The sequence below is a fragment of the Lethenteron reissneri genome, chromosome 27 (genome assembly GCF_015708825.2).
Source record: "Lethenteron reissneri isolate LAM-NWPU_2019-01 chromosome 27, ASM1570882v1, whole genome shotgun sequence".
NCBI lineage: Eukaryota > Metazoa > Chordata > Hyperoartia > Petromyzontiformes > Petromyzontidae > Lethenteron > Lethenteron reissneri.
Genome location: NC_083805.1, coordinates 14,361,198 through 14,432,584, shown reverse-complemented (window position 1 = coordinate 14,432,584; position 71,387 = coordinate 14,361,198). Strand labels below are relative to the sequence as shown.

The following is a 71,387-nucleotide window of genomic DNA, read 5'->3' as shown; positions in this document are numbered from 1 at the left end:
GAGAGAAGGGTTGACTCAGCCCATTATAGCTCAGGGCGGCGGCGGGGGGGGGTCGATAAAATAACAACCATTTTGTCGAGAAGATAACAGTTAGTTATTGCCATGTGACCAGACTCGCCCCCGCCATAGGAATGTGGAATTTGCCCCAATAGTTCGGGGTTGTAAAGCCGAGGTGAGCACCGCCTCCACGCTCAACTTGAGCGGGAGAAACTACTTGCGTCTTTAACTTTTGTTCGCGTGATGGATAACAACTGAACGTGTCCACGAGCATTATCCCCGATGTCAGCTCAGGCTTGCAAGGAGCACCTGGGCGCGGTGGTGTTTGAACATCAACGACAACAAAGACAAAGACCCCCCGTATAGCCTGTAACAGATTGTAGGGGCAAGTGCTGAAGGCCGGCACGGCACACGAGGGCGTGGGTGGCCAGCACCACGCCCGACCGCCTTTGTCTACCCAGTTGCGATGGTTACACATCGCATCAGGTACTCATTTGAGGCTGAGTCGACCTAGGGGTGGCCCAGGACCGGTCCAAATATTCGCCACTGTTATTTGGATTGAGCGTGAATCGAACTCGCGTCGCCCGGTTCGTCGAGCAGCCTGAAAATAAAAATGCGTCCGATAGATAACAGCAGGTTGCCCCAACAGTCTGCACGCGTCACTACAATGCTCATGCATTCACATCCCAATGTTACTCCCCAGGGGCTATAATGTGAATGAGTGGAGCGGTGATTCTCAACCCCAGTCTTCGCCAGGTATCCCGCTCCGGATTTCCGTGGTCACAAATCGTCAGGCGCGTGAGTGTGAGTGCATGCAGTTGTGTGTGCGTGCGCGCGCGCGCGTGTACCGGCGTAATTTGTATGCGGCTCAAGATTGACAATCATGAAAAGGCGGAGCATGGTGGGTTGCGAGGACTGGAGTTGAGACACACGACTGGACATGTTCGTGAAGGGTATGATTTCTATTGGCACTTCATAGCCATCTTAAGTAAATATATATGATGTGCGAATGTAAACGTTGAATCAGAGACCATTTACGAAATATTAATATATTCATTTTATTTTTGCTCTTTGAGTATCGGGGTCTCAGGCACGTTAAGTTATATATATATATATATAACTATATTTGATGGCTTTAAAAGCTTATTGAGTGGAAGCGTGCTGATGTTTTTGTGATGTCTCGAATTAAATTATTTCTCTTTGGTTATTTCGGTAAAGTCACGTCGAAAGAAATGTAATTAAATAATAATAGAATACGACGTTTCGATTGCAACACAACCATCAGGTACAAATGAATGAGAAAACAAACATAGTAAACTTGGAAATATAATGCAATACAGCACAGAGTCAGCGAACACATCAATCAACACCCCACTTGGTTGATTACGTTCTTACAAAAGATTACTAAAACATAGACACGGAGACACACAGACAGACACACAAGCAGAGAGATACTCGCACAGAGACAAACAGAGAGAGACACACACATAGGCACACAGAAAGACAACGTCTCTGTGTCGATGCCTTAAATGGAGAGAGAGGGGGGGGGTCAGATGGGGAGTTGTGTGGAATTCCTGCCCATAGCGGCCGCAGTAATTCCTGCAGTCACAAAAGCTTCGAATCTAGTTTAAATTATTTCTTTCAACCAAATATATTCGTTCCAAGGCGTCACCCACAGCGCACGCGCCGACGGGCGATTCTTCACGACGTCACTGGGTGCACAATTTAAAGTCACGTCCGTTAAAAGTGCATCGGTCGGTTAAATACAAAGGGGCTCTTCCTCAGTCAGTGTCTCATAAACAGGTAATCAAAATAATACTATCAGCAGCCATCGTCAAAACACAGTCCTGTTATCTTCTTGGTTCTTTCGGTAAAGTCACGTAGAAGGGAAATAATAAAATAATAAAAATTAAACATAATAAAATACAATTCTCACGACGTTTCGGCCACAACGCAAGCAGCCGTCCTCAGGTGAAGAACAGGTCTGTCGGAAAGACAGCGTCTGAAATCGATTCCAACTGAGCCACCACGACCTCCAGTCCCACGTCACACACCCTGGCCCTTCCTCCACGTGGCTCCCTCTTCCCCATCCACGTGCCCCCCCCCCTCATCCACGTGGTTCCTCCACGCGGTTCCACCGGGCGCCGTGTGCCCCGCGGCCTCGCGTGCGCGCGCCTCAGTTTTGGTGCGCGGGGAGCAGGTGGAGGTCCAAGTAGGTGAGTTTGAAGGAACTCTGCAGGCGTCGCGCGTCCGTCACCATCACGGACACCTCGTCCCCGGCGACGAGCTCGCAAATCCGCCTTAGCTGTATGGTCGCGAAGCCGTAGTTTCCCACGCAGCCCAAAAGGTGCGCCAGCGCCAACTCTCTTCTGGAGTTGGACCTCGCTACGAGCATCGCGCTGGGCAACACGCCGATCTTCCCGCCGGTCTCGTTACACGACATCGTGACTTGGGCATGCGCTATGTACGTGCCCCGCATGGGCACGCGAAGGGCCGTGTTGTTGGACGCGCACGAGAGGCCGCCACGAAGCAGGGATTCGAAGGTGTCGCAGGCCCATATGAGGGCGGTCTCGGCATGGTCTGCTATCGCACGCGGAGAGGGCAAGCGGGGGGTCATGGGTCAGTGCCGCCTGCCTGCTGCGCGACACGGCGTGGATGTGCGTCACGTGTAATCTCTAGCACGTGCCGCGGTGTGTCACGTGTAACCTCTAGCACGTGCCGCTGAGTGTCACGTGTAACCTCTAGCACGTGCCGCGGTGTGGCACGTGTAACCTCTAGCGCGTGCCGCGGTGTGTCACGTGTAACCTCTAGCACGTGCCGCTGAGTGTCACGTGTAACCTCTAGCGCGTGCCGCTGTGTGTCACGTGTAGCCTCTAGCTCGTGCCGCTGAGTGTCACGTGTAACCTCTAGCTCGTGCCGCTGAGTGTCACGTGTAACCTCTAGCTCGTGCCGCTGTGTGTCACGTGTAACCTCTAGCGCGTGCCGCTGTGTGTCACGTGTAACCTCTAGCACGTGCCGCTGAGTGTCACGTGTAACCTCTAGCGCGTGCCGCGGTGTGTCACGTGTAACCTCTAGCACGTGCCTCTGAGTGTCACGTGTAACCTCTAGCACGTGCCGCTGTGTGTCACGTGTAACCTCTAGCGCGTGCCGCTGTGTGTCACGTGTAGCCTCTAGCACGTGCCGCTGTGTGTCACGTGTAACCTCTAGCTCGTGCCGCTGTGTGTCACGTGTAACCTCTAACTCGTGCCGCTGTGTGTCACGTGTAACCTCTAGCACGTGCCGCTGAGTGTCACGTGTAACCTCTAACTCGTGCCGTTGTGTGTCACGTGTAATCTCTAGCACGTGCCGCTGTGTGTCACGTGTAACCTCTAACTCGTGCCGTTGTGTGTCACGTGTAATCTCTAGCACGTGCCGCTGAGTGTCACGTGTAACCTCTAGCGCGTGTCGCTGAGTGTCACGTGTAACCTCTAGCGCGCGCCGCTGAGTGTCACGTGTAACCTCTAGCGCGTGCCGCTGAGTGTCACGTGTAACCTCTAGCGCGTGTCGCTGAGTGTCACGTGTAACCTCTAGCACGTGCCGCTGTGTGTCACGTGTAACCTCTAGCACGTGCCGCTGTGTGTCACGTGTAATCTCTAGCGCGTGCCGCTGTGTGTCACGTGTAACCTCTAGCACGTGCCGCTGTGTGTCACGTGTAACCTCTAGCACGTGCCGCTGTGTGTCACGTGTAACCTCTAGCACGTGCCGCTGTGTGTCACGTGTAACCTCTAGCGCGTGCCGCTGAGTGTCACGTGTAACCTCTAGCACGTGCCGCTGTGTATCACGTGTAATCTCTAGCGCGTGCCGCTGAGTGTCACGTGTAACCTCTAGCACGTGCCGCTGTGTATCACGTGTAATCTCTAGCACGTGCCGCTGTGTGTCACGTGTAACCTCTAGCGCGTGCCGCTGAGTGTCACGTGTAACCTCTAGCGCGTGCCGCTGTGTGTCACGTGTAATCTCTAGCACGTGCCGCTGTGTGTCACGTGTAATCTCTAGCACGTGCCGCTGTGTGTCACGTGTAATCTCTAGCGCGTGCCGCTGTGTGTCACGTGCAATCTCTAGCACGTGCCGCTGTGTGTCACGTGTAACCTCTAGCGCGTGCCGCTGTGTGTCACGTGCAATCTCTAGCGCGTGCCGCTGTGTGTCACGTGCAATCTCTAGCGCGTGCCGCTGTGTGTCACGTGCAATCTCTAGCGCGTGCCGTTGTGTGTCACGTGCAATCTCTAGCGCGTGCCGCTGTGTGTCACGTGTAACCTCTAGCGCGTGCCGTTGTGTGTCACGTGCAATCTCTAGCGCGTGCCGCTGTGTGTCACGTGCAATCTCTAGCGCGTGCCGCTGAGTGTCACGTGTAACCTCTAGCACGTGCCGCTGTGTGTCACGTGTAACCTATAGCGCGTGCCGCTGTGTGTCACGTGTCATCTCTAGCACGTGCCGCTGTGTGTCACGTGTAACCTATAGCGCGTGCCGCTGTGTGTCACGTGTAACCTCTAGCACGTGCCGCTGTGTGTCACGTGTAACCTCTAGCACGTGCCGCTGTGTGTCACGTGTCATCTCTAGCGCGTGCCGCTGTGTGTCACGTGTAACCTCTAGCACGTGCCGCTGTGTGTCACGTGTAATCTCTAGCGCGTGCCGCTGTGTGTCACGTGTAACCTCTAGCACGTGCCGCTGTGTGTCACGTGTAACCTATAGCGCGCGCCGCTGAGTGTCACGTGTAACCTCGAGCGCGTGCCGCTGTGTGTCACGTGTAACCTCTAGCGCGTGCCGCTGTGTGTCACGTGTCATCTCGAGCGCGTGCCGCTGTGTGTCACGTGTAACCTATAGCGCGTGCCGCTTAATGTCACGTGCAATCTCCAACGCTTGCCGCTGCCAAGTTCCACGTGTAATCTTTCGCTGGCGCTCACCTGCATTCTTGGAGTCGGGTAGTTTAAGGATGACGTGCGCGACGGGGAGCAGTGCTTTCTTGGGAGGCTTCGTCGTCAGCCACCAAGCTGCAAACAGACGGCGATTAATAGGCGAGACTTGTACAGCATTGATGTCGCTAATTTGAGCAGGGCCGGTTGAAACGAGAGCCCTGTTTATTTGACATGGCATTTGGGTGAAATATGATGGAAGAGTAAAGAAGCGTGCCTCTTGTGTTAGGTTCAGGTTTGTTACCGCGATATCGCGAAACGTATGATGCATCGCACCTCCGATTAGCACAGATGGCTACGTACGGTGCGAAAGAAGTTCAACATACCGACATCGGGTAATATACAATTGTCCGTTTTGCTAAATATCACTGCTTAGTGATTATCGTTGCTCGTTTACGTACCGAAATGCTTCAAATGTTTCTAATATAACACACGCAATAAGTTAATCAGTATATAAAGAGGCTTTGTCTATTAAATTCTCGAATTGCTAAATGTTTTCCAGAGTTATTGATGGCGTGGCGATTTAATTACATAATAATTTTAGTTATTAATTCAACGGATTAATTTTATGCGTAGGCGTTCACGACCAAAATCATGATTCGTAATTAGTTTGTCCTGCGCGAGTTCGTCGCTGGGTGTATAATGTCAATGGGTTCTACTATCGCCCTCCACCACCTCTCAGAGCAAATCAAATTAAGTTGTCACGTAAATTTTATATACGACGGTTTCGCTGGAGATTACATCCAACATCAACAGCTTTTGGAACAAGGGCTCAAATCTTAGTTTTCCGCGATACCAACAAACCATGATTTAGCCAAAATCAAACCAATTATTATTCAATATTGATTTGAAGCTTTCGTTACTGCAGGAATCCATACTCTTTGGTTCTTTCGGTACAGTCACGTAGGCATAAAATAAAATAAATCACGACGTTTCGGGCGCAACACAAGCGTCCGTCATCAGGTGAGAAAGCATGGTCTGCTGCTGAGGCAGACTGTTTAATCACGTCCGTGTAACCGACAGCGCGTGCGTTAGGGGCCGTCCATAAATGACGTCACGCGATTTTGGACTTTTTTTGACCCCCCCCCCCCCGTCGCCACACGGCGTCACAAAAAGTCAGACCCCCCCCCCGCAAATATGACGTCACAAAGCTCTGCCCCCCCCCCCCCCCCCAAAATAAAATACGCTTCAAATCGCTTTAAACTATTGTCATTGTAGTGCGTATTTAATGTGGCGCTGCACTCTGATGTTGTAGGAGAAAACATTTATCAAAAAGTCTATTTAATTAAGTAGAACACGTCTATATTTATTTAAAGTTGCGCATTTTGATGTGACGTCACATTTCTCAACACCCCCCCCCCTCTCGTCACACATCGTCACAAATGTCTGACCCCCTCCCCCCCTAGGTGCGTGACGTCATTTATGGACGGCCCCTTATCAGCGTTTAAGATCGTAACCAGCAACTGTTGTACCCGTGGCGGCACCACGGGAAGGGGAGTAGGGTGGAGTATGTAATCGTACGGGGAAAGAAAATGGAATTGGAGAGGGAAGAGAGAGCACAGAAGGAATCGGGAAATGAGAGAAGATGAACGGATGAACGGAAGCAGAGGGGTCAGGAGAGATGAGGTTCGTGAGAGGCTACTGAGGGGCCTTGATGCTGCTGCTGCTGCTGCACGGAGGAGCAGCGTCTGTTCTCACAGTGGGCGGGGTTCAGAGTGGGGGCAGCCATGCACGAACGCAAGTCACGTGGTATACAGAAGGCTCGAGCTGATTTAGAGATAATAGACGAGAGGAGAGTGATTCAGTGGGGGTGGCCGCACACAGATTACGTTACGGAAAACAATTATAGGGTCATGGGAAACTGATATCGAGACAATGGTCACGCCATTGAAGTTTGATGTATTGGCGCATAGAATCGTACCGTTAGAAATGATATAAGAATAATAATAACAGTCATAAAAATACCGTCAATTGCATAGCGCGTACATGGCACAAATACCCATAGCGCGTACATGCCACGGAGACCCATGCAGCACTGTAATGCGTGTACAGGTAATCTCACCTGGGGGTTTAGTGGGGATTTCACCTTTGTGCTGTCAACAAAAAAATGAGAGCAAATTGTTATTCACGCATGAACGCCACAGCGAGGAGTTTTCTTCTTCTTGTCGTACGGCCGCTGATGTAGACGCAGAGCAACAAATACAACTTCACATTCAGGTAGTCAAGCCAGATAACGGCGCCAGGAGTATCGTTGTGATGTCTCCTTCGTATATTTTGATCGGGCATCGCATTGTTATACGTTGTATGGTCTGTTCTGGATGACCACAGTCACACAGTGGAACGTTTTACATTTTCCATCAGGTGTCCACATCTACTGCCATGGTCTGTGCAGTGGATGCAATTTAGGGTAGATCGTGAGCTTCGTGGAAGATCAAACCCAGGGATTTTTTTGCGTTGGGTCTTTAACAAGAGGAGTGACGCGGGGCCACGTGCGCCGTCATTAGCCCCGCTTATCGACACAACCACCACAAACCGGCACGACAGACCTTTAAGAGATTTGATGAACTTCAGTTTTTACGTGGATCTGTCACGACCGTTCTGCCCACCCGCAAACCCAAACCCAGGGCTTGCGCGCGCGATAACGGCCGTTACAGCGAAACACAAAGGACCCCCATATAGCCTTCAACAGACTGTCGGGCCAAGATTTTGTTAGCGAGCACCGATCAAGGCTGGCATGGCACGCGAGAGGGGGGGGGGGGGTCAGCACCACGCCCAATGACAATTTTAACACATTGCACCCAGGGACTTACTTATAATGATAATTATTGTTTTAATTGTCCAGGAAAGCCACACTGAGTCGTAGGGATTATGTTCAGGAGGGTCATGCATTGGGTTTCATTTAAATAGGTTTTCAATCGATTAATGATGAATGTTTATCACGAAGGTGGGGAGTAAACCGGAACACCCGGAGAAAACCCACACGCGTGAGGGGGTAATGCTCTATCCCCGTACAGATGGATAAAGACCGCGACTAGTCCACTTGCTGTACTGCCTTCTTCTGGTGAGGTGGGTATGGCGCCTCCTTGACGTCCACGGAAAGGGAGATTCACAACACCTGTGAGATCCACCAACTTTCACAGTACTGGATTAGAGGCGTGCAAGGCCGGCGCAAGGACCAGAACCGGCTCAGATGATTGGTCACTGGTCTTGTCCATGAGCAGGGATCGAAGTCAGGGTCGATGGGTTCGTAGCGCAGTGCGCTAGGCACTACACTGCCACTGTTACAGCACACGAAGATAAAGATCCCCTGTATAACCTTTAGCAGACGATTGGGGTAAGTGCTGTTAGCGAGCGCATACGAAGGCCGGCTCGGCACTTCAGGGGGTGGGTGGCCAGCACCAAAGACAAAGACACACACACACGCGTGTATGCACGCACAATGCTTGAACCGCACAATCCGTGACACAAGCAGCACACCCTAGGCCCACCAATACCCACAGAGGCGCCCACTTAACTTTTCAGAACATTCATAGTTTCATGCCCCAGCCTGTATCACCGACCACTAGCAAATCATCCCTGTGCCTCAAGATAAGCACGGAGCGGCGGCATTTGTCCGTAACAGGAGGCCTTGGATTTGGCACCTCACGTACAAAAAAAGCCAGAACATGTCATGGGAAGGATAATATCTCGCAATTCTGAAAGAGGGGAGAAACTGCATGTAAATGCATTGTCTTGAGTGGTGACTTATCCCACAAGTGACAAAAGGTCCAGGAATACTTGTTTTTTTTAATGTCCCAGGGAAATATAGAGAGCTTCCTCGACAATAGGACAATCCTGGGTCAGTGGTATAAATTCCACATTTCTTTTTTTTAAATCGGGGTGGGGGGGGGGGGGGGTTATGTTTTTCAAAGTAAATGTTTTTTCGGTAAAGTCAAGTAGGTAAAAAATATAAAATAAATTAAAATGAAAACAAATAAATTAAATCACGACGTTTCGGAAGCAACAATGTCTAAACTTGTGGGGGCAAGAGGCATGGAGTGAGCATTCGCGGGTCAAGGGGAGGGCAGCCCTCGCTCGGCATTGCAGGGCTTTACGAGCTTTCGGGTCTCCTCAGCCTCTTGGAAATCATTGTTTTCCCTCTCCCAATAATCAATAACACTGTTGTTAAGTGCGTCGAGGCACGGCAGATAATTCCACATCTGTATTGTAGAGCACATTCCTGTAGGAGATTGCGTGTGCAGAGATCCGATCCGCTTTCCGACCAGTAGAGTTCCGTGCTCACAGCCGTAGCTCTGCATTTGACATCAGACGCCGCTTGGCAACACTAACCCTAGAGAACTCATAGGTGTGAGGCAGTGAGTGGCGTAGCGTGGGCCCAGGTGCAAGACATTAAATGGGGCCCCATCCTGACGAATTTCACCGTGACTCGTCGCCTGGCGTGTGTGGGTCCCTTCCGCCCCATGGATCCCAGTGCGGTTGCAGAGCCTACACACTCGACAGCTCGACCACTGGGTTTACCGCGAGAGCATTTCTGTCGGAATGTTTTTGTTCCCAGCCGTCCTAATCGGTGAGTACTTTCAACACTTCACATTTGTTGCTCACTGATAAAGGCGAGGCACCTAAAACACTTTCCTCCTGCGGAGGGAGCTGGTAGGAACGTTGGGTTGCTCGGTCAATGGCCAGGGTCAACGGTGGCGTGGTGTATTGCGCAAATATGCCCGACTGTGGGTGGGTACAAGCCGGCGTGAGTAGGTTAAACGTTGAGTTTTATAAGGGCACCACAGGGTGACCAGCCCCTCCCCACCCAGCCCCACCCCTCCCACCCAGCCCCACCCAGCCCCACCCTCCCCACCCAGCCCCTCCCCACCCTCCCCTCCCCACCCAGCCCCTCCCCACCCTCCCCACCCAGCCCCTCCCCTCTCCAGCCAGCCCCACCCCTCCCATTTTTGGATGCACGACGGACAGACGGACACAATAATCCCCTGTGGGCTGGTGAAACCAGGTGGTTCCTACCAGTATAAAATTTATCTTAATTTTACATAAAGTCAAATGTCAACTCATGAATGACGAGTGCAAATAATGTAACTGACATGCACTTGGACGAGTGAGCGTTCTAGTGGGGAATGTCAGCCATGGCGATGTCTCCGTTAGCTTGGCTTCCAATCCTGGAAATGACGAACGTTTGTGATTCGTAGATAATTGGGCACAGATTCCAATGATACGGAAAGCTACAAAAACACATCCCAGAGCCCAAGAAATATCAAAACTTTTGCCGTTATGAAGAGAAACAAACGAAATTAGAATTGTCAAATACAACTCTTACAACTATTTTTATTTTACCAGGTAAGGCCCACTGAACTATATCGCTCTTTGTCAGAAGCGACCTGGCCACAATTGATAGCTCAACGGAATGGCTTATCAAGTGGAAATGTATAGCAGACAAAATACTCTAAACGCGTGATGTTGCGAGAACACGCAAACTCCCAATATACAGCAGGCGTCAGGGTCGGGGTCAAACCCACGCTCTCCTCCATTCCAGGCGAGGAAGTAAACATCTCCTAGCCACCGTGGCGACTTTGTGGACCAGCACCCCACAATGCCCCCTTCCTGCCCCCACCACCTCCTCAAGGACTTGTCCGTGTCGCGAGCTGCGGCGCCTTCTTGTGATTCGTATCGAGGGATCGATATCTGCAGCGAGCGCGTAAATGTTCCACTTCCTGTTTTCGGTTGTGACCTGCGCACTGCTGAGTCACATGGCTTGGCCCCCGTGACAAAACGCACTTAGAGTAGTTACAAGCAATCGATTGATTTTCAGTCGCCTTTCAGCAAGTCGTTTTTGAATCGCGTCAATCGATTGATGGCGTGTCTGCGATTGATACACGCGCGTATTTGCAGTGGGTGTTTTAAATTAGCGGGCACGGTTTTAGTTTCTTTTTAATTGTTATGAATCCCAACGGATTTGTTTTTTAAGCCACCTGAGAATGTTGAGCTTGTTGCTGCAGTGCCCCCGGCAGCCATCGCACCACTCACAGGGAGAGAAGTCAGTGGCCGTAGCTGTGATCAATCGGGTCCCTGTCTAAATCCCTGCCTCCCCCCCCGACCCCCGTCTCTTTGTAGCCCAGAGCAGGAGCTACCCTGGCACGTGGGGCCCGGGTGCAGTTGCCTGGCCTGCAGACTCGACAGGAGCTACGCCACCACCAGTGCAAATAGACAGAGTCAGAATGATTTTGTCGGAGAAGATACAATCGGCGAGGGTATCGGGTACTCCGGTTGCGACCTCTGATATATGGTAGAATATTAAGTGATGATCCTCAGATGGAATGAATATTGTGGGCGCATGAAATGACTGATTCTATAAAATGGCCAATTTTTTTTTATTTTCACATCAACTTCTGTAAATGCTTGATTGCTTTTAATGACCTTACTTTGTTTTACTTCTAGTTCTGAGTCATTTCCATATCCAAATGGCACAAGGTTTTGCATTTTCAGAATGCGCCCTTATCACACCGCACTCCCAAAAGACTCCCTGCGTTTTTTTACACAGATTGCCACTCAAGGTTTGGCAACACTTAGCATTGAAAAAAAAAATCCAAAACCCAAACATGTCGCGCTTATCGCTGAACCCTGTTCGCTCAAAACGAGATAGCTACAGTTCGTGATGTAATCTTCCTTGGATTTATATTTCCTATAATTTTTAACATTTTTGGTTTTATGTGTTTACTTTTCGTGCACGGTTGCGTGGCATGCATTTTTTATTTCGTGAGTTTGCGATCGAGCATTGACTTTTCTCCCCCACGTATTTTGCTATTGAATCTAATCTGAGGAGTAATTCCATGCCGTTTCCCTCGTCCAGAATGCACTCTCACTCCGAGGCTGATACCCAAAGTGATATCCACAACCAGAAGCAAACCGGGCGGAAGGCAAAGGAGGCGGCTGCCCTCCCCAAAATATTTAGATGCCCGTTGTACATAACATAAAATATTTGTTTAATTATGTCAAAAACTAGCAACCTTTTTATCAATGGCACACCACGGCAAGGGGAGTAGAGTCAAGGATATAATAATGTATGGGGGAGGGGGGTGGGTAAAGGGGAAGAAAAGAGAGTGGAGAAGGAATGGGGAAAGGGGAGCAAAGGGTCAGGAGAGACGAGGGGACGTGAGAGGCTACGGATGGGCCTCGCCGTTGCTGCCGCTGCTGCCGCACGGAATAGCAGCGTCTGTTATCACAGCGGGCGGCGGGGAGAGGTTCAGAGTGGGGGTGGCCACACACCCAAGTCACGTGGTTTACGGAAGGCTGATTTAGATATAGAGATGTCAAAATGCAATTAATGACTAATTAGTGATGTATACTATTTTTTATTTTAACTGCTCTTAGTTAAAGGACCTACAAACAGTATTACGTCATGCAGGTGCCATGCTATTATTTACTACGGAAAACATTTGACAATAAAGTGAATTAATGGGCAGGTCAGATCGCGTCAGTAAAATGTGTGTCGTAAACCCTCCTCCACCCGACACAGCTACTAAATGAATGTCAATATTGCTCGAAAAAGTTTACGTGTTAAAGTTAATTTCACGGATAACAGTTATTTATTTACAACTTATATTATTGAGGAACAAAAAGACTTAACAGATTCAACAATAACACTACCATGAAAATAAAAATATATAATCGGTGACGTTTCGGGCAATGACCCTGCATATATATTTTCCCATGTTATGGCCGCATTAATTACGAAAGTCTTACTTAAGTTTCATTTGTGTTACGAGTTCTTGTGCATCACTGCCAGCGCACCAGATTAGTTGACTTTGTTATCACAGAAATATTTCGCCGGGGTAAATGAAAGACGATGATAACGGTGTTTTGCATAACGGACAATATACGAATTTTCGCCAGCCTTCTATCGTACGGCACATATCGTGGTATCGCTGCACCGTGGCACGCCAAACGCTCACAAGCGTTCATCTGGCAGGCCCTGGGGGAACGTTCGGTTTCTGCCTCTGACTGCACGATCCCGGGTATCGTTACTAACACCCCAGCCCACGTGTTTCTCCCTACACTCTGCAAAGCCAAAGTATCCGGGGAACCTGTGGCACCGGGGTGGAAAAATGTTGCAAGGAAAGGTTACGTTTACACGGCCCGAACACAGTTTTTTTCCGCGCACTCAGCCCCGCATAGGTACTACTCATACATGACACATGCATCCCCGGCACTCGCATATGACGCTACCATACGTTACACTCACATGACACTCATACTCGCACATGACGCTCGCATTCACACTACCACACGTACACCTACTAAACACACACACATGACACTGACACTCACTCGCACATGGCGCACATGACACTCACACTGGCATACAGCACTCACAAATAACACTCGCAATACTCACGCACCACACCCACAATGATCACGTGCCAGTATGGCCGAGTAGGTGTGGCTGCGGTGGCTATGCACCTGGCCTGTAATCAAGCACTGTGGAGGCAGCAGCGGGGGTTGGCGGATTACACAAATGCTTTCAAATTATTTTGCCGTGGGCGTCTATGTGGTGCCATATCCTGGCTTGCCAGGAAAGTAGGGACAAATCTCAATCGGTCCCTTCTAGATGGGATTGAGCGTTGCCCCCTCGCACGCACGCGTGGGTTTTCTCCGGTTCCTCCTGTTTCCTTCCACATGTGTAATGACGACTTCGACGCACTTGTCTTGAGATGGTTTCTATATTTAAGGAGCCACGTGCTCACTCTCGGACAGACGGAGACCCCTACTGCAACAGCCCCGAGTCTCATGGGCATCTCCCTTCTATGTGGTCCGAGGCCACGCCCCCAATCGCGAACCTTCTCGCTGGTTCTAGACCGCTCGCTCTACCAGCAGACTCTACCGTCCTTTTCCGTCACCTGGCCACGGTCCTGTTCTCGATCATTCCCGTAGCCACCAGTCCACTCGTACTGCAAGCTGACTCCTCTCTCATTACCTCCCGTGGCCACTAGTCTATTCGTATTGCAAGCTGACTCCACTGTCATTACTTTCCCGTGGCCACTAGTCCATTCGCACTGCAGATTGACTCCCCTCTTATTACCTCCCGTACCAACCAGTCCACTCGTACTGCAAGCCGACTCCTCTGTCATTTCCTCCCGTGGACACTAGTCTATTCGTACTGCAAGCCGACTCCACTGTCATTACCTCCAGTGGCCACTAGTCTATTCGTACTACAAGCCGACTCCACTGTCATTACCTCCAGTGGCCACTAGTCCATTCGCACTGCATATTGACTCCCCTCTTATTACCTCCCGTAGCCACCAGTCCACTCGTACTGCAAGCCGACTCCTCTGTCATTACCTCCCGTGGCCACTAGTCCACTCACACCGTAGGTTGACTCTGCTGTCACCACACGATGTATAAACACTCATTATTAATTGACCGAAAGCGTCTTGGCTGCAGAGCTTGGTGCCGCCGTCTCACCGTCTGGCTGCGACAGCCTTTCTGTTCAACTGTGGTTGCTCAGCGATTGTGAGAGATGCGAGTTGTATGGACGACAATGACCCGCCGTATAAAACTAAACATTATTACACGAAGTAGTATCCTTTTAGAACGTGGGCTTCGCTACACCGAATGTCCTTGGCTCTGATGTCACAGTTCACAATGGTGTGAAAATACGGCATTTGCGCGTACTTACTGCACTAGAGCTGCCGCAAACAACCAATGGGTTTAACCGACAACAGCTCTGGGCATAATTGATAGCGAGTCGTCGATGCGTCACTGATGATGATAATGATGTGTCGCCTTCCGTGCGTTTGTAAGAGGATGTGATTCAGCGGGACTTGTTCAGATCGCGCGAGATAAAACTCAATCATCCGAATGAAGTGACGATTCTGCATCAAGCCAGACGAATTATGCACTAGACCGACGCAAGTACATTTTTTTGACCAGGTAAGGCCCACGAAGTTGTATAGCTCTTTTTCAGAAGCGACCTGGCCACAAATGATAGCTCAACAAAGTGGCTTATCGCGTAGAAATTTATAGCAGCCAAATACTCTAAACGCGCGTTTCTGAACGTGGAGGGAAACCCTGGAGGGCCCGGAGAAAATCCACGTGACCATGGGAAGAACATGCAAACTCCAAATATGCAGCAGCAGGCGTCAGGGTCGAGATCGAACCCACGACCTCCTGTATACCAGACGAGGGAGTTAACATCTCCTAGCCACCGTTTCCGATGAGACACTGATCAGTACCGATCAATACGAAGCGTCTGTATAAAATAATAACGGGGTTATTCCCATTAGCCTTGTACATGCATACCAGGGGATAACACTCAAAGCTCCACGCGGATTAATTTAAGTATCGATTGCCGTACCGCCATCTTCCTGGCCGCCTCACAGTTCAAGCTTATAGCACTTGGTATTTCCCAGACAGCCCTACATCCGAGTGCTAGCGAAATTCGTTTACCGCTTCGGAAATCTCACGAGATGGAGGGCAACTCTGGGTGGCTTTGCGTTGTGCGCCGCGTAACGTCCGTCCGTGTTCGAGCCACGACAGATTGGTTTTTGAGACACTTTCAAAAAAAGAGATGACGCGTTGTAACAACACTTACCATCTCGAATGTCGGAGTGTCCACCACCTTTATTTTCGAGTGGAACTTCAGCTGCGTGCGTGTGAGAGAGAGAGAAAGGGAAGGGAGAGAAGACACCGTGTTATATCTGGCGGGGGGAACAAAAACTCAATGGCATCTGTGAGCGACTACGCGTCGATATGGCATAGTCCAAGCAGGACATTTCTAAACAGCATTCACTTCAATCGCAGTCATTAGACCCCCCCCCCCCGCTTCTCATATAAAACTCCACGAGCCACCTGCAACTCTTTGGGTTGTCACCGTGTCTCCACTCTCTGCCGTATCTCGTGGTGTATTGTCGTCCATAAATGACGTCACGCGATTTTGGGCGATTTTTGACCCCCTCCCCCTCCTTCGTCACACGGAGTCACAAAAAGTCAGACCCCCCCTCAAATATGACGTCACAAAGCTCTGCCCCCCCCCAAATAAAACATGCTTCAAATCGCTTTAAACTATTGTCATTGTAGTGCGTATGTAATGTGGCGCTGCACTCTGATGTTGTAGGAGAAAACATTTATCTAAAAGTCTATTTAATTAAGTAGAACGCGTTGTCTAGATTTATTTAAAGTTGCGCATTTTTATGTGACGTCACATTTCTCAAACCCCCCCTCCCCCTCGTCACACATCGTCACAAATGTCTGACCCCCCCCCCCCCAGGTGCGTGACGTCATTTATGGACGGCCCCTTACTTCACTGGGAGTGTGAAAGTCGCCCGGTATGGCTGGTAGAGGAAAGCGACACGTCGAATGTTTGCTAATCGTCCTTTGTCGCTCTGGTTTGTGCCTCCTGAGCTTTGAGCTATAACCCTTTGATCGCCGTGGCCGACGTTTTATGGTAGGTCGGGAACCTATGGCTCGCGAGCCATATATGGCTCGCGAGCCATATATGGCTCTTCCAGTGACGGCATATGGCTCCCAGACAATTTTGAGTTGAAAAAAAAATCAGTTTGGAACTGATTTTAAAATACTTGTGATATTTGCTTAATAATTCTGTGTCGTTTTAAAGTAAACAGAAATTAGTTTTGAAGATAAATTTCACGGGTCACGCCTGCACGAAGCTCAACCTCGCCACGTCGTATGAACCAGACTACAAGGCCATCAGCAAAACCATGTAGCACCAGAAGTAGCATTAAAAGTAAGACATATTTCATGTATTATACGTTAAAAATACTATATGGCTCTCAATGAAATATATTTAGAAATATTTGGCTTTTATGGCTCTCCCAGTCAAAAAGGTTCCCGATCCCTGTGGTAGGCGAAGTCGCGACGAGCAACGCGACGTGGATGCCAACGTTTCATGGGCATTGTGGCTCGTCGTGACGCGGGTTTTTGTGAGCACCTTTCACAGACAGACGGACGGACGGAGAGAGCTAAAGTATTGGTGCTTTCAACTTTAGTTGGAGGGCGTTGCAACGTCGTACCTTGGTGGCATTTGTACAGCGCCTTTATCCAGGGCGCTTTACACAGAATGAACGCATTTAATTGTGGAGGCCATGGGCGAATCTGTGATGCGTGAATTCGTTGAAAACGAAATTGATGGCAGTCAAAGATGATGAATGGATTGAATGAATGAGGAATGAGGGAAAGCCATATAATGAGAATATGATACAGTATATACAGTACACACAGTATTTTTCGATTTAAAGCTTTCGTGACTGCAGGGATTCATATTATTGCTTCTCGGAAAGACAGCATCCGACAGCTCTGTTCTTCGCCCGAGGACGGCTGCTTGCGTTGTGGCCGAAACGTCGTGATAATTTTATTATGTTTTATTTCTATTATTGTATTATTTCCCTTCTACGTCACTTTACACACAGTATGTTGTCCCACGTCCGACCGCATATGCGCATGTAAAGTGAATTCGACCCGCATAAAACGGCGAATTTTGCGTAGAAATGAGTTCGTCGCATATACAGCGTGAAATCGCACAAAGTGAACGCGCATAAAGTGAGGAAACCCCGTGCTGATTACTTAATCCTCCGAAAAACGATGGGCTCAGGCAACTCCCACCCCAACGAGGATTTGAACTCTCAACCTTCTGCTTGCGAGCGACGTCTGTCTGGTTCAGAGGTTGGGTTCAAAAAGGGGCATTTGCAAAATATGCAAAAGCCTTTCTCTCCGACGGCTCCCTTGTTCGGCTGCTGTACCCCGAGTGAAAGACGCCCGACAAAAAACGGAACGCACGACACAAACCAAGTGCGTGCGTTCATATTTCCAGAAACTTGGCTTGAAATGTTTAACACTTAGTAAGGCTTTCGCGACCAATATCATTCATAACACAGGTTTTTTGGGGGTTAGATCGCGTAAATATATAAATGTGTCGTTAGACCCGCCACCACCCGACACAGCCAATTAGTAAGGTTTGTCACGTAAACAGAACATGCCAATTCGTTACGAGTACAGCACACGGGTGTGTTAGAAAGCAAATCCACAACATTGACAATCTGAGTACGACGTTTCGCCAGTAATTACAACTAGCATCATCAGGCGACAGCCAGATTTGTGGAGAAATGCTCCTGTTTCGTTCCTTAAATAGAGGGATAGTTGTAATTGAATCTGTCGAGTAGTGACGGGTTTGACGACACATTTTTACGTACGCGATGTAACCCAAAAATATACATATTATGGTTGGTTTGAAATCAAACAAGTATTGGGAATTGACGCGACGTATTTTTTGTTTTACTCATCAACTTCCTTCTGAAGATGATACCTCGATCTTGGTTTCGCATTGCTCAACCATGTAAGTTTCTTTGCGGCATGGACATCAGTTATGCGGTGAGCTCTCACAGCTGGGAGCTGAACTCTGTCTCTCGGTTCCTCCTCCGTCATACGAACCAGACGGAGGAGTCATTTCAGCAAACGTGCTCAACTTTCACGCAAACGAAAAACAGAATCGTGTTCGACGGGAGCCGGATTTCGGAGGAGTGGAAGGAAAACGCGCTCGTTCAGGTCGCCTCTTGTGTCTTTTTTAATCCTTTATATTAAGTTCGCTTGCTTGCTTAGGACCGTGCAAAACTTTCGCTCGTTTTTTAACCCACTTCCCGTGATCCAATCGAGCTGACATTTTGCACACAGACTCGTTGTGCGAGACAATTAATGTTCGTGAAAAACATTCCAAAATGTCACACTGTTTAGGGAAAACAAATTAAATATTTAATTACCAATTGCTTAATACTGGCAGACAATCACCTGACCCATAGGTGGCAGCCATCTCAAGCCAGAGGACGAGAGGACTCTAGCCGCCACGCATATAAAGGATTTATAATGAAAAACTTTGTTTTTACGGGTTATACTTATTAAATCTTTATATTAAGTTCGCTTGCTTGCTTAGGACCGTGCAAATCTTTCGCTCGTTTTTTAACCCACTTCCCGTGATCCAATCGAGCTGACATTTTCCACACAGACTCGTTGTGTGTGACAATTAATTTTCGTGAAAATTTTTTTCCAAAATTTTACACCGTTTATGGAAAACAAATTAAATATTTAATTACCAATTGCTTAATACTGGCAGACAATCATCTGACCCATAGGTGGCAGCCATCTCAAGCCAGAGGACGAGAGGACTCTAGCCGCCACGCATATAAAGGATTTATAGTGAAAAACTTTGTTTTTACTGGTTATACTTATTCTTTTCTCTATGTCAAGGCGCGTGTTTCCTGTTATATCGCTCTCTCTCTCTACCTTCACCCATTCCGGTGGGACCCCCACCTGGTTTGGGGCAGCGGGGGCCCGTTCCCTCATCTGTCTATCCCCTGCCTTGTACAACCAACCTGGTTTAGTTGATGCTGACGGTATATATGTAAGTCACAACCCCGATGTAACGGGCCTGCGCATTGCCTCAATAATAATAATTATAATAATTAAAACCGAAATCGTCTTTGCTTCATCAGGCTGAGAGACAGAGGTCATTCTAGTCCTGTAAAGTGCAGGTATCCCTGGATTTATGAACGTTCGATTTAGGACATGTCGCCTTCACGCAATTGACATAGTGTGGACAACTTTTGGATGAACGAAATCGAATCTCCGCGTGAACCAAATTTCACTACGGCACGTGCCACAATATCATCAAACGGGAAGCCACCGGGGAGATCTGCGTCATCCTTCCGCGACAACGTCATGGCATCACCGCAGTGCATGAGTGACGCCTCCGCATCGCCTTGCCAGTCATATACAATGCAGAAGATATTTTAGTGGGTTCCCTGAAAATGTTAATTATTTTGTTTTAAAATTATTATTATTATTATTCAGTAGTTTTATTTTTTTACATTGTGAAACGTAATGTAGGTGTACATTTTTTTTAGCTTAGGAGTAGAGTTGGAATCACTGTCCGAAACACACCCCTAATGTTTAGTATTACATTAATGGGAAAAGCCATTACAATTTACGAAATTTCGTTTTTCGCGTGTGTTTTTTGAAGAACGCATCCCTTTCGTAAATCGAGGGATACCTTTTTTACAATTTCTACATGCCCTCATCAGTATTGCCCTTTGGAAAGACTGGCCCCTCGCCAGTGGACTGTGGAATTTCCACCCCTCGTTGCGTGCCACAAGTGGCACCGAGAGCTTGGGGTGAACTCAGCAAGGTACATGCAACAGGCATCTTACATTGGTAGAAGAAGGGGATACATCTGACAAAACATTTTCATTGTGATACAGGGAAATTCTGTGTCGTGTATCAAACTATTAAAGCTACGAAACAATGTTTATTTTACCAGGCAAGGCCTACCAAGTTGTTACAACTCTTTTTCAGAAACGACCCAGACACAAATGATAGCTCAACGAAGTTGGCTTATCACGTGGCAATTTATAGCAGCCAAATACTCTAAACGCGTGACGTTGATTTTAGATGCGGAGGGAAAAACCGGAGGCCTCGGAAAAAAATCCACGCAACCACGAGGAGAGAGACACCAGATACTCCAAATATACAGCAGGCATCAGAGTCGGTGATCGAACACCGCGACCTCCTGTATACCAGGCGAGGTAGTTAACATCTCGCCACCGTGGCGCGAACAATGTCACGGGCTCCCAAACAGCCGACTGCACACAGAGAGACTGCTGCGCACTCCTGACGGCTACGGTCACCACAGGTACACGGTGCGAGGCGGGGTTGTGAGTCAACTCGAGCTCCGTGCGAAATGGCACAGCGGTTAGCGAGCTGACCGGCATGATTATGCAACACAATGTTCTAACGTGTAAAGGGAAGGAAAAAAGCCCCAACGCGGTGTAATTGGTGTGGGCAGCTGGTCGCGTGTATGTGCATAAGCCTTACACACAAGGTTAATTAACGATATAAACAGGGAAAGTTCAGGAAGTGTTTTGCCATGTGGTAAAGCGTACACACACACACGTGTACGCTCGCAGAGTAACGGGGATGCAAAGTGGACGTGAGCACATCTGTTAACGTGACAACAAACAGCAACACGACAACGCGTACGACAAACACTTAGCCTTTGTGAACTTGTGCAAAAACCATCAGCAGTTCCCACAGAACTGCGCTGTGGCCTTCTTGTGTTGAGGTCACCATCAAATAAAAATTTGAGCAAACGTGACCGACTGATGGGCAGCAGAGAGGTCGACTGACTGAGAGAGCTGTGAAGACCGGTTTCGACCTTGTTCGGACTCATCAACATAACAATGTTTCCTCCGGGAAGCAGCTGTGTATATGAGTTACCCACTACTGCACTGTGGGGCCCATGATTAGCTTGGCCAATGCCAGCACGTCTTTGAGTGCTCCACGTGGATGGCACAGATCGCCAGCTGCACGTGACAGCGCCCAGGCCATCGAGAGTTAAAAATCCTCTATTTTATGCCGTTGCATTTTTAATAAAATAGCTCTGCGGATCATGCGAGTTGACCACACTTCACCATGATTGTAACCGTGGGTTGGTGAAGCTTCTCGTAGAGTACAACGATGAACAATGATTTTATCAGTGGCTGGCATGGAACTTTGGTCGTTGGGTTTGCGAATATTGAAGTGCGCTAACTGCTGCGCCACCGCTCCACCCAAATGTATTGCTATAATCACTGTCGTGTTAATTACGTACAGTGATCTAATTGTCCATCCGTGCAATGTTATTGGGTTTAGCACGACAATAACACAACGGTGCAATATTGTTACTCTGTTATTTTACGATTGTATTGCCATGTTTACGAATGCTCACAATTGGAAGAGCAGACGTGTTATTTTCTTCTATAGATTGAATTAGAATCGTACATTGTTCCTCGAAATGTTGTTGCCATGTCATCATTAACGCGATACGACAATACATCACGTGGTTATTGAAGTTGCACAATGTAATTATAACAGTAATATTGCAACCTGACTCAACTATTAAAATACCGGTTTGATTTAAAACTCCGAATTCACTGTAAATGCAGTTCGGAGCGCAGTGCGATTAACCACTGCGCCACTGCTCACCACGCGCAAAGACAAAGTAACCGGACCCGAATATCCGACACAAACTGTTGTGTCAGGTGCTAAGAGTTAGCGAGCACCCATTCAGGTCGGGACGTGGCACGAGAGGCCGGGCCCTGGTGTGGCCACTGCCACGCTGGTTCCCATGCTGAGAGAGACGCGCGCATCCACAGGTTAACAGACACCCACACAGAACAGACACACACACATAGACACGTGCGCGCACGCAGGCGCGCATCTCACCTGTCCGTCCTGCCAGTAGAGCTCCGTGGGCAGGTAGGCAAGCAGCGCCAGGGCAAGCAGTCCGGCTAGCAGCAGGGCGATGAGGCACAGCGTGGCGTGCACACCCGGGCAGCACCGGCATCTCCCCTTGCCGCCGCTGGGCGCCTCCGTCTCCCACTCGCTGGCGGGCCTGCCTCTGCCCGCGTGCGAATGTCTCGCGGGCATCGAGTTCACGTAAACTGGCTCGCCGTGAGTCTTCACCACCTGCACGCCACCCCGCGCAGCCATGCTGTTGCTGCCCGAACTGGTTGTGGCTCTCCCTGCTGCTGCCCGCGTCTCTCTATCCATCTCTCGCTCTTTCTGGGTGTGTGTGCGAGTTCTGCACTCGATGCGTCTTCCCTGTCTTGCTCTCGCGTTACCTATTTACTGGCAGTATTTATTAGCCACGGTCTTCCGATCTTCTTCGGTACGTTCCGTTTCGGTTATTTTCCAAGGTTCTTTTCCGAACCTCCTTAGAGAGTCTTCTCGCGTTCCTCTTTTTTGTTTTACACACGAAGCTTCGATATTCTCCAAGTGTCTTCCTGTCCTCCTCGGCCCCCTTTAGATGATCAAGTCAAACCACGCCGCAGGCTACCCGCATGCGTGTTCCTCTCAGCAGTGCAGTATGTTGAATTTCGTTCGCATCGTACGAAATTCTTCCCATATTCCTTACCCTCTTAACGCTCAAAAGACGATCGGCTATCTATACGCCATCTATAAATGTTGTCGTTACAAACACACATATAAAACAAAGCTATATCACAGTCGCGTATCGCACACAGCGAGTCGCGCTACGCGAACGTCAGCCACCGATCACGAAACCGACTCACGGCCGTCCACGCGATATCAAACAAGGAGCGGAAGCTGCCCCACCCCCCTCCCGAACGACTGATTTCCCGTGACCGCTGGAGGTAACGCGTCCAGGAATAATCGCCGGGTGGACGGGGAGATGGGGGGGTGTGCTGGCTGGTTGCCAGCCACGCGGGTACAACAACGTGTGAGCCCCATGCCACGTGCACAGGAAAACTTGGCTCACGGCTCTCAATGCCCACCCGAAGGAGTTTTCCGGCCAATGACGCGGAACGGTTGTTCATTAATTTATTCATTCATTACAGTACAATTAGTCGTAAGTTTTCTTTTATTTTTAGGCGCGCACGTGAATTCAATCAGCTCCCCCTCCTTTAAAGTGAGCGTGAGCTTGTGTTTAACATGATAGGGGTCGGAAGGTGCGGAGCATAGAATCAGAGTGGGTTGAAAGTATAATGTGAGGTTACACCTGTGTAGGGGTTATTACGGGAGAAACGGCGGACAACAAACACAGGGCTGTCGGCACTCACATACACGGGGGGTCACACCGACGTCCGCATCAGTTATTGCCCACGCCCCCAGCCCTCGGAGGCGATCCCTATAAAAGGTGGAACCCAAAGAGCTCGAGGCAGTTCGACACGAAGCTGACCAGTGAAGATCCAAGACTCGGAGATTAGGCCCTGGGACTCCCCGGTCTCGCCGTCCTTATAAGGGCCGAGCCGGGTAAGCCAGTGGCGCGGCCCAAGAGCTTCCAGACCGCTGCCCTTATCAGGGCAAGGCTGGTTAGCTGGTGCCGAGATCTGTGCTTGCCAGGGCCAGATCAGTCAGCCTCCCGTAGCCCAGTAGAGGAGGACTGGGGGACAGGACAGAGGGCTTAGTACTAGGGTGGGTTTCCCATAGTACGGGTGAAGGGGCCGATACCCCTTCAACTATTGTATCTGTCCCGGAGTTAATAAACAGTGTGTCTCAACTTCCTCATCGTCTCCTCATCAACTTACTACATCTGGTGTTGGAAGTGGGCCAAGCATGGATACGAGACGGAAGACTCGTGCCCAAGACCCAGGAGAGGATGACGACGAGGGAGGGGCAGTGCAAGACATCGCCGCCGACGTACCTGCACAACTGCTGCCGGCTCCGACATCGGCGGGGCCGTCGGAGAGGGCCGGGACGTCGACTGACGAGTTGGCGTTGGCTCACTCGCGGCTGGCGGAGCTCTTGTATGCAGCGGCCGCTATGCTGGAACAAATAACTCGCCTGGGGCCGGGAGGAGCGACGCGGCGGGAAGATGGACAACGCCCGCCAGAAACTCCCGCCTTTACAACAGCGGGGCGACTCGAAAATCCCGCCACGAAGACAGTAGGGGCGGAGGGAGGAGTCCCAGCTCGTCACGCGGGAGACGGTGCCCAGCCAGCAGCCGCCACGTCATCGGCGGAGGCGGGTCGCGGTGGCAGCCTATCAGGGGTTGAAACGTCACCACCAGCTGACGCCAGCACCGACCATACAGTACGGGGACCCGTTTATCGCGGTCCTCAATGTCGGGACACGGACGGCAGTGGTTTCGCAAGGTACCGTGTTCGCACATGCGGTTCCGGTACCTGCGGAAACGCCGATCATTGGCCAGGTGGCCACCGATTCTCAAACGCGATTAGCCTCAGACGCTGACGAGGTTTGGCTGGATGCGTTGTGTGCTGAGTCACCTGACCTGTCTGACGCACAACGTGCTAGATTACGCGCCTTATTGCGAGAATTTTCCGACGTCTTCAGTAAACACAAATACGATATCGGATGTACCAAATTGCTACGCCACCATATTGACACCGGTGACAACGCTCCTATCCGCCAAAATCCTTTTCGGTTAAGTCCCGCCGAAAAGGATCATGTCAAATCGGCTGTAGATGACATGTTGAAATCGGACATCATTTCTCCCTCGACCAGCCCTTGGGGTGCACCCATAGTGTTGGTCAAAAAGCACGACGGGTCCCTAAGGTTCTGCGTTGATTTCCGGCGATTAAATAAGATCTCGGTGGCCGATGCTTATCCGCTTCCTCGAATGGACGAATCGCTGGATGCCCTCGCGGGATCGCGATTCTTTTCCACTTTGGATTTGCTCTCAGGATTTTGGCAACTTCCCTTGGACGACGAATCCAGGCCCAAAACAGCTTTCCGAACGCCGCACGGCCTCTTCCAATTCAATCGCTTACCCATGGGATTACACTCTGCTCCCGCGACGTTCCAGCGCCTGATGGAATTGGTCCTCGCTGGCTTGCAATGGGAGGTGTGTTTGATTTACCTGGATGACGTTATCGTATTCAGTAAGACGTTCGAGGAACACCTTGATAGGCTTCGGGCCGTCTTTCTCAAAATGCGCGCTGCTAATTTGAAATTCAAGCCACAAAAGTGCCATTTGCTGCGCGAATCTGTTAAATATTTGGGTCACATCGTCGGCCGGTCAGGTATCTCAACCGATCCCGCCAAAACGCGTTGTGTCAGCTCCTGGCCTATTCCCACCTCGGGGGGGGAGGTTAGAAGCTTCATCGGCTTTGCTTCATATTACCGCCGGTTTGTTGCGGACTTTGCTTCCATCGCTAAGCCACTACATGCCTTGACGTCAAAAGGGGTCAAATTTCATTGGGGGCCGGTGGAGAACGCCGCTTTTGTCTCTCTTCGGGATGCCCTGGTGGGGGCCCCGCCGTTAAGCTACCCCGATTTTTCCATGCCGTTCGTGCTCGACACGGACGCAAGCAATACCGGGATTGGAGGCGTGCTGTCACAAATTGTGGGTGGCGTGGAGCGCGTTGTGGCTTATGGTAGTAGAGTACTGTCCCCGGCCGAGCAGCGGTACTGCGTCACCCGCCGCGAACTGTTGGCTATCGTGTTCTTTATCCAACAGTACCGGCCATATCTGTACGGCCGGCATTTCACCGTCCGTACAGATCATGCAGCGTTGCAGTATGCCCTACGAATTAACCAGCCATCGGGGCAGTTGTCCCGATGGCTCGAGATCATGCAGGATTTCGATTTTGAGACAACTTACCGGAAGGGGATTCGCCACACCAACGCCGATGCCCTATCACGCCTGCCGATCGCCCCGGATTGCACTTGTTTCTTGGGTTCGGGCCGTTGCAAATCGGCAAGTGACGGCCGGGATCGGGTTCTTGCGGCCGCAGTTGATACTCCTTCGGACGCTGGTCCTATTTCGGAGGGTGGGAGTGATTCCCTACTTGGCTTGTCAAGTACTGAGTGGGGTCGCCTCCAAATGGAGGATGCGACCCTCCTGGCGCTACGACGTCGCGCGGAAGGATCAGGTCAAGGGAAGTCGGGCGTTGACTCATGGGGGTGGTGCCAGGGCTTACTCATGCATTGGGACGGGACGATCCGCCGTCACAGGCTGGTGGTGCCTTCCACGTTGAGGGGTAGGGCTGTATGGGCTGCTCATGAACGGCTCCTGCACCTGGGTACCCTCAAAACACTTGCCATGCTCCAGCTTAATTACTTTTGGCCGGGCATGGCAAGAGACGTGGACGATCTGCTGCGGTCCTGTACCCAGTGTGCACAACGGAAGCCGCCGGCGAAGGGAGCCAGTCCACCGCTCCAGTCCATTTCGGTCACCCGGGTTAACGAGCTGGTCGCCCTTGATATTTTGGGACCGTTTCCTTCCACGCCGAGGGGTAATAAGTACCTGCTGGTTGGCGTGGAATATTTCACGCGATGGCCTATGGCTTGGCCCCTCGCCAACCAGTCCGCAGCGGCCGTTGCGGAGGCTTTTGTTCAGGGCTACGTCCTCGACAAAGGCGCTCCGGAACGGTTGTTGACCGATCAGGGAAAGAATTTCACTAGTACCCTTTTACACGAGGTATGTGGCCTTCTGGGTACAAAGAAAGTTCGTACCTCGCCTTACCATCCACAAACGGATGGGATGGTGGAACGCTTGCATAGGACTCTTACGTCCATGCTATCCCACCAGGTATCTGAGTCCCAAAACGATTGGGATCTACGGATCGGGGGAGTCCTGGCGGCATACAGGATGGCTCCTCACGCGGCGACCGGGTTCTCGCCATTTTTTTTGATGTATGGTCGCGAGGTTGACCCGCCTGTCGCGACTCAGCTGACGATTGCCGCGCCTCATGCTAAGTCGAAAATCGCCGACCATGTTAAATTTAACATCCTTCGCTTGGCGGAGGCACGGCAGGCGGCCATGCAAAACTCTGACTCTCGCCAGAAACAAAACGAGAGATTGCGGTCGCGCCGGACTCACACGCACGAATGGCACCCAGGCGACCGAGCATGGTTGCACTGCCCTCAGGTGCCATTGGCCACCTCGGCTAAGTTGTTGCGACCATGGAGGGGCCCCGTTGAAATTGTGCAGGTTGTGCGGCCTCAATGTGTGCGCATTAAGTGGGGGAAGCGTCGGTGGTTTGTGCACCCTTCACGGTTAAAGCCATTTTTTGCTCCGCACGCTTCCTCCCACGTAAATGGCCGAACATGTGGGGAGTCCTCTGACTCCGGGGGGGCGGGATCGATGCCAGCCTCTGATCCACTAATGACTGTCCCGTCTTCAGGAGCCCCAGGACTGAAGCCCTCTGGGCTGCCAGCCTCCCCCGTGGGGGGCGGCGCTGGCACGTCCGGGAAACCGGACGACCAGGCACCTGCTGATGCGACACCTGCCACTGACTCTACCAAGCCGGCCCCTTGTGACGGGCCCGCTGCACGGACTCGCGCCAAAACGCGCCGGTTGTTATGATTAGCTTTCCGCGCGTGTTCCGTTGCTGCGGAACCCGCTCATTGTATATATGTTTTTTTAATGGTTGTATGTGTGTGTAATAACGATGACCACGCTATCTGCTTGTTGCTTGCTGTCCATGTAAGTGTGTGCGTGTGTTGGGAATGGACGGAGAGTCTGCTGTGGTTGCTGAGTTTCAAAGGGAGTGTGTGCGCTGCTGCGTGGAGTTGTTATCTTGATGGTAAAGTTAATTATTAACGTGGGAGCGTCGGGTATCCTGTGCTGTACCATCTCGTGGGTCACCGTGCGCGATGGGCTTAATTGAAAAAAAAAATGTTTTTTTTGGGCTGTATTATGCTGCGAGGTGCTGTGTGCGATGCGGTCGTTGCATGAGAGGGAATAACTGTGTTGTGGTTGAAAAGTTACGACGGGATTGATGGTGTGTTGGTCGCCTGCAGATTTGCTTGCTATTGTGCTTCAATGTACGCGTGTGATCGCGATATGCTGATTGCATGTGCTGTTATACCGTTCTGTATATGTGTTGCGGTTCCGGGTGGGGGTTTTTTTTTTTTTTTTTTAGGGAACCATCGGTTGATGTTACGCTTGTTCTTGTTATTGTTACTGTTACGAGGCACACGTGTATTGACGGTGTTAATCTTTATTCTTGGGGGTTGAGGGATTGTTGCAGCCGGGACGGCTGCGAGCTGTACAGGGGGGGGTGATGTAGGGGTTATTACGGGAGAAACGGCGGACAACAAACACAGGGCTGTCGGCACTCACATACACGGGGGGTCACACCGACGTCCGCATCAGTTATTGCCCACGCCCCCAGCCCTCGGAGGCGATCCCTATAAAAGGTGGAACCCAAAGAGCTCGAGGCAGTTCGACACGAAGCTGACCAGTGAAGATCCAAGACTCGGAGATTAGGCCCTGGGACTCCCCGGTCTCGCCGTCCTTATAAGGGCCGAGCCGGGTAAGCCAGTGGCGCGGCCCAAGAGCTTCCAGACCGCTGCCCTTATCAGGGCAAGGCTGGTTAGCTGGTGCCGAGATCTGTGCTTGCCAGGGCCAGATCAGTCAGCCTCCCATAGCCCAGTAGAGGAGGACTGGGGGACAGGACAGAGGGCTTAGTACTAGGGTGGGTTTCCCATAGTACGGGTGAAGGGGCCGATACCCCTTCAACTATTGTATCTGTCCCGGAGTTAATAAACAGTGTGTCTCAACTTCCTCATCGTCTCCTCATCAACTTACTACACCTGTATGATAAATGGGTTACACCTGGATGATTAATTGGTTACACCTGTCACAGCACACTCGCTGTATCAAGTAAATCATTTGCTTGATACAGTGAGCGTGCTGTGACAGTGCCACCTGAAGACGGAGGCTTGTGTTGCCTCCGAAACGTCGTGATTTTTATTTTATTTTTATTTTTACCTACGTGACTTTAACGAAAAAACCCAAGAATATGAATCCTTGCAGTCACGAAAGCTTCAAATCTAGAATGGTTACACCTGGATGATAATGATTGACTCTGCCGGCCTCAGCCCACAACCAATGGGGAGTCGAGCCAGGGGCGTGGCCCTGATGCAATGCGAAGGTTACACCTGGAAGAGGATGATTGGCTCTACTGGCTTCAGCCCGCAACCAATGGGGAGTCGAGTTAGGGGCGTGGCCCTGGGGCCGTAGAGTGGGCTCTGGAAGGTTCCAGGGATGTGGCACGTGGTCAGAGCTTGGAGGAACGAAGGTGGGAGCCACGCTGGTGCGGAGGTCCGGAGCCTGCCACGTGGCGGGCCGCAGTAGTCTCTCTCTCTCCCTCTCACGCTGTCTGCCAACAGCGTGAAGGAGCCATAGAGCAGGGGAACGAGTATAGTGACAGCTGTGAAAGAAACTTAATAAAGAATACTGAATTCCAGACGTTGTCTCCACGACCTTTATTACAAAAGCATTGTCAGAGTAACGTTTTGACCAATATAGAATTGTCAAACAGGATTGGTTTGATGACCACGATCTTCCTTCGTCGATCGTGTCGCTCCTATGCCCCCCTGCCCCCACCCCACCCCATTTGATCTACTTTGAAATGTTTTTTAATAATGGCAAATTAATAATCGGGGCGCCACGGTGGCGAGATGTTAACTACCCCACCTGGTATACAGGGGGTCGTGGGTTAGATCCTGACTGACGCCCGTATGTTTGGAGTTTGCAATGTTCTCCTTCTACCCATAGTCGCATTGACTTTCTCCGAGTCCTCCGGGTTTTCCCTCCACGTTTAGAAACATGCGTTTAGAGTGTTTGGCTGCTATACATTTACACGTGATAAGCCTCTTCGTTGAGCTATCATTTGCATGTCTCTCTCTCCGTGGTCGCGTGGATTTTTCTCCGAGTCGTCCGGTTTATCCCTCCACATTTAGAATCACACATTCACTCTGACAGACGGAGACCCCCACTGCAACAGCTCCGAGTCTCCCACGCATCTCCCTTTTATATGGACTGAGGCTACGCCCCCATTCCTGAACCTTCTCGCTGGTTCTTGATGCGAGCTCTACCAGCAGACTCTACCATCCTCTTCCGTCACATGGCTACGCTCCTATTCTCGATCATTCCCGTAGCCACCAGTCCACTCGTACTGCAAGCTGACTCCTCTGCATTACCTCCCGTGGCCACTAGTCCATTAGCACTGTAGGTTGACTCCCCTGTCATTCAAGAAAGCTGTCTCTGGTGTGGATCAATCAGTTTGAAGGATAATACATATGTTATCAAAGTATGGTTATTTTTTGAATTCTGACCACGAGCATTGTGGTTAATGCAGACATGATTCCTTGTAAAAGGTTTCAGTTTGGTGTTTTAACATCTAAACACCTGTTTTGTTGCCAGAAAAAAATAGGAAAAACATATTATCATATTTTGGTACTGGCAAAGGAGAACCCATGATCTTGACACCTGTTTTATTGCCAGAAAAGGTAAAACCGATTGTTATATCCCCTGTCATTACCTCCCGTGGCCACTAGTTCACTCACACCGCAGGCTGACCCCCCTGTCATTACCTCCCGTGGCCACTAGTCCATTCGCACTGTAGGCTGACTCCCCTGTCATTACCTCCCGTAGGTACTAGTCCACTCACACCGCAGATTGACTCTACTGCCATTACCTCCCGTGGCCACTAGTCCACTCACACCGCAGGTTGACTGTACTGCCATTACAATTTAATGCCAAGTCGCTTCTGAAAAAGAGCAACATAGTTCAGTCGGCCTTACCTAGTAAAATAAAAAATAGTTTAGTTTTTAATTTAGTTTTTAGATTGTGAAAGCTGGACAAATATACAGACCCTACAAAGCAATCTAGAATACGTAACAAAAATGTGGTTTATAAGAAGTATGTGAAAACATGTCATGTACAGAAAAGACGAGTCAAATAATTATATTACGGATAGCAGCAACCGCTGGGGAAGGGAGCTGAGGGGAGGAGCCCCGCTCTATCCACTGCTGGCCTAGACTATCTCTAGTACACAATGCCTATTGCATGCGCTATCCACTGCTAGCCTAGGCTCCATCTCTAAAGCTTTTGCTCTGTCATGGCTCAGATTCCATCTCTATAGGATGCTCTATCCACTGCTGACCTAGACTCTTGTGCCCCGCCCACTCCGTTCTAACACTTGGGCTACGCCCACTTTTAAACCTTTATAAACAGTTGCATTCGAGGCTTACCCCCCTTTTCTCTCCGCCTGATGACGACCGCTTGTGTTGCGATTTAAACGTCGTAGTTTTTTGTTCATTTTATTTTTCTTAATTTGAACCTATCCACGTGACTTTGCCGAAAGACCCAAAGAATATGAATTCCTGTAGTCACGAAAGCTTTAAGCCAAGACTGAATACAACGCTTTGACTGGGAAGAGGATGACAGCGAATTAACTTGCAAAAGCGAATTGAACAATATGGATGCAACTTGGGAGGAGTATCCGGTGCAACGTCCTTGGGTAAACAACATGGACAGAGCTGAGTGGAAGAAGGAATGCGACGGCAGTGTCGAGTGAGAGATCATTTCGAAGAGTGGAGTGGGCGGCTGAATCTTCAACAGAGAGGGCGGGGGTCTGCCCCTCCCCTCGCTCTCTCCCTCTGGAGCTGATTTAAATCATTATTCCACCGATGAGTGATCAAGGAACGTATGATGCACGCGTGCGCCGATGATTAAGCGCTGCATGGGGGAAAGACACGGTGGTGATGAAACACTATCATCGTCATCATCGATCATCAGGCATGATCAATCCACTGCTGGATGAAGGTCTCTCACTGTTCTGCGATGTTAATATTCCAAGCGGCGGACACCAGCTGCACGCGAGCTGACTTCATCATCGCTCCGTCGCCCAACAGACCTCGACGAATTCTGGGACGCGTTCCGTCCGTCGTTATCTTTTTGGCCAAGCGCCTGATGTCATCTCCTCTCGCCGTCACGTGTCCTGCCCAAGCTCTTACTTTAGCTACTGGTTAGAATGTACGTCTTTGCAGTAGCCCTTAATACGATCCATCACATAATACGGTACCGTACAAGCATAATTATAATGTCCGGGACTTTGTTATTCCACCACTAGATGAAGGGCATATGAGCCACTGTCTGTCGGTTGCGGCAATTGGTATAGCCATACTTCACCACGCTGGTCGGTGCGGGTCACTAGTCAATGATGTTCACGGTGAATAGGAATCGAACTCAGGAGGCAGCGTTCATTGTCGGGTTGGCGTGTTTCGAAATGAAATTGACAATAATTACATAAAATAAAATACAAATTTTATAGACTGGGTGGCTCAAACAGTCAGGAAACATCAGGTTATGTTCATTCATTCATTATAGCACTGGAATTTAACCATTTTTATTCTGTGTATGTTGAACTTATTTCACACTGTACGGAGCCAACAGTTGTAATCGGAGGTGCGGGAGAAGGACAGCAAACGAAACACAAAAAGCAGTTCAAAAATAAGTACATTTTTATATTTACATTAAAAAGTGCATAGCTCTGGTGGATTCCTAAGTGCTGCCCTTCGACTGCCCTGGGACTCGTTAGTGCTGCTCTGGTACTGCCCTGGGTCTCGTTAGTGCTGCCCTTGGACTGCCCTTGGACTGCCCTGGGACTCGTTAGTGCTGCTCTTAGACTGCCCTGGGTCTCGTTAGTGCTGCCCTTGGACTGCCCTGTGACCTGTCTGGTTGCTCACCGTCCCATGTACCCGGTAGCCGCATTGGCCCCGGGCCGTCCTGCAGCGTTGCTCTCTGAGCTCCCCGCTCAATCGTATCCCCCCAGCACCACCCCCATGACTTCATCTTCTCTGTTGCTCCTCACTGCCCCAGCAGACAGTCTCGTGGCTGTCCGTCAACTGCCCTGACAGCTTCGCGGCTGTCCGCCGATCACACTTGCGTTGGGCACATCCACAGAGCGGGCTGTGGTCACGTTGGCTCCAGCTGTAGTAGATAGAGATTCACTGTGCACGGACCCTGGCCTAGGTGCAGAAACCTGTTGAGCAGTGGGTCCACGAAGACCGCAGTGGCAGCTCGCATCCAGGAAGACGAACGATAATTGTTGTGTTCAGCGACGATGAAGTGGTTCTTGATGTCGGACTCATGAGAGTGGCGGCTGAGAGAGAAGAACTTCTGAGAGGATAGCCCACGCGGCAGAGACAGTGTGACGACTGTGGATTTGATCGTGACCGTCGTGGGACTGAGTGAGAAGGAGACGCCCAGCCATGATCAATCCAGCATTGGATTGATCATGGCTGCTGCTGACGATGTTGTTGTTGTTAGAGGTGATGTGAATGTGCAATACAACGACTCCGAAGACTTCAATACGAATTCAAAGAGTTTATTTAACAAAATAAATATGGCTTTCAACATACAAAATATATTAAACATAAAAAATGGCATCTTTGTGCAACGTAGAACAAAGTCAATTTACGTGATGATTCGTGAGCTTTTGTAAGAATTTAACCAATGTAACCCAATGCCTGTGGACACCACAGTACAGCAATGGTTGGCAACCTCTACGGTAGCCACTCGTACAGAGAGGATAGATCAAAGCTCGCCAAGTACCACGATCATAACCATTGCTTAACAACAAATGTACATTTAAACAACAATTGGAGAATGACTGGCTGGACAAGTAACACGTTATTTCTATGGGTGGATGAGATTGATACATGAGGAACGGTTACATTATTTTTGTCATCTGTTATATTTTCTATTATTGAGCCTGAGCAAAATTAAGCTGTTAAAATTACCGAATGTTAAGTAGAGAAAAAATATGTAAAATGAGCAATGTTAATAATTGAAATGTAGAATGTACAGCCCTTTGTGACCATGATTCACCATGCTAGCCAATGCTTTTTGCTAATGGGGTGGATGGGGAGCGGTGGTGAGGCGGTTAGCGCGCTGCGCTACGAGTTCAATTCGCGCTTACAGCCAACACCGGTGACGTTTATATTCAACGGATCCTGGGCCTCCCATAGGTCGACTCAGCCTCCAATGGGTACCTGGTGCGGTGTGTAAACATCGTCACTGGGGAGACAAAGGCGGTTAGACGTGGTGCTGGTAACCCACCCCTAAGCGTACTGTTCCGGCCTTCATGGATGTTCACTAACAACACTTGCCAACAACAGTCTGTTAAGGCTGTACGGGGAATTTTTGTCTTTGGAGACGAAGCCCAGCACCAGCTCAGATATCGCTCGCATTTGAAGTCCCAAAATCGAACTCAATTTTCTGGGTCAAAAGCCCCTGAGAGTGGTAACGCTATCAACCACACCGCCACCCCGCCCCAAGCATGGTTACAGATTGTTAGACGTGACACAAGACTAGAGACTGGTTGGTACTTGTGTTACATATATGTAATAACCACAAAGGCGACAGTACAATGAACTGGAGGTAATATGGAGAGTGGTTAAAGTAAAACTATTTACACAATCTACAGCCTTGCGATAACCGCTCGCGAGAGTTGGAATTAAACAGGGGTTGGAAAATATATGAACAGCACGGCCCATCGGACAAGTCCAAGGGTGAAAGCCAACAGCCGCAGCGGTCGCATTCAAGGACCGTCCGTGCCCTTCTTATTCGGCTGAATATATTTGGTGAATATCTGAAAATAACCTTCTGGGATGTCAGTTTAATGCTGCCGGATAACGTGGCCCACAGCTCATTTCCCTAAGTAGCACACACCGAGCAGAGCTCTGCAGAGCTCTACTCGTCTGGCATTGAGAAACGTTTCGGAAAACCCCAGTTGCAGATCAGTCTGTAATTTTTTTGTCCAATGCCATTGTCGTAGAGCATGTTGTTAGACGCGAATGTTGAGAGCCAGCCACCTGACGTCCCCGAGCTCATCATCTTCCCGATCTTGAAAAGAGCGAGGATTCAATGCACTGACATCACACGTCTTTGTTTGACCAGGTTTTGAGTAGCCCAGCCATCATTGCTGGCAGTGGTGCACTGTGATATTTTGTGTTGTTGTGAGGCATGGAGAAGCTGCGGTTTATCCCTTTGTCACCGGTTCATTGCTTCAGCAGGGCTGGGTTGCACATTGTCCTTGCCTGTAATCCCCAACCGTTGTCCGATGCTACCTTTGCATAACAAAATTCAGTTGAGTCTCTTTGTGCTCGACAATAGCAACACGGATGATAGTGCACTCGTTAACGCATGAGAATGTTTTTTAAGTTGTAAAAGTTTGTTTAGTTTTTGGATGACCTGATTTCATTCGACACCATGTACACATCCAAAGACGTATATTTATCTCCGATTCTCAGCGATTTTGGGTGTGACAAAGCTACAGATAATTTACAATTTGCTTTGAGTTCAAAAAGCCCAAAAATCAAGGCCACTGTGGTGCGCTGGTCAACACCACATTTGGGTGCTATAACAGTGGAGAGGTATCGTGGGTCCTGGTAACTGTCAGACTGAACCACTAAGCTGGCACTTTGCTCCATGGTTTTGTTGCATATGAGTGTGAGGCGAGCGTGCACGTTGTATATTCCATCAAGGGGAACGGTGACTTTACGCATGTCATCTTCACACTTCATGCCTCCCAGGAGGAAGGATTCTCCGTGTATTGTAGAAGTGCAGTTCCACTGGGTTGTATTTGTGCCTAGTAAACACAAAATCCAGCGTTAGTATGCATGCACACATTTACATGTCAATCCACTGCTGGTTGATGGCCTCCTCGTGCCGTGTGGGTCATGGGTTTATTAATAGCCTCTCACCAAATCACCCATTAATGTGCTCAAACTTGGACGAAATCCCAGAGGTTAAAAAGAGAAGCTTGGCCAGTGCTTAGATGGGCGACCACCATGAATGCAAGGTACAGTCCTGGGCAGCTGCGTGGCTGGTGGGAGCCAGATGGTAGTGCAGCAAAATACACACTGCAATGCTATATGCCTCACGTCAATGCTGTCTGCAATGACCAATATGCACTGTGATCAGCATGGCAAGGTATGGCCAAATAAAATAATTTTCAATAAAGAGAACAAATCTAAATTCAGAATAGCCAGTCACACCTTTTTTTGCATTGTTTCATAACCCCGAATGAGTCCATGCCTTCTATTGAATAGTACACATCGCATGGACGCTTCACGGTTGTTTCCTGAAACAAGTTGCGTTTAAAACTGACGGGTGACGTCACGCAGCATTCCACTCACCTTGAGTGAAAGGCAGCCCTGTAACTGTCAGGTGAGCGCTTGGAAACGGTGATCGAATTGAAATCGCCTCTATTGTGTTCATTATCCATTCTGAAAAAACAAACAAATCATCATTAGTGACAAGCAAATGTCGAGAGAGAACACATTGAGCTGCTGAAAGCGATAATAAATTCACCGAAGCCAGTGGAAACGTATTCATATATCTAGATGGAGGTGTGAGTCTGGGTGTACCTCATTTGTTGCGAGCGGTAGTGTAGCGGTTAGCGCGCTGCGCTATAAAACCACCGACCCAAGTTCGATTTCCGCTCACGTCCAGCACCAGTGACGAGTATCTGAACCGGTCCTGGGCCTCCCCTAGATCTACTCAGCCTCAAATGAGTACTTAGTGTAGTGTCTAAACATTGCCACTAGAGAGACAAAGGCGGCCGGGCGTAATGTTGGCCGGCTTTTACAGGTGCTTGCTAACAACACTTTACCCCTACTGTCTGTTAAGGTTGTACAGGGATCTGTGTCTTTGTGCCTCATTTTGCATAGTTATCTTTTTTCTTTTTACAAATTCAAGCCGTGCTTACCGAATTTCTGTGCAAGTAGTTCATGCTTCTGCTGCAAAACGAAAAGAAAAACAAACGCCAGATATTAATGAATATTATCAACCTAAATATCATACACATATAAATAGAACACATTTTACCATTTCATTAATGATCACCAGCCACACGTTTCACATTTAAGACCAGACAAATTATTTCACCACACCGCAATAGCTCAATGTCTAGAAGCGTAATTTCCCGTTAACAAAACCTTCATCGCGCAGTGTGTCTATGTAAACGTGATTTGTAAACGTTATCGTTACACAATTGCGGTGTGCTATATGCATTACGAACGTGTGCGTGGTTTAGAGTTCCTAAATTTAGCGGGGTTTGTCTCTAAGCACGACGAAAAATACGTCACGGGATTGAAATCACGTCAAATAAATCCCCAGGGGGCTTTCTTGTTCGCCGTTTATAATGATCAAACCTCATTCTTTATTTATTTTAACCAGGGAAGCCCCAGAGGCGCGTTTTCATGGAGGATGTTACCGTTACATTGTTGTTGATTAATTGTATGTGCCTTGCTATTGCGTGTGATTTGACCGAGTCGAGATTGGTATGCGGCAGTTTGAACAAATTCAAATATTACTGAGACCATTGTTATCTGTTGCTGGCTTCTTAGGGAAGAGGTATTTTCCCACATTTTGTTTTTACATTTCGAAAGAAGAGTGGTGTTTACTTTAAGTTTCAGTAACATTTAAAAAAATCATGAAAAATTCACATTAACTTAATTTGACTTGATATACTAGAGTATGATCACTTAATCACCGTGAATTAAAATTTCACGTACAATAGGGCATACACCCTAAATATACACTTTAAAATACACAAACGTTGTTTGGAGCCGGATGAGTGGAGTTTTAGGGTGTGGGCCTTGGTCACATTATCTCAACGGCTCAATATGATTGGCCCCAAGACATTCAGCTGCTGTCTTCGCGTGAGCCAATTCTATGTCTGTCACACTCGACACACCTCGAAGACGATCAAAGTGGCCACCAGATCCCGACATCTTTGTGAAGGGCCGTGGGCTGTGCCCCATAACACATTTCCGCGTGCTTCCTATCGGCATCAGACCTACTGCCTCGACGCCCAAGTCATGTTTGTCTTTTGCCTTCCTTTGTTTCACTCCCATCACCACCACAAGGGTGCACATTTACCCACTGCACGGCCGGCCTCAGTTGTGGACAAGCGACCTCTTTACCGCCTCTACAATTCTCTCTGTGGGCTGCCAGCTGTTCCTCGTTGTACATTAAAGTTCACCATTGGTTCAGTGACTCCGATGTGGTCACCAATTTGCAACAATACATTCAACTCATTTGCTGTCGTTATTCAGTCGCTGTGACATTAACGACAAAGGTGCATCCCTGCGATTGCCTGCTCACGCCGCTGATGGCGGAAGGGCCTCCACTAGGAGAGCTCCTTCTGGAGGGGTCATTTTGCGCAATCTTCCATGCTGCCCAGACGTCTTGAGAAACTGATTTTGGTGTTTGACTCCATCGCCCAAGGCCGGCCGATTAACTAACCGTGGCGTGCCCATTTATACTGGTGAGTAGAGAGAAAGGTAGAGTGGGGAGGATTTCAAAAAATGCTCTATTGTGTCAACTGCTGCTCCAGAAAGTCGAATAGGTGACCTCTGGATTGAGTGCTAACCATTGCACAGCATGCTAACCATTGCACCACGACAGCATTACAATAATTTTGTGACAGAGACTAAACTCCGATACAACAAGGCTATCATCTTCTTGGTTCTTTCGGTAAAGTCACGTAGAAGGAAAATAATAAAATAAAATAAAAAAATATTATGTTTAATTTTTATTATTTTATTACTTCCCTTCTACGTGGCTTTACCGAAAGAACCAAGAAGATGAATCCCTGCAGTCACGAATGCTTTAAATCGAAACAAGACTATCGTGGACAATGGTGTGTCGAGGCCAGCAATAGCACACGTTTTCTGATTCCCATGAACGACTAATCGCATTTGGCCATTCAAATGTTACTATTCTTCTCATCATATGGAAATATTGGGGATACCTGTTGCTTGGCAATGCAGCATATAGCACAGAAACGAATTGTGTGGCCCGATGAGACGTTGCCAATAGTCTGTCTTGTGGGTTATTCGAGAAAGGGGCACTTGATAACGTCTCCGAAGTGACCTGCGGTGTTTTCTACGACATAAGTGGAGATGATTCTTACCGCCTCAGGCTTTTGCGTGGCCCCATCTTCAATGTTCAAGTCCCCGATCAACTGCGAAACGACAAGAGAAAAAAAACATTAATCACAGACCTCGTGTGAATTAATCAGTCTATGCAACACAACGCGTTATACCCCAGTACGCACGGAGACGTTTGGTCAACGTGGGTTCAACGGTTGTCACCACCGGCCAAAGTTGATCCAACGTACAGCAAGTTCCTTCGTTTCTCATCCTCGTACTAAAACCAGCAAAGGGGAAATCACAACCGTGCAGTGGTTTCACGCTCATTCGAGATCGTCAGCACAATACAGTGCAAGTCTTTCTCATCCATATTGTGCATGGCCTAAGGTTGCCAACCATCCCGGATTGGCCGGGAAGTCTCTACCAGAGGTAATTGTTTTCCATTATTTATTTTTCCTGGAGAAATCCGATGAGCTGTGAAGCTTATGTTTCACATATGTCCAGTAGGTGCGGGTCAGACAGTTACAATAAAAATACAAAAAAGCCGATAGGAGTGCAAAGTGTAGAAACGGTAATCAAATCACTAAAACTATATGTACTTGAACTAAACTATTTTTATTTTACTGGGCAAAGCCCATTGAGCTCTAGAGTTATTTTTCAGAAGCGACCTGGTCACAAATGATTGCTCAACGAAGTGGCTTATCACGTGGAAATTTATAGCAGCCAAATACTCTAAACGCGTGTTTATAAATGTGGAGGGTAAAACCAGAGGACCCGAGAAAATATCCATGCGGCTACGGGTAGAGAGAACATTTCAAACTCCAAATATAAAGCAGGTGTCAGGGTCGGGATCGAACCCACGACCTCCTGCATACCAGGCGAGGTAGTTCACATTCCGATCTCCCAGTGACTGTTGAAAGTAAATGTGGGAGATTTTAATCGAAGATATTTTAAGAACATTAATTAACATAATGAATGCACACGAGCCATACAGATGTGAATTCATTGTAAAAAATATAACGGTGTTATCCAATTGCGTTACTCATTTAACCTCGGCCAGCCTAACGTAATGACGTCATACGTCATGTAAACCTGAAGTGCCTGTACCATGACGATTAATGACATGACGTCATTTTGAAGAAAACTAAAATACATAAATAAATCTCATTAGAAGCTTCAGTGAAGAGTTGTCAACCCCCAGCTTGGACTGCGCCTTTTATGTTGCTCAGGGGGGCCCCCTAAGTGGGGGGCAGCGGCCGTGTCACGGCGCAATGGCCGAGGAGCGTGCACAGGACACTACGGGGTGGTCCAGATGTCTCGTGACCCCCGCCGCCCCCCCCACCCCCCAATTAATTGACCCCAGGATCTCGCCATAAGATTCATATATGTACACAAAACGGCAAACATCCCCCGTGTAGCCTTTACAGACTGTTGGGGCAAGTGCTGTTAGCGAGTAGCACCTATGAATTCCGGCACGGCGCCACACGAGGGGGAGGGTGGCCAGCACCACGCCCGGCCGCCTTTGTCTCTTCCCAGAGGCGATGTTTACACACCGCACCAGGTACTCATTTGAGGCTGAGTCGACTAGGGGGAAACCCAGGACCTGTTCAGATAATCGTCGTGAACGGGAATCGAACTCGGGTCGCTGGGTTCGTAGCGCAGCGCGCAAATCTGCACATGAGACCCACAGGCGATTGTGGGATTCCAAAGATGATCGTAATACGGGATGTTAGTATGGATTGCTATGGTGCCGAGAGCCCATGTACCTCACACAATTGCGTTGTTCACTCCACTCGAAGTGGCTGTGAATGTCCCAAAGACACATTTTACATTGGCTGATACAGACAAGCGGGATTCAGCTTTTATGCCACATGGGTAATGATGACCTTGCAGCAAAGAGACCGATAACATACCAATAGAGTTACATTGCAAAGCAATATTAATTACTGGATTTGAAACTGGCCATACGCTTCTGATTGCTCCCACCATCCCCTGGCGAGCTGCAGAGTAAACCTCGCACCTGCACCGTCACAGGATTAGACCCCACTTGGGGAGTGCTTTATCTGTTCAGTTCCCTCCCAATTCCCCATCTTTGCTACTCCACTCAACAACAATTTGCACCACTCTCAGTGTCACTTATAAAACGAAGTAACAGCAAGGAAAAGCCAGCTCACCATACAATCATGCAACTATTTTAAACGAACTTCATAGCACATTTGGCAATCAGAATCGGAAGGTTACGAGTTTGCAATGCCAGTCAGCGGTCGACTCAGCTTGAAATATTGAGCATTATTTTATGAAAAATAAAACAGTGCTGTCCTTGGGAATGTGGAATTTATACCGTCGCTCCTGGAACACCGAGAGATGAGCGGTGCCACGCGGTGTTCGTTTAAGCCAGCGTCGGCAACCTGCGGCTGGAGAGCCGCACGCAATTGTTTTACGAACTGCTTCGTGACAGTTATTTAGTAAGGACCGCCATTTTGTATTCACCACAGTGCATTGCGCCTCTTGAAACAATGATTCTTATTCTTGGTTCTTTCGGTAAAGTCACGTAGAAGGGAAATAATAAAATAATAATAATATAAAACAATAAAAATCATCACGACGTTTCGACTGCAACACAAGCAATCATCAGGTGTGAAATTCACAGCAGTCGAAACGTCGTGAGAATTTTTATTGTTTTATGTTTTTATTATTTTATTATTTCCCTTCTACGTGACTTTACCGAAAGAACCAAGAATATGAATCCCTGCAGTCACGAAAGCTTTAAATCAAAATATTGATTTTTTTTTACCGAATTCGCAAAAAATTGTCTCATTGTTATTTTGGTTGTCGACCCCCCTGGTTTAAACAGAAAGCCACTTTGACTTCACTTTGGATATGTTTTAAAATGTTGTTATTTCCCTGTGTGTGTGTTTATAGTTCACCGCAAAATTCGCCATCGAGCGTCAACATTAGCAATAAAGCGTTAAAAAAACTTTCGCTGTTAAAACATCCCCACGTGCAAGCCTGCAAGGTGGTCAGCAGGTGGCAGTGCAGAAAGTTAGTTCATAAACCCATCATTGTGGACTTGTAATGCCCTCATACGTGTGGGGTTTTTTTACTCTTCATATTCTGGTTTCCGCCCACATAAAGCAATACTCGAATTTTAAAAAATGCCAAAACATCCCAATGCCGGACCCTCGTGAAAAAAATTATCAAGAGACTCGTTGAGACTTTCCTACATGAATTAAATACTTTTCGCCACCAATATTATCCATAATAGAGGGTTTTTGGGTCAGATCGCGTAAATATGAATGTGTCCTTTAAACCCGCCACCACCCGACACAGCCAATTAGTAAGATTTGCCACGTGAACAAAATGTTCCACTTCGTTACCAGTACAGCACACCGCTCGTGTGTTGGAGAGTCAACGAATTGGCATGTTTTGTTTACGTAACAACGCTTACTAATTCTCTTTGTCGGGCGGTGGCGAATTTAACGATACATTGATATTTACGCGATCTAACACAAAACAACACTATTATGAAATACTTTTTAAAGTCAAGGTGCCTCCCTGATCAGACGAGTGTTGGTTGGTGGGCATCTTCATTGGCAACCTTCATCTACTGGTGCAAGTTCCACGTTATCGACCACTGATGGCTTCCCAAACACTGCTAATGGACATTTAATCGGCTTCCTGAGAGCTGATCATGCAGAGTCAACCATCCCACACGGTGGTTCAACTACAACATAAATAGCAACTAAACTGTCAAAGCACAGAAATAAAACGTGTCATTACAATACCACTCTCCTACTTGTGTACTTGTTCATTCGGTGTTTATATATACTGGACACCTGTCAAAAAGAGCTTTACAGCTCATCGAATGCCTTCAGTATATAAATACATATTCTGATTCTGATATCTAACAAGAAGCTCATCAACTTCGGCAAAAGACGCGTCAACCATAGTGTAAAGCAAATCGCTCACGGAGGACACATTTTATTAATATGCACACTCACTTAACATCGCTACGCAGAAGTGTAAGCGGCACTTGTAAAGCCTTTGATCTCACCAATCGGTCATCTCAAAACTGCCACCGCCTTCGCTATCCTTCATCTCAACACCCAACCCTCCTCACACACTCGCATCGACACGCAGCCCTCTCGACACCTTTCATCTCAACTGTCGTCCATCACCGGGCCCGCTCACCTTTCCCTTGTACAACTTGAAGGCGAGTGGGACGAGAGTAATGAACGCCAGAACCACCAGCGTGACCAGGAGCAACAAGGTGAGACACTGGAAGAGAGTGCAGCCTCTCCACCACCTCGTGACCCAGCTCCATCGCGTCTCGTCCTTCTCCGGCGGCAAGGGCAGCGAGTTCACGTAGACGGGCTCGCCTCTGGTCTTCACCACCTGCATGCCGCCGCTGCCACATTTCCCACCGTAGCCAGTGCCGCTGTTGCCGTGGGTCCCCACGTGGCCGTGCCCGTGGGTGCCCGTGTGGCCGTGCCCGTGGGTCCCGGTGTGGCCGTGGGTGCCCGTGTGGCCGTGGGTCCCGGTGTGGCCGTGGGTGCCCGTGTGGCCGTGGCCGTGGGTCCCGGTGTGGCCGTGGCCGTGGGTCCCGGTGTGGCAGTGTCCATGGGTCCCCGCGTGGCCGTTCTGTCCGTGCGAGTTGAAGTGTGGGACTTGCGGCCTCATGTTGATGAAGATCTCTTGAACCGCCTTTCTCTGCGCTGACAGTCTCGGAGTCCTTTTGCGGTAGCTGTGAACGTGTCCTCCTGATACGCGTCTATGTATGCGCAGGCCTATATCTCTAAGCGTCGGTCGGCTGCCAATGCCCTCACACACCGTTGGCTATTTGTACGTAACTGCCGTGAATAGTTGTGATGCCCTCTTGGTCTATCAGCAACAATACTTTGCGGGTGTAATTTTTTCGAAATCATCCGCCGGAGCCGCCGTCCTCGCAGCTCGCAGCACGCTGCCTTCCTCGTCCGTCTACACCGCCGACAAAATTGAAGAAAGAATGAATGAACCTCAAACGATAAAAAATAAACCTCTCCCACGTTTCACGCAATCGACTGCGTGCGAGTTGACGGGCAGTCGCAGAAGAACATTTGACTCAGTGGTAACCCCCTCCCCAACCAAGTCGCCTACGCGCCCTATCTCGCTGAAAGCTCGCCAATGGCTCTCCCCTTGCCCTGCTGGAGCCGCCTATTTATTAACGCCCGCAACACGCGTTTTGAACGCGTTGCAACCGCAGCCTTTTTTCCACCGATGACGTCAAAGTTTCCGTCTTTTGCCTCGTAAGTTCGCGTTAGATTAACAACAAAACGTACCCTCCCTCCCCCCAACACCACTCCGCCACCACCTCCCCCACCCTTTGCGCCCCATGTGCTTTGTCAGGCACGGGGCTGGACGCGTGTTGGCGCAGGTGCCCCTCGGGGTGCAGCTGCGTGACCAGTTCCGAGGAAAGGAATCCGGAGAAAAGCCACATGAAGCTGGGAAAATGGCTTTTGCATAGCGCGTGGGGAAAAGCGAGCAGGGGTGGCACAGGTGGAGGAGAGGTGGAGGTTGAACCACCACCTCCACCCCTAACCACCACTCACCTCGGCACCGGAAACTCCAATACACAGGACAGCAACGACGTATTAACATCTGATGTATGTGTGTGTGAGAGAGAGAGAAAGTGCATGGGAGCATATCGTGTGCCGTGCCGGCCTTCATAGGTGCTCGCTAACGGCACTTTGCTCCTTAGAACCTGTTGAGGCAATAGGGGAATATTTGTCTTTATTGCTTGATTATAATCGTCATCGAATGAGGAGCGGTCGTGTAGTGGTTATCGCATTGCGCTACGAACCCTGCCCTGCGCCCTCCTCAACGTCGATTCAGCCTCAAATTGGGGCCTGGTGCGGTGTATAAATATCAGCACTTGGGAGACAAAAGCGGCCGGGCGTGGTTCTGGCCACCCCCCCCCCCCCCGCCCCTCGATCTGCCGTGACAGCTTTCATAGGTATTCGCCAACATCACTGGTCCCAATATCCTGTCTGTTAGAGCAACAACTGGGGATCTTTGTTGTTGTCTGTATATAATCGTTATCGTCGGTCATGATCTATCCACTGCTGAGTGAAAGCCTCCCACAATCCGTTGCAATCTCCCGCGGTTGTACGCTGTAACAATCCATCCACCCAACCACTCAGCACCCTCCTGCACACGAGTTGGTTTAATTGCTCCATCTCTCTCACGCGTTTTCATTATTGCTGGGCTTGCTGCTCCGTCACTGCTCTTCACCATCGTCCCTTCAAGCGACGGTTTTCCTAGCGAAATCCACTTTTGTTAACACTCAATGCGATGTCTCAAACCTGCGCGTGGTCTCCAACCCACGCGTTCGTCTCTCTGCCTCTCAGCGCAATTCTAAGCGTGCCCGCCCCCCCTCTATCCACGCATCTTTGCGCACTTTTCAGATTTCTCGTTGTACTTCTATGCCCATACCTCTACGTGAATACTTCCCCGTCCATCTTCACCAGCAGTGGTTTGATAACACGCGCCCGACATGTATAAACCTGACCCCGCCATACGAACGGGGAATTTCCACGGGCCGCCTACGCTCATGAGCGTAGGCGGCCCGTTTAAACTATGATTCTCACGGTGATATCAACTGCGTAGGTTTTTCGCGGTTGTGCTGCCAAAGCGCAGCTCTCTGATTCTGTGGGGTTTTTTTGGAGGTGGGGCGGCGGGGGCGTTGTGGCGCTTCTGTGTTGCGCTCGCCGCGATGTCAGAAGTTTCGTGCCACGTGCTGTGGCGGAGCCGCTGTCTTCTTGCACTTCCTTCACTTCGCGATTTGATTTTTGGGAAGCACGTGCGGGCGAAGTGGGGTCAGCTGCAGCCTCTCCTCCGCCCGTGGCTTTTACGAACACGTCCACAAATAGGATGCGTGGCGACAGCGCTCGGCGACACGAAGTCGGAAGGTCGCGAGTTCAAAAATCCCAGTCGGCGATCGACTTTCATCTTCCATCATCATCAGCAGCAGCGGTCTTCCGGTGTCATAAATCGTGTACCACTTTATGAATCGTTAACAGTCGGCTATCATCCCACGGGTAATAAATACACCCGCCATAGCAATGTACAATTTCCACCAATGGCTAAGCTTCCCCTGTACGCTCTTCTGTACAAAGGACCGCATCAACGTTGCTTCAGTAATTAGGTTATACTGGACTCGTTTGTTTGTTCATGCTGATGATGCTGCTGCTGCTGCATTGGCAGTGATGCACAAGCACAATTAACACAAAACAAAAACTTAACACATTTGTCAATGACACTAGCGGCCTGGCAAAATAATATGAACAAATAATGGGCGATTTTTTTTTGGCTTGACCTTTTTTCACAGCACATACACACAGTATCAGGCCGTGGTTTGAACAGATTCAACACAGCCACTCGGAACATTCGACTTCACCAACGCGGGCTGTCGGCTGTAAAAAAAAACGTTGAAGACTCGGTGATAATTTTGCTCTTTCCTTCCGATATTTGGAAGCCACTGGAGCCATGGCACTTTTAAATCATCATCTAGATTGAAAACTAATTTCTCGAAAACTGCTTTTTGTGTTCAGTTTGTTGTCCTTCCCCCGCGCACCTCCAATTCGCGCGGGTGGCTACGTACGGTGCGAAAGAAGTTATACATATAAGCGTTAAAATAACCAGCAGCCCCTTTACACGTGGGTAACTTAGCCCAGTGAAAGTCTGCAACATGATAATATCAGTTGTCCAACATAATAGTCATTGTTTCTGCATGTACGTGTAAAAACCCTTTTATCAGTCCATTGTTGGACGAGGGCCTCCCCATGCCGTGCTGGTGGTGGAGGTTGTTTGTCCATACTTCAGCACTCTGGTCAGCGCGAGTTGAAGACCGTGAACATAGAAGTACGGTACAAGAATGTATTTTTCTCTACTGCCCTCTGCTGCTCACAACTCCACAGCAATCTGTACACGGACAATAATCGCAATATACAAAAACATACGATTTGTTTACCCAGAAAATCCTCACTAATTCTCCATTTTATTTTACAGAAGGCTCTTTGCATTAGGACTTTTGGCCCAGCTCCATTAATCGGCGTTTGGAAATTGCGTTTTCTTTATAGTCCGTGCCGTAAGTGATACTGGATCGCTCGGTTTCATAAAGGATATGGCTAGTGTCGATAGGTAAGCTCGTGCGGTCGAGCCGCGTGCTTTTATTTTGTCATATCGCGGTTGTATTTGAGATATATTCAGGGCACTAGGCCACATGCGAATTCAAGGCACCGCATACAGCCCTTGAGTATAACTTTTGTTTATTTATTGCAGATAACAAATGGTTACGCAATGATATTGCAAGAAATCCCAGGCCTGTTAATCGTGTTTTATGACTACCGGACGCAACTTTCTCTTTTATAAACCGATAACTTGCACTTATCAAGAATTTGGTAACATATATGCATATATATTGTACACGTGATTAATTGAAATGTGTGACTGTCTGGAATTCAGATTTCACAACGTAGATAATAATTAGTTTTATAAATGTGGCGTCATTCATGCAAATTGCATCTCAAATCGTTGAACATTTTGACCCACCACACAAACATCTTTAAATCCAAATGAAATGAACATCATTAAAAAAGTGTACAAGTACACCACAGATTAACAAAACAAAACACGGCTGGGACCATGGAGGAGAACGAAACATGGACTATTAGGACCTACACTAACCTAGACACTTTATTTTATATTTCACCAGGTAAGGCCCTCTGAGCTGTAAAGCTATTTATCAGAAGCGACCAGGCCACAAATGATAGCTCAACGAAATGGCTTATCACGTGTAAATGTATAGCAGCCAAATACTCAAAACGCGTGATGTTGATTCTAAATGTTGAGGGAAAGACCAGAGGACCCGGAGAAAAAACCATCATGGGCATAGGAGAAGAAGAAAAAGTCCTAGAATACAATTTTTTTTCCACAAAATAACACCTTTTTCATTCACACATACAAATATATATATGAAATGCAATTATATATAACATTGTTATATTTACGTAGTGCAAATGTGATATATCCTGCGGCATTCGTGAATGTGGGGCAGCATAGCGTCTCTATGCGTGTTGGACTTTTTTCGCACCGTACGTAGCCAATCGGAGGTGCGGGTGAAGGACAACGAACTAAGCACGAAAAGCAGTACTAAAGAAATTGCTTTTCAATCTAGATTCCAAAGGTGCAAAGCGCCCGGTGGCTTCCTAACATCGAAAGGAAGAGCGGTGCAGACGTCCGCGGAAGCGCGGCTGAAAGCGCGCGATGCGGTGACCGTCAACCCTGGGTTGGTGGGAATCAAACTCGAGTGGGTGCAGGACCCAAACCGCGGCTACTCCCTCTGCCCTTCATCTGCCGCCGTAATTTCCACTGCCTGACTGACGTCCCATTCACACCCAACGCGTTTCTTTCTCTCTCTCTCGAGGAGGAGGAGGCGAAAGCGCACGGGTGTGTAGGCGTATGGGGTTGGTTGACCGCTGCCATTTCTCCCCCCCCCGCCCCCCCGCGATATTTGACGCAGCGTTCACGCTACAAAGGCAAAGATCCCCCGTATAGCCTTAACAGACTGTTGGGGCAAGTGCTGTTAGCGAGTAACACCTATAAAGGCCGGCACGGCACACGAGGGGGTGGATGGCCAACACCACGCACGGCCGCCTTTCTTTCCCTAGTGGTGAAATTACCGCATCGTACCGGGTACTCATTTTAGGCTGAGTAGACCTAGGGGAGGCCCAGGATCGGTTCAAATAATCGTCACTGGGTGTTGGCCCATGAGCGGGAATCGAACTCGAGTCGCTAGGTTCGTAGTGCAGCGTAGCGCTAACCGCTACACCACCGCTCCCCACGTACACACTCACATAGCGAGCCCTCTGTGGCCCCGGGCTGTGGAGTGAATGGGGAAGGTCAATGCGTGACCCCTTCAAAGGCACCCACTGCTCGAGTCGACACAAAGCAGTGGGAATGCTGTATCCTGCCTCCCAGGAAGCCATGTGTCTGGCTGTGGGGGTTAATGGTTTACATTTTTCGTTTACTTGATATCAATTATCAAGATGGGATTGTTATCACAATTATCGGTTATTGCGACAAGTGTGTGTTATTTGCGGGATACTTACCGTTTTATTGTATTGCTTGTATGTATTATATTATAATTTCAATCTACATGCAGGCAGTTAAGACGAAACGACACTGATCATGCAGAAAATGAACTCTAAATATTTACGGCGTCATATCGGAGCCGAGCCATTAATTACTCCGAAATACATTCAGCAAACCTCTAATTTTAACGGAGAATTCTTGAGTCTTGTTATTTCATGCTTATAAATATAAGGACGTCCAATATTTAGGGGGGAAATTTAACTAGCAACGATTTTCACAATATGCGACGATATTTTCCCAAAGCAGAATGGACATACGATGCACGTGAATCTTACATCGTACGATGAACGTATATCGTAGCATGGCCCTAGTATTGCAGAAATCCTAGATTTAAATCTGTATCAGCTACGGAGGTGTCGGGGCTACGTGGGCTATTGGTACACACCGCCGGACGTTTCCATTCCTCGCAGTCATGGAAATCGAGTGGATGTTAATCAGGCATCCGTCTATACTCCTGCTGAAGCAGGTGATGAAACTCCGTGCCAAACATTGAAATTCCTGCAACGTACAAAAATAACGAGAAAGTGGCAATCTTGATTTGAATCTTTCGTGACTACGGGAATCCATACTCTTTGGTTCTTTCGGTAAAGTCACGTTGCGATCGAAACGTCGTGATTTGTTTTATTTTATTTCTAACTGCGTGACTTTACCGAGAAAGTGGCAGTTAAATGTCGTGGTTGAAGTCCTCCAAAAGAAGCTTCATCCGATCCACCAAACGCTCACCTTCACCCCTTACCTTGGGGCGACAGACATAGTAGGTGTGGTGAGTACTCACAAACCAAAGACAAATCTCCCCAGTATAGCCTGAACAGACTGTTGAGGCAAGTGCTGTTAGCGAGTGCCTGTTAAGGCCGGAACGGCACAGGAAGGGATGGGTGGCCAGCACCACGACCCGGTCGACTTTGGCTCCACAGTGCTGATGTTTACACATTACACCAGGGATTCATTTAAGGCTAAGTCGACCTCGGAGAGAATCAAGACCGGTTCAGATATGTATCGCTATTATTAGGGACTCACAGACCTGAAAGACAAGGACACGCGCTCCACAAACAAACACACAAAGACAGAGACACAACACTACAGATCAGCATCAGCCTTCACCGCTAAGTGGCGTTATCATCACCACAGATTATGCGCGTGTTGCAGTCACCAAATCCACACACACAAACCACTTTGGTCCGCATATATCGATGTCATCTGCAATTTGGAGCAATGCAGACTTTCGCTGCGTTTATAGGCTTCAAATCTAGGCTCCTGCGAGGCCGAATATTTACTGTGAACGTGTTTCAGTCCTCGCTGCGTTACTTTGGAGGTATTTTTAGAGACACCGAAATATTTTTGGAGGCCCGGGGAAAAAAATCCCCATGATCCTACCCTAGGATCTGAGGCTTAGAGGTTAACTGCCTCTCCAGCCTTGTGCTTGATTCTCACAATCTTGGTGATTTCGTCAAGGAGCAAAACCATCACGGGAACTCGTTATACTCCCAGCGGCTTTTGGCTGGCCATCGAACAAAGACGGTCACTGCATCGCGCGCTTTTAGGTTCGCTTCTGCGGCCGTCTGGAACGCTCTTCCGTCCGGTATTAGGAAGCCACTGAGGATATGCATTTTTAAAATTCAGATTGTAAACTAATTTCTTTAGAAATGTTGTTTTGTATTTAGTTTTTGTTGTCCTTACACCGCACCTCCAATAAGCACGGTTGGCGACATACGGTGTGAAAAAAGTTCAACATAGATATATATAACGTGCTGGCTTCTGCGGTTGCCAGACGATGGTGGTATACAAAAGTCGGTTTTTCATCTATGTGTACAGATTATTTAACAAAATATAGATATATATCCTGTTATAAATGTGGACTATCTCAGGACTATACAGTTGACTCCGTCAATGCAAAATTCCCATTCATGGATTTGGCAAAGCATCCTGATTGATTGCAGTAACCTCGTGAAACGTTTATCGAAACGTTTCACGAGGTTACTGCTGGATACATGGAACCCTATTCACTATTAGTAAATGATGATGTTGTTGTTGTTATTAATATCATCACTACATTTGTTTGTTCCACATGGAGATGCGTGGGTTTCATCCCATAAAAAAGATTCCACAAAGCAATATGGGCTGCAAAAATATTTCCGATTAAAGGATACATATGGAATATAGATACATACTATTATATATACACGTATCTATTATATATACTATCATATATATACACGATTAAACTAAATGCCAACCATGAATAAAAAGTGTGTCTTCTTGCTCCAACGAGCTTGGAACAGCAGTGCACTTCTCCGACCAGTAGTATAAATTCCACATTCCTCTGGCAGGGGCCCAGTGAAGCCATATGATAACCACTGATGTAGTTCTTTAGAACTGCTTTTTGTGTCAAGTTTGTTGTCCTTCCCCCATACCACCGATGAGCATGGTTGGCGACGTACTGTGTGAAAGAAGTTCAACACACGTGCGTACATTCTGTAGTAATAAAGATCACGTTATGGTTTTGTGGATAGTACGTGGTGGAGTGATGAGAAGCAGTCGCTTCCCACTGTCTGTGGTGTCTTTACTTATTTAAATTGTTTATCCAGGATAGCCACACTAAGTCTTAGGGCTTTCTTTCAGGAGGGTCCTGCATTGTTTTTTTAATTTTTTTAATGTTTTCAGCCAAGTAAAGAGTTTGTATACGTCTGGGAGGAAAACCGAAACATCCGGAGAAAAATCACGCACGCAAGGGAGCAACGCTCTATCCGCGCGCACAGATAGAAACAGATAACGATGAGTTAACTTGCTGTTCTGCCCTCTCATGGCGAGCCAACGTATGGCACCTCCTCGACTCCCACGGGAAGGGAGTTTCACAACATGGGTGTGCGATCTACCAACTCTCGCTGGCTCCGCAGTGCTGGCTTACAGGCAGCCCACGTGCATAGCCACCGCCGCCCAGCTGTTTCGAGGCTCCTCTGCCTCTGCTCATGTCACGAGACTACCTCCCGCGTCGTGAGTGCCCTTGTCCTCATCGAGGCACGTCGGCCTTCGGTTGTGCGAATCACAGAATAAAAAAAACATTAATAGAGATTATGCATACTCTCTAGGTCTTTCCGTAAAGTCACGTAGATAGAAAAAAGAATAAAGGAAAATACGACGTTTCCGTCACAACACAAGCGGCCGTCTTCAGGTGCAGACGGCCGCGTGCCTAACTCTTACAGCCAAACTCCCCCCCCCCTCCCGTGCCTATATAAAGCCACAACAGCTGATCATTTTTCTCACCTGAAGACGGCCGCTTTTGTTGCGACCGAAACGTCGTGTTTTCTTTTACTATTTTTTCTATCTCCGTGACTTTACCGAAAGAACCAGAGAGTATGGTTTCCTGCAGTCACTAAAGCTTAAAATCAAGAAAGATTATGCAGTAACATGCACATACGCTGATCGAATCCCTGCGTTATAAGCACAATGATTATCGCGCGAACACAATCGGTCATATGATTGCATGGTTGGCATTTGGGGTTAGTCTGGTTAACTGTGTGAAAGAAGAATGCGTTCCCTGTAGTGACTATCAAGCTTCCTGCACATTCCTACCTTCCTGAACACCCAGCCTCCAAAAGTTTAATTTTAATTCTATATATTTATTCACAGTGGCCATTATTTATTTCTCTGTATTAGGCTACATGCTCGTCTCTCTGTCACGATATAATTTGAAATTTCTTCGGACTTAAGATGATCATCACACAAGGCGTCGATAAAATAAGTCCTCGGGTAAGGATTTCTAAAATACAGCGATCGTGACAAAATGTATTCGATTTGTGGTCACGATTATTGACTGGAAGGAACAAACGTTAATATATTAACTGTGTACATTTGTAATTTCCTTGAAATTGTACTTTTGATCTCATCGGCCATGATTTAGCTACTGCTGGATGAAGGCCTCTAATGGTCTCGCAACAATCCATCGGGCAATCTATATGATTTGGTAATAAAGTATCTTAATATCTGGTACTTAAAATGTATTTCGCTATGATTCTTCTTAGCTATATACATCTTCGAAATACATACTTTTCTTACTTAAATGAAAGTTATTTCAAAAGCCTCGTATTATGGAGAAGTTTTCCCAACAGTTTGCACGGTCAATTGGAATTAAAGGAACCCCAGACCACATGTCTGTACCAGTGTTCACGCACGCCGCACGGACGCGATCTGAGAGCGCACTGGCCTCCTGAGTCCCACCTTCGAGTCTCAGCTCGGAGGTGAACGAGGAATAGATGCCTGCACCAGAATGCTGACCTAGCGTTTAACCAGGGCCCCAGAGGGTGGGGACGGGGGGGGGCTGGTGGGCCGATTTCCCCCAGCAATATTGCGGGGGGGGGCTCATAAAGAATCAAGGAGGACTCTCATGGTGGAATTTTGACCCGGGTCTCCAATAACCTTTTGGTGGCCTTGAATTTGACCCTGGTAATGGCAGGGTGTGCGCCTGCTCTGGCATGAGGCAAGCAACACACGGCAAATTGGAAATGGTCCAAATTACATTTGAGGGGTTACAAAAAAATAATAATTTTGTAATCATTCTCTACAGATACAATGGATCAGTCCACCATAAGCCCTTCCTCTCTGTCTTTTTCTCATCCCACCTACAAGAAGAATGAGCAATGACGTATGTGGCTGAGTACATCCGCTGGAGGGAAGCGGTGGCAGAGTGTTTACCGCACCGCATGATGAACTTTCCAACCTGAGTTCGATTCTCGGCCACGGGCAATTAGTGGCCAGTGACATCTTAACCGAATTTGGGCCCCCATCTTGGGCACCATTCGCCAACCCGCACTAACCAGCGTGGTAAAGTATGGGCAAACAATCTCCACGACCCGCATGGTGTGGGAAAGCCTTCATCCAGCAGTGGGTTGAAAATTATTATATTGCATCCGCTGACTTTCAAGTGTTAGCGAGGAACTTTCCACCGCTGTTGCCCGAATGATGCAACTCGAGGCCGCCACTCGGAACTTTCCTCGGAGGGTTGCCTGTTTCACCTCTCGCTGAAGCTGTCGACGTTTCGTTTTCCGAGTAGGTCTTCATTCGCCGGGCACTCTTCCGAAACCTCTTGCTCAATGTTTCTTGGTCAATGTGTCTTCTCGGCCCGTGTCAGTCACAGTACCGTATCTACAATGTATACAATGCTGATGGTATCTTAGCATTTGCAATAGAGCTAAATATTAATTAATAAGAATCTATCTGTGGGATCGACGGATGAAATGCTCCTAAAAGATGTAAATTATTATTTTGCAAATGTAAATTATTATGAAATGTTGATTAAACTGTATACAGCATTTATAATTGACGAGCAATAATGAAAACACGTGCTGTTACTGTAACAACACGATATGCGGTTCCAGTATTGGCCTCATCAGCCATGCGCACACCCATAAACCATGACCATCATCGCTGTCTATGGAGGACCATCATACACCACCTCGAGGGATCCCAGATGATGACTGACTGAATTAACGTTCCATCCACCTCAAGCACGATTCAGGTATAGACACCTCGCTGAAACAATGGCGAGGAATTATAGAGAAGACCGCGTATTAGTTAAATGCCTCTAGAAATCTACCCGCCAATCTCAATGCACTCATTAAACGAATGATGTGGTGCTGGTGCTGCTGCTGCTATATTGGCAGTGGTGCACATAGACGATTAACAAAACAACTCAACACACATTTGGTAATACACGTTGCCTTAAAAAATATATAATAGCCGATGTTTCCGTCAAAATGTTTCTCAAGAAGTATTTCAAAGGGCATATTCTACGTATAATTTTGTGGAAGTTTAAATGTATATACAGCGTGCTTCAAAAAAATGTTCACACTTCTGAAAATTTGCAACAATACCACGAGAAATGCGCCTCCGGGCTCTGGAGACCACCTGGAGAAGATTCCAGGCACGCGTTGACAATGATGGCGAACAAGTGGAGACTCTTTCACTTTTTGAAGCTATTAACATACATTTGTTATCATCATTGGAACCTCCTTTGCCAGTAGCAAAATATGATAATTGGGATTTTACCCTTTTCATCTGGCAACAAACTGACACCTTTTGGCGTCATCTGGTCCAACACCATGTGAGACTAGGCTCTAAGAAAAGCTGTCTCGGGTGTGGACCAATCAATTTCAAGGACAGTGCATACATCATCAGAGTTGTGTTTTTGTTTGCATTCCAACCGCAAGTATTGTGGTCAATGCAAACATGACTCCTTGTAAAAAAAGGTGTCAGTTTTGTTGCCAGATAAAAAAAGGTTAAAAAAACACTTATCATTTGTTATCATGTTACAGTGTATTATCTGTTATTTTTCCATTAAAACGGTAGTCCCATGTAAGTGTTCACGTTTTTTGAAGCATCCTGTATATTGTACAATGTCGAAAATTATTATCGTTTTGAATGTTAAAATCATGATCGCAAAGGTGACAGGTTGAGACGGGCGTGCCTCGACCGGTTCAGATATCACTCGTACCCATAGTAGTGGTTCCCGTGATCACAATTAGATCATTTTAATTATCAGTGCTGGAATATGTTTTTGGGATGTCAATTAAAATTTAATGAAGTGATTTGGTGATGCTGCTGTAATAGGATACATTTCGGACAATGACTCTTCTTAATAGCACTTTATTTTGAAGGCATTTATGCATTCGTTTTGTCATTGCGTTTTTCCGTTAAGAGCCCCGGGTACACGGTAACTCCTGTAAAAGGACCCAATATGAGAACCTACCTAGCTCGTAGGGATTTTTACTCGATGGAAAGCAAACCGGCGAAACTACTAATTAAACGCTCTCCCTTGGAGACAAAATAAACTACAGGACGGTAAGTCATCGCTGAACACGTGGTCTTCACCCAACGTGTTTCTCTATAACGCGGTTCTTCCATAACGGAACGCTTTTCGCCCAAAAATGGAGCCCGCCTGTTATAATGTGGAACGTGCACCGTTATAACGCAGTTTATGAGCGGTCGACCACGAACTACTTTCTTGAGCTGCTCAGCTGAGCCGTACAGTACGCGGAATGATAGAGTACCCTGTGTTATGTATCGTTACATTATATGTTTATTTATGGGGGAAATGTGTTACTTAACGCATTTTTGGCTTAAGGTGGCACTTTCCAGGAACGCGTCTACTGCGTTAAACGTGAAAATGCGTTTAATTCCTGGCAGCTACCCGACGTCTTCTGTATCGCTTATCAACAGTGTACTTCCGAAGACGAACACATTGGAAAGCATCACGTAATCCATGCGTGGAAATGGTTTTATCTTAACTTGAGAAACATTCTTGAGATGCATTTATATAAGGTTGGATTGCGATTTTGGTAAATATAAAGGTCAGCAATCAATAGCGTAGACATCAATTCTAATCTAATGAATTGCAATCTATATGAGGTCGATTTTTTTGTTATTGGATTTCCATTATTTTTTAAAAGAATTACTGTAGAAAGAAGGTTATATATACCACAAATAGTCCGATGGAGCCTTCATTTATTGAGATAAAATTCTGGAGAAATTACCATTCAAGTCAATGCAGCTATAATCATAATGATTTGCATTCAATTGTATTGGCGAGGGAAACTATTCAGATATTTATTAAACGTCTGGACAACAATCTCAACGCCTTCGGTTAATAACACTGTGGCGGCCTTAACAGGTACTCGCGAACAGGACTTGCCCCAAAAACCTGTTGAAGGCTACACGGGAGATCTTGTTCATGAGTATTAACATGTGTTAATTACGTGTGTGTGTTAATTACATGTGCGTGTGTTCACGCTGTTTCGCTTGTGGGGAGCGGTGGTGCAGCGGTTAGCGCGCTGGCGACCCGTGTTCGATTCTCGCTCACCAGCGACGATTAACTGAACCGGTCCCGGGCCTCCCCTCGGTAGACTCAGTCTCAAATGAGTACCTGGTGCGGTGTGTTAACGTCGCCACTAGGGAGACAAAGGCGGCCCCGGCGTGGTCCTGGCCACCCATCGGTGCTCGCTAACAGCACTTGCTCCTACATTATGTTAAGGCTATAGGGGTGAGCTTTGTCTTTGACGCTGTGGCGTGTGCCCTGCGCTCCCTATCTCCCTCCTTCCATCTGTTGCTCGCTCCTGGCCGTGCAAAGTTGCTGAGTCGGCGGAGCGAGCCGCAAACCCGCAACGTGCGTGCAACGTGCAAACCGGCGGAATTGCTCGCACACTCACTCAACACGCATGCACTCACACACACACACGATCACACACTCACTCAACACGCATGCACTCGCACACACACACACACTCGCACACTCACTCAACACGCATGCACTCACACACACACACGATCACACACTCACTCAACACGCATGCACTCACACACACACACGATCACACACTCACTCAACACGCATGCACTCGCACACACACACACGATCACACACTCGCACACTCACTCAACACGCATGCACTCGCACACACACACACGATCACACACTCACTCAACATGCATGCACTCACACACACACACGATCACACACTCGCACACTCACTCAACACGCATGCACTCGCACACACACACACGATCACACACTCACTCAACACGCATGCACTCGCACACACACACACTCGCACACTCACTCAACACGCATGCACTCACACACACACACGCTCGCACACTCACTCAACACGCATGCACTCACACACACACACGATCACACACTCACTCAACACGCATGCACTCACACACACACACGATCATACACTCACTCAACACGCATGCACTCACACACACACACGATCACACACTCACTCAACACGCATGCACTCACACACACACACGATCACACACTCACTCAACACGCATGCACTCACACACACACACGATCACACACTCACTCAACACGCATGCACTCACACACACACACGATCACACACTCACTCAACACGCATGCACTCACACACACACACACACGATCACACACTCACTCAACACGCATGCACTCACACACACACACGATCACACACTCACTCAACACGCATGCACTCACACACACACACACGATCACACACTCACTCAACACGCATGCACTCACACACACACACGATCACACACTCGCACACTCACTCAACACGCATGCACTCACACACACACACGATCACACACTCACACACTACTTTACACACACTCACTCAACACGCATGCACTCACACACACACACACGATCACACACTCGCACACTACTTTACACACACTCACTCTAACAATCGTACACACACTCGCACACAATCATACACAAAGACAAAGGCCCCCGTATAGCCTTTACAGACTGTTGGGGCAGGTTCTGTTAGCGAGTAGCACCTATGAAGGCCGGCACGGCACACGAGGGGGTGGGTGGCCTGCATCACGCCCGACCGCCTTTGTCTCAACTTTTGGCAATAATAACGCATCGCACCGGGTACTCATTTGAGGCTGAGTCGACCTCCAGGAGGCCCTGGACAGGTTCAGATAATCGTCACTGGTGCTGGCCGTGAGCTCGAATCGAACTCGGGTCGCCGGGTTCTTGGCGCAGCGCGTAAACTGTATACACAACATGGTTGACCATCCCTTGACCACACCCGTGCATCGATCAGCTTCCCATCGTATCTATAGCGCATGGAAATAACCACCGCTACATGCATCATGGGAAGCTTCTCGAACTATGTGGTCAAACAAGATATGAAATAGTGTCGGGGCCAGAGGGCACCCCTGTCGCACCCCACGGTGAACACAAAATGCTCTGCCCACCATCGTGAAGGTTCCTAATGATTTTGAGCAGAGGGTCTGGGATTCCGAAAGAGCAAATAATAAATCAGAGCCTTGGTCTATTGGTGGTTTCATACAGTAGGTCTTGACCAAGTCAATATAACACATAAGTTGGTCCTGTTGAAATTCCCTACACCTCTGCTGTAGCAGACGGACAAATAAAATAGCGTCCGTGCAGGACCGCCCCACCATGAAACCACATTTGGGCTCCGCAAGCCTCTCCTCATCATGTTTGTCAAGGTGGTGTTGACTAATCCTTGCCAGGACCTTTCCCGGAACCCTGATAAGGGAGATGGCAGTTGTTACAATCTATGCAGTCCCCCATCTTAAAGAGGGGGTCCACCAAGGAATCCTTCCAATCCCGCGGAAACTATTCTGTGGACAAGACCGTTGTAATGATGGCATATAGGGCAGTCTGCACACAAACACCACCCTCCCTCAGCAGTTCGTTTATGGGAGGTCATCTCTACACAGCTCTGTACCTGGTCTCAAGCTCAGGATCACGCTTGGCGCTTCCTCAACAGTTGGCACATCAGTCAACCACTCCCAAGGAGCAGCGACTTCCCCCAATATTTGAGGGAGGCACCGAAGATACCAGCAGGGTCAACTCCACCCTGATGAGTTTTCCCTCTCCCAAGACCTCACAGACATGTTCAGCAAACCTGTGAACCTGTTCTCGGTGGGTGGGAGATTGTATTAACCGTTCTTTCTCGACAGGATGACGATGGGTGTGGTCCTGCAAGTAACTTTTTTGGTGGAGTTAAAAGAGTGATTTGTTATCGCGTGCTACTGAGGCAGTTTCTACTTCCTCAGCAACCCGTGACCAGCATTCATCCTTGCAGCTTTCAGAACCTCCGAGCGAACGCTGTCATACATCTCCCCATTCTCGAGCGCAGGAATGTTGTAGACGGTTGGAGTGGGGCCTACCGCTTGCTTTCAAATGGCCAGAACACCTCCTCCGTTAGCCAGGGTTTCTGGGGAAGTCTGGACCACGTACACAATGCAGCCATGGCAGCTGTCATGAGTTGCAGGTCCTAAAACACACCGATTTCCCATCGGCATCAGGAGGAGGGTGACGATGCTGATCCCAGTTGGAAGCGATGATGAAATTGTCGCTTGCAGCCTTCATCAGGTAGGCCGGGTTTGAGTGGGCTCCTAGATGGACGATTGCCTCCACAGTGAAAGTATGACAGGCGCGTCTTACAGGTGACACGCCGATGTTCATTGGACAGATCAACTCCACGGAAGGTCCTGGTGCCAAGGACAAGGGGCAGCATTTGCTGTTCCATCACTTTGTAGTCCAGCAGATGTTCTTGCTTGGACCCGGCGTGCATCCATGATGTGTGGATGCGCCCATGCGTTGTGACTGAGCTGATCTGACCCATGCCTTCCCATCACTCCAACCCAAGTGCCCCACTCGGGCATCAAATTCACTGAACAAGATTACTCTATTCCGAGGGGCAACTTTAGCCAGCACCTGGGACAGGAGGTCTTAAAACGGGATCTGACCTATCAGCCTTGCCTGCATCCCGCCACTGATGTTCATCTTCTGTGGGTGCGTAAGTCACCATCATCACAATTCCTCGCCTCCCGTTGATGAGGAGGCGAGGTCACAATAGCCTCGAAGACTCACGACTTCCCAGACACATGCAGACACTCTCACACATTCATAGATACACACACACTCACAGTAGTATACACAAACACTCAAACACTTACACTAACACACCCTCACACCGAGGCCGTAATTATAATATAATGGGGTCAAAATGTCCCCCCCAATATATTGATATAAAAATATTTAAAAATTATCATAATTGCTACGCTACGACATGCAGACCACGCACCGCCGTCCGAAATAAGCATTGGCAAATGTAATCATAATCACAACGAAACTGAACAAATTGCCATTATTATTAGTACTGGTTCTAGTAGTACGGTGTACTGCAGTTGTGTTGCCGTACCCCAGGTTATGGTTGTACGTTATTAATCCCTAATCTCTGCCATTACATACAATGAAACAAGAAAAGGTCAAAAAGAAAAAAACAGAGCAATGTAATACAATATACTATTAGACATTATTGTAAAAATAAATAAAAGTGCACACCATGTGTAGTGAATTTTTTATATTTTAGGCAGGAAATGAGTTTTCAAATTTAGATTTTTTTTTCTGGGGGGGGGGACCCAGACCCCCTGGAAGATTTGGTCCCCCCACAATGTTGACTCCATGGCTACGGCCTTGCCTCACACACTGACACATACTCTCCAAACACTCACAAGTACATGTATTCACTCACGCACACACGCTCATACAAAAAAACATTTGCCGTATAGCCTTTAGCCGACTATAGGAGCAAGTGTTGTTAGCGAGCACCTGTGAAGACCAGCACGGCACATGAGGGGGTGGGTGACTAGCACCACGCCCGGTCGCCTTTGTCTTCCCAGTAGCGATATTTATAATATACAAGCATCTACACATAGGTGCATACGCAGGTACACGATCAATATACACAGGGATGTATATCTCACTCAATATTTTTAGGAAAGCTACGAGGCTGGGCTGGCTTGGAGAAATTATTATTGGCATAAGGCACTACCACTAGAATAGAAAGTATCCCTTTCCAAAGAATCATGTATTATTCTAATCTATATTCATATAATCATATCAATTGTTATATATTGATTTGAAGCTGTCGTGACTGCAGGAATCCATACTCTTTGGTTCTTTCGGTAAAGTCACGTATTTTATTTTATACCTACGTGACTTTACCGAAAGAACCAAAGAGTATAAATTGCTATATATGTACGTAATATATATATAATGCAACATTTAGGCGAAATTCATTGATGTGGCGTGCCAAATAATTCCCGGAACAGTATTCCGCATTCACTGTTCCAGCGAACTAAAAAGCACTCGTTACATTAACATTTACATACGGTACGTGCATATTCACATGTTTGAATTTACATGGCATGCGATGTACAAGCTAAATACATAAACGCGCTCACATACCCGAGACACACACACACACACAACTACCTTATGGACTGGTATGGGTTCGCACTGTTAGCGAGCGCCTATTACTACGGCCAGGGAATTGTGGCCAGAACCACGCACGCACACCCGGCCGCATTTATCTCTCTCGATACCGGTGATAACAGGCACGCGTGCTTGAGGCCGAGTCGACCTAAAGAAACCCCAAGCCACATTCAGATATATATTTGCCACCAATGGGTGTCACAGCCAGGAGTCGAGCGTGGATGCGTAGCGCAGCGCACGTGTTCGCCATGCAACGACGCTCACTCACACGGACGTACAAGGACAAAGTTTCCCCGTGTAGCCTTTAACAAACTGTTGAGGCAAGTGCTGTTAGCGAGCAGCATCTATGAAGGCCGACACGGCACTCGAGGCGATGGTGTGGCCATTAACCACAAGCCTGCCGCCTTTACCGCTGCTCGGTGCTGATGTTTTTAATACACCGCACAACGAATCATGTAAGGCTGAGTCGGCCTAGAGGAGGGCCCAAGACAGGTCCAAATATTCGCCACTATTATTGGTCTTGAGCTGGAATAAAACTCGGGTCGCCGGGTTCATTCACACATACATACGCACACATGCACACGCGTGTACACACAAAGACAAAGATCCCCCGTGTAACCTTAACAGACTGTTGGGGCAAGTGCTGTTAGCGAGCACCTATGAAGGGTCGGACGGTACACGAGCGGGTGGATGGCCAGCGCGACACCCGACCGCCTTTGTCTCCCCAGTGGCGATGTTTTTACACACCGCACCAGGTACTCATTTCAGGCTGAGTCAATCTAGGGGAAGCCCACGACCGGTTCAGATAATCGCCACTGATGCTGGCCGTGAGCGGGAATCGAACCCGGGTGGCCGGGTCCATAGCGCAGCGCGCTAACCACTACACACACACCCACGTGTACATACCACGAGCCAGGGCTCACAAGTTTGGATTTGACTACCAAATCGAGGGACTAAAAGCCACTCTGGTTTTCAGTTATACTGGTAGGAACCACCTGGTTCCACCAGCCCACAGAGGATTATTGTGTCCGTCCGTCCGTCGTGAATCTAAATATGGCAGGGGTGGGGCTGGGTGGAGAGGGGCTGGGTGGGGAGGGGCTGGGTGGGGAGGGGAGGGTGGGGAGAGGCTGGGTGGGGAGGGTGGGGCTGGGTGGGAGGGGTGGGGCTGGGTGGGGAGGGGGGGCTGGTCACCCCGTGGTGCCCTTATAAAACGCAACGTCTAACCTACTCACGCCGGCTTGTGCCCGCCCTCACAGTCGGCCATATTTGCGGAATACACCACGCCGCCGTTGACCCTGGCCATTGACCGAGCAACCCGACGTTCCTACCAGCTCCCTCCGCAGGAGGACGACGTGTTCCTGATGTCTGGACTGTCTGGAATCGTGCGATATACATCCCAGACTTCCAGCTGAATGCCATTTTGGAGTCTCATCTTTCAAGCGAGGTCGGGTCATTTATTGAACCATTTTTGGGACTCGAATCTATAATGGGCCCGTCCCAAGCGCAAATCGCATCCACATCCCACACATGCATGCATTTCCTACGCTAACGTGTATGGTGGTGTGGGGGACGTGATTTAAACCGTGCTGCTGCTGCTGCTCTGTTGCTGCTGTTACCGTTGCCACCCCCAGAGTCTCCTCAGGTCACCATACCGGCCACGCGGGGTCTCGCGAATTACGAGAAATTACAACGGCGAACGTGCCACGCTTCGTCGTGCGTATGGCCCAGCGTCGCCTGACGCCACTGCAGCCGCCGCCGCCGCTGCCGCCTCCGACTCTGAATCGAACTTTACTGGGAATTGGTTTGCGGTCACGCCCGCCCTGGTCGCCTTTTGGTTGAAGGTCGAACTCCTTTCGTGAGGAGGGGGTAGGGGGGCAGCTACCACGCAACGTCGGCGAAGGGTTTCTTTTGTCGATTGTGATTGTCCGACATGGGCTCTCCGATGTGTGTCCAGATAGTAGCGCGTGTCCGACGTTCCGCTCTACGAGAGTATGCCAGATAACGCCCCCTCCCCCCCTTATAGACAGAGGGGCGCGCTGTCTCTATCTTTCTCCATCGCTACCGCGCGAACAGCAGCTCTTGAGAGTAGACAGGTGGTTCTTAACTTTTACTGCAGCCTTGCACCCGTTTGGTTCTCAATGTAAATACATATATGTTAATACATACATAGCAAGGCCGTAATTATCATATATATTGGGGTGGACACATCCCCCCCAATATTCAAATATGCTCAAAATGTCCCCCCCAATATATTGCTATAAAATAGATTTCTGTTTATAGGATTGTCGTTATGGTTGTACTTTATTAATCCCTAATCTATGCCATTACATACAATTAAACAAGAAAGGGTAAAAAAGATAAAAGAGCAATGGAATACAATACGCTATTAGACATTATTGTAAAAAATAAATAAAAAGTCCATCCTATGTGTTCGTGATTTTTTTTTTATATTTTAGGCAGGAAATTCGTTTTTAAATTTAGATTTTTTTGGGGGGGGGGGGACCCCCAGACCCCCTGGAAGATTTGGTCCCCCCCAATGTTGACTCCATGGATACGGCCTTGATACATCGGTTTGATTAAACAAAGTAGTTGTGTACACTATGGGGACCTCATTTGCCAGTAAAAATATGATAATTGGTTCTTTACCCTTCTATCTGGCAACAAAACTGACACCTTTTTTGCAAGGAGTCATGTTTGCATAGACCGCAATACCTGCAGTCATAATACAAACAAAAGAACATAACTCTGATAATGTGCACTGTCCTTGAAGTTGATTGGTCCACACCCGAGACAGCTTTCCTTCGAGCCTAGTCTCATATGGGTTGGACCAGATGACGCCAAAATGCGCCTTTTGGCGTCATCTGGTCCAACCCATATGAGACTAGGCTCGAAGGAAAGCTGTCTCGGGTGTGGACCAATCAACTTCAAGGACAGTGCACATTATCAGAGTTATGTTCTTTTGTTTGTATTATGACTGCAGGTATTGCGGTCTATGCAAACATGACTCCTTGCAAAAAGGTGTCAGTTTTGTTGCCAGATAGAAGGGTAAAGAACCAATTATCAAAGTAGTTGTGCTTACGTGCCCGTGCTTAATTTGTGTTTCGATGATTTACCTTCGATAGAATCGGGCCACGTCTCGCACCCCCAACCAGGGCATCTCGCACTCGAGTAGACGCTCCCACCAACAGCACGTGAAGCGAAACGTCGGACCATAATGCCGAATCGCACACCCGGTACCAACCCCCGAGACACAGCTGGAATTACTATATGCCCCACTGAGACAGGATGCACTCGTGTGACACGCTGACGCAAATTCGAGCACCGACACGATCGGTATTCATTTGCCATCATCGTCATCATCATCATCGTGCCTTCAAGGTCTCGCTAGAAGCACAGTTTTCCTGCTCGCACTGAGTTCTTGGCTGGCGATAAAGGTCACTCTTAACTGGCTTTCGATTACGTTCTATTACGTAGGTGCAGTTAAGAAATTTGTCACACTGGGCGGTCATGCAAATTACCCGAAGTGATTATATATTTATATACATTTTATTGATAGAAATATGCATTTCATTTCTATGTAATTAAATATATCTTGCAATTCACTCGACCGCACGGTAAACTTCACCATGGCGGGTTTTTCTCCACGAGTAAACTTTCAGCCACTTTAAAAATTAAATATAGATTTTTAACGATGTCATTATCCTGACGGATCGCTGATGGGAAATCGTTACACAGATTAAAGATATTACGTCATCGGTGGTGGTGGTGATGCTGCCCCTGCTGCAGTGGTGCACAAGCGCGATTAGCACAACTCAACACGGTCGTCAGCGACAACGTGTAGCCTTACAAAAGAAAAACATAATCAGCGACGTTTCGGGCAATGACCCGTATTCACAGCACATACGTAGAGAGGCGGTAGACAGAAAGAGTTACGGTGTAAAGTGCAGTCCCCATCCCGCATTAACTCGATCTCACGGGCCTCTCCACGTACTTGCGATGAAAAAAGGGCCATTGCCCGAAACGTCGCAGGATATATTTTGTTTCTTTGAAGGCTACGCTGATATTAGCGGAGGTTTTGAGGTTTGTATTTGTTTGTTTGATACAAAACTCATCTCGGAGGGACACGGCGCAATGTCAGTGAAAGGGTTAGAGTGGGAATGATTGAGAATGTTTCATGCACAGACGGTCAATTCATCATAACATCACACCGAGTCGTGGTTGTGCGATTGTTCTTATTTGAATTATTTTAATCAATGTCATTTACTCAAAGAAAACAATGTCTCCCAACAGACTTCGCACACACACACACAAGTGTTTTGTCAACGAATGGACCCTGCCGTGGTGTGATGGTCAGCGCACTGGAGAATTTGCACTCCAAAGGTCACCAGGTCAACTCGATCTCCTGGTGCGGCAGTTGAAACAATGGGGTTGAGTTTGTTCAACGCGTAGGCTTTCGCGACCAATATCATCCATAATAGAGGTTTTTTTGGGGGTTAGATCGTGTAAATATATAAATGTGTCGTAAATGTTGTGGCTTAGCTCTCCAACACACCGGTGTGCTGTGCTAGTGACGAATTGGCCACGTTCTGTTTACTTGACAACCCTTACTAGTTGGCTGTCGGGTGGTCGCGGGTTTTAACGACACATTTATATATTGACGCGATCTAACCCAAAAAAAAACCTCTATTGTGGGGTTGAGTTTCTTAACCCCCCCCCCAACCCCCCTTTCGCCTCTGTCCATCCAGCAGCAGCAGTATAAATGGGTACACCATCGACAGGTCACGTGTGGGTACTACCTCTTCCAAGCGTCTGGCCAGCATGAACGAGGAGGCAAAATTCCCCCCCCCCCCGCCCCCTCTAGAAGTGACCTCTCAAGCTCCCTCGAGTGAAGGCACCTTCCGTCAGTGGTAGCCGAGGCAAAGTCATTCCAGGGATCTTTTCTTGTCCTCTCAATCTTATAGTTAACGTATCAAGGTTCAGTATATACGGTATATATATGCTACTTTACACTTCTTCCACTGCTACTCTATACTTCTTCTGCTGCTCCAACCGTCTCTGTCCAGCTCCCAGCACAACTCCCAGTCTCACTCCCACCCTCCCGTATTTATCTCCGTCCCAATTAATTTCCAATTAATTAACTGGCGTCCCCCCAACGCCCCGCGCCCCCAGCCCCCGGCGACACCTATCCTCATTCCCAGACTTAAAGGCACCACCCTGTCCCTGACAACAACAACAACAACAACCGGTCAATCACTGCCCTGCATCCATAATTGCCTAACGGGCCGTCTCGTCTCTCCCGTTGTTCCCAGCAACACCAGCATGTCCCAATATGACCCCACTGTTCCCAGCCCGCACGTGTTTACAATTACCCCCCTTGGCGCGCGTTAAACCGCTACATATATATACACACATCATGACTCTGCCTAAAGGTTGAGGCTTTAGCTGACCTTCCTGACCCCATCTTCCCCACATCTCTTGCCTAGGTTTTACAAAGCAGATGACGTTAAGGCCGATGATGTGCAAGTTCAGCCCGAGCCAAATCTGTCTCATTTATAGAAAACTTGAACTTCAACCTTGACCATTACGGTATTCTCTGGGTTATCAGACCCACATTTGTCTCCACTGTATTTAAAAAAGCAAGAGTTATGGGTGCATCTTATAATCTGGTAGGTTTGACATCGGGCACAAGTTTTGGGGTTGCGGCTTACTCTCCTGAGCGTCTAATAATCCGGAGAAAACGCAAATTCGAGAGAGAGAGAGCCCACTTCTAGAAATTACTCCAGCCTGCTCTCATCCAAGGTTCCTTATCCGTTGCGCTAAGCAGGGCCGATTGTGCTGACCAGGGCCGATTAAATTGACCAAGGATGCTGATAATCTGGCAAGTTTAAACTCAGGTTCCGTTGTGCCACTTTTCCTCCCACAAGAGGAGCCGAGTCAGCGATTTAATTCGCGAGCACCGCGTAGCCCGCCCAGCTGCTCCACTGCTGTACGTGTCCGTCACTCCTCGAGGGGAGGGAAAATCGGGCCGCAATTTCCACATTCCCGTGTCCACCTCGCGGCCGCTACTCCGCCGGGGCTGCGTCACGCCACGGACGTGGAAGCGACTGCCCCCCCACCCGAAATAAATGGTCCTATTCAAGCATCTCGTGTTACGCTAAACGGAATATTCACACGTCATGGTTTGTGCCGAGCGATCGGGCTCTCTAAAAGTTGTACAATTTGTGGCGCTGACGGAAACTTGTGGCTTCTGCCCATTTTTGTTTTAAACTAAAATCTAAGTTTGTAATAAGTAATGTAGCGGGATGCAATTGAATCCATATGCTTTGTATTTGGTATTTAATTTGATTTTACTGTGTTCACCGTTTTACAGCCCAATGAGACAATTATCAGCATCCTACAATTTTGAGCTGTTAATGAAATAAAAAGCACACGCGAGCACAGAGGAACAATCAGAATATAATATTGAAAGTCTTCCGATAACATCCTTTCAGACTCGAATTAAGCGCAAACTAAATTTACGATGCCATACCGTGCATGTGCAATTATGTAGCATCCACACGTATGTATCTGAAGAGGTTGTATATGAAAAAAGTGGGCATATTGATATTGTAGAGAGAGGGGAGACAGTTATAGGCAGAACAAAAAAGGTCTCTCTGAGTCAATGGGTCTCTGTGTAAGTCTACGGGTCTCTATGCAAGTGTATAATTATCTCCATATATATGTTTAGTTTGTTATCCTTCCCCCGCACCTCCGATTAGCACGGATGGTTACGTACGGTGTCAAAGAAGTTAAACACAAATACATACATATGGGGTCTCTACACAGTACACTACAAACTGGATTTCGATAGCGTTCAAGTGCCATCACATCTGGAAAGAGTGGGAATATGTATTTAATATTTTATAGGAGGAAAATATGTAGACAGTCATAGTCAGAGGGGAAAAAATTAAGGTTCCAAGCTTGGACTTGAACATGGGGCGGGGAGTCGACAGCACAGATGTCAGGGGGATAGGAGTTCCAGACTGTGGGGGCAGCAGAGCAGAACGTGTGACCCCCCCCCGCCCCAACCCCCGCCACCCCTCCCCGAGTATGACGTGGTTCGCCCTGCCGCTCCACTGCTGGATGTGTCCGTCACGCTTGGGGGAGGAAAACTCGGGCCGCTTTTCCGCCCTCCTGTGTCCACCTCGCGACCACCACTCTACCGGGGACTGACTACGTCACGCCATGGATGTGGTAGTGACTACGTGGTTCCAAAAAGAATGTCGTCTCGTTCAAGCATTTCATGTTGAACAAAAAAAACTCGAAATACTCACACGTCATGGTTTGTGCCCAGCGATCGGGCTCTCTAAGCGTCGTACAATTTGTGGCATTGACGGAAACTTGTGGCTTCTGCCCATTTTCTAAAATAGAAATTAGTTTTCGGAAGTAATGCTACAGTTTGTAATTAAATTAATGTACGGTACTATATATATTTAATTTCACTTCACAGGTTGTGTTCGCCGTTTTATCAGAATCCTAATTTTTTTTTAGCTGTTTATGAAAGTAAAATTACACGTGACTACAGAGGAACAAGCAGAACGTGATAATAAAAGTCTTCTCATTATATCCCTCTCGGCTCGATCTCACGACAGCCTCTAAACTGCTCACATTTTGGCCGTACACATGATGGGCTTCATTGCTTGCTTTTCTGACAAATGACCACTCAAACGTGAAAACCCCCCGGGCAAATCAACCACAAACAGTCATTTAACTGAGGTTATTTTTATATGAAGCCATGCACGTAGATGCAAAACTCGAGCACTTGCTTTAAGTCTCTGGTGAAGAGCCAAACATACGGCAAAGCAGCACGGACAATGCCATCGACACACTGAACACGCAAATGAAACCCACGCTTGTCCATGCTTGTCTGATGGATGGACTCGCCTGTCCATATGAATATGGAACTTTGACCGACCATTGGCTCAGTGTCCCCTTATGAGATGGGCCAGGGAGACACACTCTCCCCTCACTTTGTTTTGACGCCAATCTCAAACAACTGATTCCTCACTTCAAAAACAAATAATGATTATAATTTTGATTACAATTCACAGCCCTTTGTCAATCCACTGCTGGATGAAGGTCCTCGCCCCATGCCGTGCCAGCCAAAAGCCTTTCCATTCCGTGTAGTTCCATGGGGATTGTTTTACCATACTTCACCATGCTGGTCAGTGCGAGTTCGTTGAAGGGATGCACCTAGGATCAGGCCAAAGTATCACTCGCCACCGACGTCTGTCACGGCCGGGAATCAAACTAATTTTTGTCGCGTGTAGTGCGCTAACCACCGTGCCACCGCTGCACCACCTTTAGGTTCCGTACGTGAATGTCATTACAATGTCACTCGTGTGCAAGTTTATCGGGAGAGCTTTTCAGTATTTCTGTAAGTCGGCCGCAGGATTCGTTAACCTGCCAGTGTCATGCTCGTAACATTTTCCACAGACTCGTAACCTTTTTGATCAGCTGCCCATGCAGAGGGCACACCCGGGTTGCTCGTGATTCATTGGCTCTACGAGATCGTGAGATATTAAGACCTACGTTACGCGCACAATAATGCAAACTTGCATTTCCCTAATTCACTCCACTCGCTCGCCACATCTCTAAAGGCACTCAAGGTAATGGAAAGTCCAAGGTTAAGTGCCGTAATGTCACGTAACTAACGCACCGCTGAGTCAAGAAATCGGGGTTTCCATTTTTACTTTTCAATTCGTGAGTTTTTTTTTTGCTTACGTGAGAGTGCAATTGTGATAACTGCGTCACATTTCTCAGCAACTGAGCAGCAGCATCAGCAGCAGCCGGTTAGGAAGGGGGCGGCGGTTGAAGCGGTGGTGCTTTTGGACTGAAACAGCTCACCTGGTGGAACTATGCGAAGCGACACGCGTTTCCTCGCATGCAGTCATGGGCCAATTTGTCACCGGATGGAGGACATCGGTGGTGGTGGGGGGGACTCATGACTAAAAATGGTAAAACTAAAAAGGAACTGGTGATATCCGTAACCTACAAAATCAATTTACAAAACCTCTAAGAAATATTCTCAGTTAACATTGAATCGAGGCCACGTGTTGAGATAGTCGCTTTGAGACACTTAACTACAATGCCCGCATTGTATGTGGATTGTGAATGGGAATGTGATAGAACGAAGCGATAGATTATAGTTGAATTATCCAGCAAGGTTAATTGTAATTTGGCTTTAAATAATA

At 48.3% G+C, this 71,387-nt stretch overlaps 1 protein-coding gene across 1 annotated transcript; it reads right to left on the bottom strand.

Moving 5' to 3' along the window:
* Positions 1-33,579: 33,579 nt before the first annotated feature.
* Positions 33,580-43,829, bottom strand: LOC133348435 (uncharacterized). Its single transcript, XM_061561232.1, has 5 exons — positions 43,341-43,829; positions 39,191-39,241; positions 36,980-37,010; positions 36,408-36,497; positions 33,580-35,857 (listed from the first exon to the last, which is right to left on the bottom strand). The coding sequence occupies exons 1-5, from the start codon at positions 43,827-43,829 to the stop codon at positions 35,445-35,447; spliced, it is 1,074 nt and encodes a 357-aa protein (XP_061417216.1). The 3' UTR covers positions 33,580-35,444.
* Between the last annotated feature and the right edge of the window lie 27,558 nt (positions 43,830-71,387).

Coding starts and splice junctions, on each gene's coding strand:
- LOC133348435 (XM_061561232.1), bottom strand. CDS start 43,829: ATGAGGCCGCAAGTCCCACACTTCAACTCGCACGGACAGAACGGCCAC. Junction 39,242..43,340: donor TCAAGTTGTACAAGGGAAAG/GTGAGCGGGCCC, acceptor GTCGTTTCGCAG/TTGATCGGGGACTTGAACAT. Junction 37,011..39,190: donor CCACGCAAAAGCCTGAGGCG/GTAAGAATCATC, acceptor TTCGTTTTGCAG/CAGAAGCATGAACTACTTGC.